The 64,842-nt window shown below is 49.8% G+C and overlaps 2 protein-coding genes and 1 long non-coding RNA gene across 3 annotated transcripts; 2 read left to right on the top strand and 1 right to left on the bottom strand.

Moving 5' to 3' along the window:
* The first annotated feature begins 13,725 nt into the window (after window positions 1-13,725).
* On the top strand, window positions 13,726-46,858 carry RASSF4 (Ras association domain family member 4). Its single transcript, XM_047073119.1, has 11 exons — window positions 13,726-13,800; window positions 23,982-24,077; window positions 26,475-26,550; window positions 35,866-36,008; window positions 37,310-37,401; window positions 38,094-38,251; window positions 42,037-42,138; window positions 42,424-42,475; window positions 42,991-43,112; window positions 43,961-44,058; window positions 45,348-46,858. The coding sequence occupies exons 2-11, from the start codon at window positions 24,016-24,018 to the stop codon at window positions 45,406-45,408; spliced, it is 966 nt and encodes a 321-aa protein (XP_046929075.1). The 5' UTR covers window positions 13,726-13,800; window positions 23,982-24,015; the 3' UTR covers window positions 45,409-46,858.
* On the bottom strand, window positions 32,002-33,349 carry DEPP1 (DEPP autophagy regulator 1). Its single transcript, XM_047073120.1, has 2 exons — window positions 33,238-33,349; window positions 32,002-32,665 (listed from the first exon to the last, which is right to left on the bottom strand). The coding sequence occupies exon 2, from the start codon at window positions 32,637-32,639 to the stop codon at window positions 32,013-32,015; it is 627 nt and encodes a 208-aa protein (XP_046929076.1). The 5' UTR covers window positions 32,640-32,665; window positions 33,238-33,349; the 3' UTR covers window positions 32,002-32,012.
* A 4,092-nt stretch (window positions 46,859-50,950) lies between the features above and the next one.
* On the top strand, window positions 50,951-55,459 carry LOC124506968 (uncharacterized). Its single transcript, XR_006960904.1, has 2 exons — window positions 50,951-51,005; window positions 53,477-55,459. It is a non-coding gene; the product is annotated as an uncharacterized LOC124506968 (long non-coding RNA).
* Window positions 55,460-64,842: the final 9,383 nt, after the last annotated feature.

The following is a 64,842-nucleotide window of genomic DNA, read 5'->3' as shown; positions in this document are numbered from 1 at the left end:
AGAGTCCAAGTTTGGACACAGAAAGCTGTGTGCCGGGCTGTGTGCCTGATAGGCATATGGGTGACTTTATTTTTGAGCCTGGCTTTCTAGGAATTGCCCCTAGCCTAGTGTTTGGTCAGAAATTGTGCTTAATGAAGCCTCTTGTGCCAGTGAGGCATCTACCATTTGCTGATGGAGCTGGGTGTGAATTGGGGAATGATTTCAAGTCTGCCCTGCCTCCAGTTGATGGCACCTGAGTAGCTACAGCCTAACAGCAGCACACAGCCCTTCTGAGCCCTTCATCCGCACTGTCTGCTTTCTCCCCAGGGTAGAACATCTGTAGCATTGTGCAGGAGCCAGAGATGGGGACAGAAATCTGCTTCCCCTGAGTGACACCCCTGTTCTACAAGCAGGTACTGAGACGGAGACGCCCTCTGTGTTCTCAGCTTGCCTCCCCCAATGTGGAGCCTCCATCCTGGGAGCGAGTGGGGTGCAGCAGTTGAGGCCCCAGATTCTCTGCCCGCTGCTCCTGGAGCAGAGCGTTTCCTGCAGGAGTGAGGGCTTCCTGGAAGAAGGGGAGCTTCGGTCATCTTGGCATGGGCCTCTTCAGAATAGAACAGAACTTCTGCAACACAGGGCTGTGAGCATGAGAAATACCAGCATTTTGCTCCTTTGGAGACAAAACTGTAACCTAGACAGGGAGCTGGAGGGAGAGGGAGCCCTGTGTCATTGGCCACACCTGCCCAGAGTGGAGCACCAGCTCCACGAGATAGAGCTAAGAGGGGATGAGGGAGTGAGTCATGGTTCCAATGCCATAGACCCTCCCCATTCTCACCAAGATTTAGTGGATACTCTTAAATGAATGTTTCTCCAGTTGCCATATGCCTTTAAGACAATCTCCAGAGATTTTTAAATAATTGATATTTATAATTTTCTCCAGTTAAATAGCTGTCTTGTTGGAGAGGGTTCCCCTGAGCTCCTTAAACTGCCAGTCCAGAAGTCTATATCTTAATTTTTTTTTTTTTTTTTTTTTGCCATGACCTTGTTGAAATTGATTGCATGGATGAAAACATTGACCATCAAGTGCGCCGGACCTGAGCATGAGCCCTAGATCTGCTTTTCACCAGCTACGTGGCCAGAGTTCATAAAACCCCCTTGAGTCCCCACTTCCCCATTTGTAAAGAGGGGATAATAATAGAACCTACTTCCAAGACTTGACTGGTAGTTGGCAGAGATTCAGTAAACATCAGCCCCCTGGCCCCCTTTGAATAGTCCTTTCCTGGAACATGGGAGCCTAAAGCTGCTCTGGTATCCTCTGCTCCCTCTGTGGGGCTGTCAGTCCCACCTAATCTTTTTTTTTTTTAAGTTTATTTATTTTTAAGAGGGAGAGAGAGAGACAGAGCATGAGTGGGAAAGGGGCAGAGAGAGAAGGAGACACAGAATCCAACGCAGGCTCCAGGCTCTGAGCTATCAGCACAGAGTCTGACACAGGGCTCCAACCCAGGAGCCACAACTGACCTGAGCTGAAGTCGGAAGTTTCTACCAACTGAGCCACCCAGGCGCCCTCTTTTTTTTTTTTTTTCCCACCTACTCCTTTCAGCTCAGTCTGGAGCCATCCCTTGCAGTGGTATGTTTATCCTAGAAACAAACTTGAGCCTCTTTTCCTTGGATTCTACGCAGTCCCACTCTTCACTGATCTCTCAGAGGAAACATACTCATTAGTAAGTCCAAATGGGAAAACTCCCTGCCTCATCCCCTGCCTGCACAAAATGTCAAGCCTTCTCTGTAAACTGCTCAGTCATCGAGCCTGCATCTTCCCCCTCGAAGCTCTGGGCTCAGCCAGAGTCCAGACAGCTGCTGGCCTGCTGGTGAAGAGTCAATTGTTTGACCACCTGGAGACTGAAGGAAATGTAAGGCTCTTGGAAGACACAGAGGGACTGTCCCCTTTGGCTGGAAAGGGGCTGCTTCCACGGGACCTGCCGGGCTGGCTATCTTATCATTGTTCTGAGAAGAAGGAAGGACAGATAAGTCAAGACCTTTGTGCAGAAGAGAAGGGGAATTTAAAGAAGCCTAGTGTCATTTAAGTGAAACATGATACTTCCGGTTTCACATTATGACCAGGGTGAAAACAGCTTCATAAAAAGAAGCTTCCAGGAGACCAAGAATATATTCCCATGGGGCTCTGCTGAGATTGGGGGCCTGAGGGAATTAGGTCATCTCCAAAAAGTCCTGCCATCTGCATAAGGGAGAGGTGCACAGCTGTATGCATTAACCGGGAGCATTTGCCCAGACTTCAGAGCAGGCCCAAGGGAAATCCAATTCTAAGTCTAAAGATAGGCTGTGCGATGTTTTGTGCAGCGTGAGTTTCTGGGAAATTTGCATAATCTCTTAGGACAATGATCTGGGACAGAGGGGAGCATTAGAACCGGAGAAGTATACTGGGAATATACTGGGGCAGCTGCAAGAGCCCCTCCAATGGACTGGTTACCACCTAATTGATACTGAAAGCCTTTGTGAGTCTCAAATCAAATTTCCCTTTAAAGGGAAGGTCACAAGTAAAGTGGATGGGCAACGATTGTGGTGATTCATTTGTCCCTAAACAGCCGCTTCTGTCTGAGGCCGTGCAGGGCTCTGATCGGGATGAGGGCGTGATAGCTCACTGTCATTTCATTTTCCAGTTCCCAGGAAACTCTCTGAGATATTCCTAGGCCTCAGGTCTTGGGTTCCTCTTTCCAGAGTGGAACAGGTTCCTTTCTTGGAAAACAACAGCACCAATATAAACTTAGGACATAGGTTACTAGTGATCAAAGTCAATTTAACCCGACAAATATTCATTAAGCACCTACTGGTGAACCATGCAAATTGCCGGGCTGAAGGGGTGAGTCAGGCATGCTGTCTGATCTCATAGGATGGACCGTGAGCATGGCTGACAAGAGGCAGATATAAACGCTACAATGAAATTGCAAACAATATGCCGTGAGACATGAATTCAAAAGGAAATCTATGAAGGTAGATTTGTGTTGAGCTTCAGAAGTAGGACTAGAATATTATCAGGCACATAATTGTCCATCCTGGGACAAGGGAAGCGTGGCCAAGGCCATCAGAGTCCGAAGACTGCAGATGCATTTTCCACCCGTGACAAAGGAGACTTCTGTGCAGCAGAAAGAGCGTAAGGCAAAGAGCAGTATCACCAACAATGACAGTAACAACTGACAGAATTGAGACCTGAGGCTTCAGTGCTTTGCAGAAGGTGAGGAGGCAAGGGACAGGGAGGGATCAAGAGAGTCAGAGACTGGAGAGAACCGGCTGAGGTGCAACACGGCAGAAGGCCAGCTCCCCACTTTGGTGGTGACTGGGTTTACCTCATTTTTCACCCTTGTGCTCACATGCCCGGGCATGGTTTCTATCCCGAGCACAAAGTGCCCTCACCTCAACAGAGTGAGTCTATTCTGCAGCTGCCTTGATGAACTATCCCCACAGTTAGATTCCCTGCAGGTGGTACCAGCTTCCATTCAGAATCGATTTGCCACCTGCTTGGGTGGAAACCTTGGTGACAGTTACTGTGTGACCCAAGCAAAGTCATGGAGTTTATTTGGTTATTAATGTGATTGTTGGCACATCCTATGCAATATGTCTAAATTGAATTATGGTGTCAGGTACAACTATAGACAGGAACGAAGCATGTGTATTATCCATGATCATATGTCATTAAAAAATAATATTTTTGAAAAAAAAGAAAAAGAAAGAGAGAGGGAAAGGGAAAAGGAAAGGAAAGGGTCAGGTGGGCTCTCTACCCTGTGCCCACACCTGATCAGCATTGGCCTACTCACACTGGAGGGGTGGGGGCACCTTTTGGACTTCCCTCATTGGCTGATGGGCCAGAGCAGAGCCCGGGTGCTATGTCCAGCTCTCCTGCATGGCCTGCCTCCAAGCCCATGACAAAAATCCCAGCCTCAGCAGAGTGTCCCCCACCCCATGCAAGAAGGAATAATTAAGTCAATGTCACCTTGACACCCAGGGACACGGTTTAAACACCTGGTCTACCCCTCCAGTTTCTTTCTTGGGGCCCAGATCTCTCGCTGCTCCTCCTTGCTGCACTCCAGTCCCTGGAGACTCTAAAGGAGGTTAGCAGACAGAGACCAGCCAGTACAGCTGGCTTCCCAAGGCTTCTCGCTTCTCACTCCTTTGAGCCCGGAGTTGGCTGGCAAGTGGGTGAGGGAGTGGGGACCTTTCTGGTCTCAGGTCCCCTTGGAACTCTTTATTTCTCCACAGGCATTTTCAGTTCCCATTTTTCTGGCTTGGGTGGCTCCGTTTCTCTAGCTAGGGTTCCTTCACAGTTAACCAGATCCTCCCACCCACCCACCCACCCCTTACATGATGCTTCACAGAGGAAACTGCTCTCCTGAGCTTCTCTCCAGACTGTTTCCCTTCTTCTCTCCCTTCAAACCCTGCTCACTTGTCACAAGGCAGCAACTTCCCCGACCCCCTCTTCAGCCCCCCTCTTGTGATAGACCCGGGATTAGAGCAGGCATCGCTGGGCTTCTTCCCAGAGGCACTGTTGATCGCTTGCTTGCTGGTAAAGCCTGAATGTTCATGGTCAATCTATCTTCTTCCTCTTGGCCAGCCATGTTTTTTTACCCAGCCAAACACAGGGGGTCCATCCTGTATAGCACGCTCACACCCTAATTCTGGCCAATGAGAACTGAGAGAGATGGTCCAGTACCTTCTGGGAAAGGTTTCCTTGCTACGAAAATGAGCTGCACTGGACCATATCTGTTTTCTTCTTCCATCGAATGTAGTCATGTCTGCCAAGAAATGTAAGAACTATTTGCAAATACCAGGTGAAATTAAACCAACCAATATGCTGAAGGTGACAGAGTACAGAGGTAGAAAGAACTTTGGTCCTTGAAGATGTCTTTCAGACCTTGACTTAACCTTGGAACTACCCATTCTCGGGCTATTTTACTATATGAGATGATAAAATCCACTTTGTTTGGGTTTTTTATGCCTCACAGCTGAAATCATCCCAACCCAGAGTGTGGTTTTTCTCTCCCCTTTGCCAGGTTTGCTGGGGAGAAAAGGTCTGATATCACCCCAAACTCTATCTTTACCCATGGACCAAAACCACGCCCTCTGCCTGCTGTTGTAAATAAAGTTTTATTGGGACTCAGCCATACCATTCATTTCAGATTGCCTACGGCTTGATCTGTGGCAGGAGGAATGGTATGGTCAACAAATATGAAAATAGTTACTATCTGGCCCTTTACCGAAAATGCCAACTTCTAATTTAGATCCATTAGATAGAGAAGCAAAGTTCCTCAAAACTTGCCATGGATTATATAGGTACATTAAAACATGAAATCCTTGGGAAAGAAGACACTGTTAAACCTGAAGAGTCTTGGAATGCCTAGCTTCTGCCACAGATACAAGGCCACAGAGTCTGTCCTGAGAAGGACAAGATGGGGTACAAGGTGTTGATCAATCTCACAGCGTGTGTTGGTTAATTTTATGCGTCCACTTAGCTAAGCCACGGCACCCTGTTACATGGTCAAATACCAGTCTAAAAGTTGCTGTGAAGTTTTTTGTTTGTTTTGTTTTGAGTAAAGCAGATTACCTTCCTGGAAAACATGATGGGCCTCACGCAGTCAGTTGGCCTTTCAGAAAAGACTGAGGTTTCCCAAGGAAGAAGAAATTTTGCCTCAAGACTGTAATAGAGAACCCCTGGGTGAGGTTTCGGTGTGCTGGCCTGAAGATATTAGACTCAAGACTGCAATATCAACTCTCATCTGAGTCTCCAGCTTGCTGGCCTTCCCCAAAGATTTTGCACTGATCATTCTAATTCTGTCCCAGTTGTAAGGTCGACATCTTATTTATTTTGTTGAGAGGAAGTTTCCAAAGGGAAAAGTCAGAGATGATTCCCAAATGGACACAAGAGTCAAGATGTTTATTATTATATGGCACAATCCTGCCTCCAACACACAGATCCTGAGTTCACAGTTACAAAGACTGGGAAGAAACCTTGGGTAAGCCGACCCCTGTCATACCAAGAACTAAATAGAGGTGTCTCTGAGGGCAGGTTCAGAGGTGAGGTCAACCCAGCTGAAACATCTTTTTAAACACAAGGTTCACAGGTCAAGTCCGGCCAGCTTGCCACTTCTCCGTTGAGGATGTCTTACATTCCTTGGGAAACTGCATGCTTGTAAGAAGAGGTAGAGGGGCTGTACTTCCCTCCAGGACACAGCAGGAGCCACAGTCTCCAGCCGGGGAGTCTCCCCAGAGTGCCCTGAGGATGATCTGCTTTGAAATACAAAGCCCAGGAACTGGACAAATGGCCCTTGTCTGGGCAAATGCTCTGTGCTCTCTCAAGGTTCCTTTCTTTTCCATGTCGAAAGTCTCCACTTCCGTTGGCTGTTTAACATCCTGGCTTGAGGGAAGGTTCTAATCGTTGATTAGCTTGCCCCCTTGAATCTCAGTATCTGTCTATTCATAGGAATTCTGGCTCTCAGGCAACACCAGACTCTTTGTAGAGGGAAATCCTTAAGAAATTATACTTTGAGAAACTGTCCTTCTGTAAATCCTCCTGCCCTTGTAGTGTTTCATGCCATGTCCAGCAAACAGTCTTGCCATTTGTTAAATGAGTCAAAATATTGCACAGCAGAAAGTCATTTATTACAATTCTAGTTCCATTGAAAATGCAACTTATTCAGGCATCTTGCATTGCCATAGTTATTTTCATCTTATTTCTGAGATATTAGCAACTCATGGCCATTACGGAGTCCACTCATAATAATTGAGTTTCTGGCAGCCCCACATTGTCAGCATCCCCCAGATCCCCCAGGAGCATAGCCCAAGTAGAAGGTGGCAAAGTGTATGAAGTGTGGGTGCATGAGGGGGTCACATAGATCTACAGGAGGCTCAAGAAGACAGGGAAAGCCTAAGGAAATGGAAAGCTGTGCCTTCTAAATTTTTTTTTTACATTTATTTATTTTTTAGAGACAGAGCACTGGTCAGGGAGGGATAGAGACAGAGGGAGACAGAATCTGAACCAGGCTCCAGGCTCTGAGCTGTCAGCACAGAGCCCGATGCGGGGCTCGAACTCACAAACTGTGAGATCATGATCTGAGCTGAAGTCAGACGCTTAACTGACTGAGCCACTCAGGCGCCCCGAAAGATGTGCCTTCTAAAGAAGTGCATCTTCTGATCTGTACCGTTGGATGAGCCAAAATCATATATATGTATATATATCCAATGTCAGGAACCTAGGGAGGAGAAGGTGAAGGGAAAGACCTTTGACTCATTACAAACCAGACTGATTTATGCTCTCTGACTATGGATGTTCATGCCACCCTTGTCTTCACATATGTCTTTTTTTTTTAAGATTTTTTAAAAATTTGTTTATTCATTTTGAGAGAGAGAGCTTGTGTGTGTGCAAGCAGGGGAGGGGCAGAGAGAGAGAATCCCAAGCATTCTCCACACTGTCAGCACAGAGACCGAATGCAGGGCTGGATCTCACAATTGTGAGATCATGCCCTGAGCCGAGATCAAGAGTTGGACATCTAACGGACAGAACCACCCAGGTGCCCCCTCTTTGGAGCCAACCTAGGGACGGTGACATCTTTTTCTCAAGACCCAGTAGAGAAAGGGCTTGAGCTAAGCAGATATTTTTCCCCAAAAGGAAGTTTCAGCAGCAATTTTTAGCTATCCCCTTTAAAAAAATTTTTTTTAATCTTTATTTTTGAGAGAGAGACAGAGTGCGAGCGCGGGAGGAACAGAGAGAGAGGGAGACACAGAATCCGAAACACGCTCCAGGCTCCGAGCCGTCAGCACAGAGCCCAACGCGAGGCTCGAACTCACAAACCGTGAGATCATGACCTGAGCAGAAGTCGGCCGCCCGACGAACTGAGCAACCCAGGCACCCCTAGCTATCACCTTTTAAAGCAATCTCTCTCCGGGGTTCCTTGGTGGCTCAGTCAGTAGAGCAGCTGACTTTGGCCCAAGTCGTGATCTCGCAGTTCACAAGTTGGAGCCTCAAGTCAGGCTCTTTGTTGACAGCTCAGAGACTGAGGCCTGCTTCGGACTCTATGTCTGTCTCTCTCTGCCCCTCCATGGCTTGTGCTGTGTCTCTCTCTCTCAAAAATAAAAACACTTTTTAAAAATTTAAAGTAAGCTCTCTCCATCCCAGGAAACCCTGTGCCTAAGCACTTATTAGTTCTGCAACATCGGATACAAAGTTTCTCCAAAGCATAACCATAACGGACAAACAATAAGTAGTATATAAAGGGCATGTATCTGTGTGTACATGTATATGTATGTATGTGTCTGTGTAAGAAGGCAATTATGTGGCACCCATTATGCAAAGTTATGTCCATTTGGAGAATAAATTCTCATTTTCAGCCTGCCTCCAGCATGGGTTAAAGAGTTCCATATATTAACCTGAAGTTGTTATTGATATACTAACAAATGGAGTTAATGAAAACCATTTCACATAGGAAGGAAGGGTAGATGGTATGCAGATTGAGAAATCATCTGAAAACTGATGGCAAGTCCTTCTATGTGTTAAGATCATGCAACGGATGACCTCACTGCTCAAGGATTCCATCAGACCAAGTGGTGCAAGCAGCATTCTGTAAGTGGCCTCTTCCTGCTGGTGGGTTTAATAAAATGGAGCCAATTAAAGGCAAAGAAAAGTTGCTTGGTTTAAACTGGATCTTACAGATCTCAAACAAGTGCAATCATCCAATTGTTTCCTAAAGAATATACATTCGAAATCGTGAAGACTTTGAAAAAGTGCCTTTAAAAATCACTTGTTCTGAATGTTATGTCAGGGAGAGTAAAGGGGGGAAAAAGTCCTACGAAGTCATCCCTAAAAGGCCTTAGATAGTTAACTAGCAATTTTAATGCAAACTCACCTTTACTGTTTTTTGTTTTTTTTTTTTAATTTTTTTTAACGTTTATTTATTTTTGGGACAGAGAGAGACAGAGCATGAACGGGGGAGGGGCAGAGAGAGAGGGAGACACAGAATCGGAAACAGGCTCCAGGCTCTGAGCCATCAGCCCAGAGCCTGACGCGGGGCTCGAACTCACAGACCACGAGATCGTGACCTGGCTGAAGTCGGACGCTTAACCGACTGCACCACCCAGGCGCCCCTCACCTTTACTGTTTTAAGGGAACGGCCTTGAAAGTGATCCTCATTATTAATAGCATTTATGTCCAATTACATAAACCTATATTTCAAGACTCAGAGAAATCTAAATTGCATCTCGACAACATGTGATTATGCCCAGGCATTTTCACAACTTGCCTCTCAAAGCACCAGAGGGAAGAAGGCAATTCCTCACTCTTCCTTGCCTTAGCTGATGCAATAAGTCACATGTGTTTTATCAGACTCGGGCTCCTGTCCACTTACCCCCTTGAAAATCAAACACAAATTCGTTCTTTGTGGCTCTTTCTTGACTAAAAATGTTGGATCCATTTGTGTTTGTTTCCATGTGGCTTTTTACGGATCTTACAAGTTAGTTTGTACTGTTCACAAAATAATGACTTCTCCAAAGACTTTCTGATGCAGGAACACTATAAAACGTGAAACTAAAAAAAAAATAAAAAAATAAAATAAAATAAAATAAAATAAATAAAAAAACGTGAAACTGCCCCAGGTGAACAGGATAATGCCCTGGTCCTTAATGGACTTTCAAAGGCCCCCTTTCCTGGGGCCATGTGCTAGGGTAAGAAGCCTTGCAGAAACTTCTGTGTGGCCTCATCTCCCCTGAGGCCCAATCTTCCAACAGGGTAGATGTGGCTTTACCCCCACTCCTTGGTGGCACAAACACAGTGTCCCAGACCCAGATTCTTTATTCACTTTACTCACCATGTCCCCTTGGATGGGCAATTGAGCTTCCTTGAATCTGTTTTCTAATCTGAATCTGGCAGAAAAGGGGAAAAAATCATATGCCAGATATTGATTAAACACCACCACATTCCAGAGTCAGTATCTTAGAAAACAGAATCAGTCTTCCTCCCTCAAGGAGCTCATGGTAAAGAAATGAAACATACAGCTTGCCAGAGAGTAGTACATGTGAGCCAGTGAGGAGCATTCTGGTTAGGGGACCAGGAAAGACCTCAAAGGGAAGGTGATTTGTGCGTAAAGACCTGAAGGAGGCGAAGGAACAAACCCTGTGGACCTGTGGAGGCAGAGCCTTCCAGGCTGAGGAAACAGCAAGTGCAAAGGCCCTGTGGTGGGAGTAGACCTATGCAGGAAAAAGAGTGTGACCAGAGCAGAGAGAAGGAGGGGAAGTAGGAGATGAGGTCAGAGAGGCAATAAAGGGGGCAAGATCATCTAAGAAAAGAGGTAGAAAACAACAGCCTAGGGTCACATGACCTGCCACCTGTTTTTGTAAATAGTCTTATTTGAACCACAACCAAGCAGAGTTAAGTAGTTGCAACACAGGCTATTTAGCCCACAAAGCCCAAAATATTTAATATCTGTCCTTTTACAGAAAACACTTGGGAGTCTCCAGTTTAAACAAAGAGGTTTATTTTTCTCCATGACAGGTCTAGAGTGGGCAGTGCAGGCAAGGTGCAGAAGCCCCATGATGTTAATAAGGCCCAGACTCTTTTTATCTTTATGGTCCACTAGTCTTAGCCTATGGATGTGTTTCATCATGTTCTCAAAATAGCTGTCAGTGCTCCAGAAATAGCACATTCTATCCACATCTGAGATAGAAAGGCAGGTGAAAGAGGTATCGGTTCCTTCTACTAGGAAAGCAAAAGTTGACTTCACCCCCACCCCCGGAATGCTTTTCCCTGTCTCTTTGCCTAGAAGTAGGTCATATGGCCCTTCTAGCTTCCAAGGAAGTTGGGAAAGCCACGGAAAGGACCGTCAAGATTGACTTAGTCACTTTCAAACTTTTTTGACCATAACCCACAGTGAGAAACATATCATATCATAGCCTAATGCACGTAACTGAAATACTGCAAACAAAAGTTTCGTAAGAGGCAACTTACATTTACGTTGTGTGCTGTAAACTGATATTTTCTCTTCCAGTGTCTTAAATATGAGTCACATCATCTACTCACTTAATTTCATCACCCACCGTGGGGATGGTGCAAGTGCCTTATGAAAAATGCAGTGGTCACAATCCGTCGCTAGAGACTGGCACAGCTCTGCTCCAAACAAGTTCCTGGCTCTCCCTCTCTCTCTCAACTTTCTTCCTTTTCCATTCCTTTACTTCCTTCCTCTCTTTTCTCCAAAGAAGAGAATGGATAATGGATTGGCAACTAACAATAGCCACAACACCCACCATAAGTGACCTGGAGACCAAATACAGTTTCATTGAATACTGAGTGAAAGGAGAAGGTGATCATCCTTCTGAAGGAACTGAGGACCCTGATGACAGACACTTGTCTTCCATGTAAAATCCAGGTGGAAACACCTATTCCCCAGGGGGTGTCGAGGGGATTGTGTGGGGTCCCCAACGTATAGCACTAGCACAGTGCCTGACACATGGTGGGAATGCAAGACACAACAGGTTGCTTCCTCAAATGCAATCATCTCTCCAGACCGGTCCTGGCCCTGGACACAGAATCAACCAGATAAGAGGGAATGATTCATTCTCAAGGGCTGGAAAGTCCCAGGGAAATTGCATGTTACCCTGGTGCTGTGCTTACTTATCCTATTGGGCACAGGATGAATACTCAGAGGTTAAGGGCTATGTTGAATTTTGCCCACTGTTTTTGTCTGTTTGTTTTGTTACATAATTGTTTTCCAAGTTAGCTATCATACTGTGTGGTCTTGGTTTCAGTAGTAGAACCCAATGATTCATCTGTTACATATGACACCCAGTGCTCATCCCAAGTGCCCTCCTTAATGCTCATCACCCATTCAGCTCATCCCCCTACGTCCCCACCCCACCCCCATCAACCCTCAGTTTGTTCTCTGTATGTAAGAGTCTCTTATGGTTTGCTTCCCTCTCTATTTTTATTATATTTTTCCTTCCCTTACCCTATGTTCATCTGTTAAATTTCTCAAATCCCCCATATCAGTGAAATCCTATGGTATCTGTCTTTCTCTGACTGACCTATTTCACTTAGCATAATAACCTCCAGTTCCATCCATGATATTGCAAATAGCAAGATTTTATCCTTTTTCATCGTCAAGTAGTATTCCATTGTGTAGTGTGGTGTGTGTGTGTGTGTGTGTGTGTGTACCACATCTTCTTAATCCATTCCTCAGTTGATGGACACTTGTTGCTCACTGTTTTTGAAAATTTTTCAGAAGCAGCAGTTATTGGCCTTAGCTTTGATGACCAGAACTTTTGGCTATGCAGGAGTGGAAGTCCCTGACCACAGGCCCTAAGCTGGCAGAGGATGGGCCATTCTCCATGAACTCATGCAAGGGCAAAGGTGAAGTATTTCTGGTCATCTTTAGCCCCCTCATTTTTGCAAGTGGGGAAATTGAGGCCCTGAGCAGTTGCAACACGGCAAGCTCGTGCAGGAAATAGACAGCAGAGCCGATCTCTTGACCCCAAATCCAGCAGCAATAATTAACACAGCCCCTCTCAAGAGGGGTCCAAAGGGCCCATAAATTCAAATCCCAGGCTGAATATACCCGCATTTTTCTAGAAGGTACGTATCAGGTTCTAAAATGGACATCTGTTTCTACAAAGTTAGGAACCACAGATTGAATGACACTAAAATGATTCGTGTTGAGAGTTCAAGAGAAGAGGTCTGGAGGTCAGGACTAGGGATGGTGATATAAAACAGAAACTGCAAATGTTTCCATCAGCCTCTTCCCCACCCCACCCCACCCCCACCCCCTCCATACCCCAGAAACAATGAGCTTCTGAGTTCTCTAAAAGGCCTGTGTGCTTTTGTCCCCTCTGCCTCTGTGCAAGCAAATCCCCATCCGGTAGGCGGTGATTGGGAGAGAAGTTTATCCTTTTTTTTTTTTTAAGTTTATTTTTATTTTGAGAGAGAGAGAGAGACAGAGAGACAGAGCACACAGGCACACACCAGCAGGGGAGTGGCAAAAAAAAGACAGAGAATCCCAAGCAGGCTCCCCACCGTCAGCACAGAGCCCAACGCAGGCCTCCATCACAGGAGCCATGAGAACAAGACCTGAGCGGAAATCAAGAGTGGACGATTAATTGGCTGAGCCACCCAGGGACCCCAAGAAGTTTACCTCCTCTTTACCATCGGATCGCATTTCTTAAACTCAGAATGAGTTCTAAGAGGCCACACCAAACAGTAGGACCACACACAGGTGCCCCTTGAGCAAAAAAGATGACAACGGCCTGGCTTTAACTGATAACATCCTCCCCAGTGCACACTAGTAATTTTGGTACCCACGAAGTGGCCTTTGTTGGAAACCCAAGGGTCCTGATCACCCAAGGGTCCCAGACTCCGCCCACGCACCGGACCCTCCCGGCAGAGTCGGGACTGCTCCCTCCAAGCGTCTCCGGGCGCCCTCGTCGCGACGCGGGGCCACCTCTCCGGCCCGAGTCCCCGAACCTTCTTCGCTGCCTCTCGGGCACCGCCCGAAGCCCACCTCCCCTGTGTGCCCGGGGCGGGGCGGGACGGACGCGGCGGCGCCATTGGCCTGCGCGAGGCGAGAGGCGGGGAGAGGCGGGGATGGGCGGGGCGCAGAGGTACACATGGAGCGGGCCATTGGCCGGCGCCGGGCGAGAGGCGGGGAGGGGCGGGGAGGGGCGGGCCCTACGCTCTAAGCCCCAGGGAACTGGGGCAGTAAGCGCTGCCTACACAGCTCGAGTGCCGGCGAGGGCACAGCACGGGCAGCGGCTTCTGGACGGCGCGATGAGCGGACGGTGAGTGATGCAGAGGCAGGAGAGTTTGGGGGCATCCACGGAGCACCGTCACCCCCGTCCCCGAGCCCAAGACCGCCCCCAACCATGGGCTCTGGAGCCTGGGCACCGGTGCCCCTTGGCTGCCGCGTGCAGAGTTCCCTCCCCCTGCCAGCCTGGCGCAGCCCCGGCCATTGCTGAGAGTGGGCACTGCGCCAGGCACCTTCTCCAGAGGGAAGGCACTTCAGGGGCTCAAACCTGAGCACGATGGGTGAGAGCGGCCGCAGGCTACACCTTTGCCCAGTTTGCCTCTTATCTTAGGCAATATCCTAGAAGCATTGATCTTAGTTGTGGGGAGAGGCTCCAAGAGGCTCTGGCACAACTCTCGGATTTCACAGATGGAAAACCGGCGCCGAGATAATAGCAGAAGGAGGGGCTTGCTTCACCACGCCATTTACAGAGGATTTGCCTTGTTCCCAGACCTGTGCAAAGGTCATTAGCACAATACGGCACCTACTTCTCACAGCCCTGATACTTTCATTTTCCCCATTTTCAGATGAGAAAACTGAGGCATAGAGAGTTATGGAACTGTCCAGTTTCACCCAGATGAGTCAGTGGTTGAGACAGAATTTGAACTCAGACTTTGTTGGGCCAGGTCTCATTCATTTCAGCAGCTGACTTCAGAGCTCACCCTGCCCACCATCCTATTCCAACCCCCACCCCCCACCCCTCCCCGCCCCAGCTCCTGACACTCAATCAGGCACTTCTAATCCCCAAGAGATGCTTCAGTGTTTTTACAATGGGGCACAGCCCTGTGGGAGGGAGAGCCTCCTCCCACACCAGGATCAGTGCAGGGTTAGTGCTGGTCAGTGCTTTCTTAAAACACTGCAAGGAAAGCTTTAGTAAACTCACTTCATAAGCAAATTAAATAAAGTCCCAGCAAGTGGGGCTAGGATTCTGGAATTTGAACCCAGGCAGGTTAGACTCCAAAGCCTCACACTTGCACTGGCAGAAGAAACCCTTCCTAGCTTCTCTATAGTTTAACTGCTCAGGGTACAGTCAAGATTTGTTGCCAGTAGCCATGATTTAAAAAAAAGATACCCGCAGTGAATTGGTAGAACTGACAGGTTAATGCAGGTCTGCTTGCCTCCTGCTCTCCAGTATAATCCCTGAGCTGCTACCACCAGGGTGAGAGGTGTGAAAGGGAGGAAGGGAGGAAGGAGAGACTGAGGGAGAGGAGAGAAAGGGGCGGGGGGGGGGGGGAGAGAAGGGGAAGGGTGAGCAGAGAAGATGAACCGCATTAAACTTAAGTCGAAACATTTCTGGCTGGAAGTTGTAATGGGGTGTGGTTCAGCTCTCTGTCATTGGTGAAGTGTATTTTCAGCAGTTCTTGTCATCATTCTCTGTGTGGGTAGTGCTGGTGGTTCGACTTGACAGCGAAAATGAGGTTGACGCTACTGATTAAACAGCCCTGTGAAAGTGGGAAGGGAGGCCATATTTCCACCCTGAGACTCCGGTGGGCGGCCTGGAGGTCGAGAACAGAGTGAAGGTCCAGGGTCCCCCTGGGTCAAGGTCACCTGGACAATGACAGAGAACAAAGGACATGAACAGAACTCAGCATGTCTCAGTTCAGATCCTGTAAGTGCGAAGCCTCACGGGGAGACCAGGAGGTCTACCGGAAGGCACTCTGGACTGGGCCTCTGGGGACCTGGGCCCTGGTTTTGAGAGCAAACTCAGCCATATGTCCTTGCTCACAGCCACTCCAGGGGAGAACTGCCACCCTCTTTGAGTCCCTTGTCCCCATCTCCAGAGCACACCCCGTTATGCCCTATCATGAGAGCTTCAGTTTATTATGGGTGAGCCTGCTGTGAGGCCCATCTTATAGCAGTCAGTGATTCAACTAATGAGGGACCTGAGGCTGAGAGAGGGAACGGGACTTGGCCTAAGGTCACACAGCTGAAGAATCACAGAGCAGAGCTTGAAACTCAGATCCTTGTAAAGGTTGGGTTGTTATCTGGTCACAGAGTACAGTGAAGGAAGTGTTTTGGAATTGTTTTCAAGTAAATTAAAACCAAATAGAAAGCAGCTACATTTCCCAGAGCTTCTGCTCTAGTGAAAGGGGAACTTATAGTTTGCTCAGTTTTCTTTTCTGGCTGTCTGACCTCCTTCCCCAGGAGGCACTGCTGAGGGAGAGATTTGGAACCCCTTCCCCTTGCCCTGCCTGACTTTGGGGGATGGGAGCAGGGATGCCATGCAGCCCCATAGCTGCAGAGCTGGGAAGAGCCCTGAAGATGCTCTAGATCAGCTGCCGGTACAATCCTGGTTAAACTGAGGCCCAAGGGCTGGCACAACGTGGTGATGTCACATGCCACATTGACGCTGCAGCGAAACCCACACCCAGACTTCTCTCTGGGATGCCCCTTTGCCTCCTCCCTCTCGCTGTGACACGTTTCAGCAGAGTTCTTAACCTGGGCTCTGGGAATCCAGGGGCACATGAATAGGGACTTCCCAAGGCCCCTGCGGTAGTATGCAAATTTGGTGCACACACTTGCACACTCATGCACACATGTGCATTTTTCTGGGGAGTGTGTGTTATTTCAAGAGATTCCAAAGGGCTCTATGGCCCAGAAGATTCTGAGCCCCACTATGTGTCACAAGAAACCACCTCCAGCAACTGCCCTTGGCACACAGGCCTGGTGCAGTAGATAGCAGGGGTGGGGGAAGCCACAGAGGGCACCCGGTGTGGCCCAACAGCAGCTGGCACTGAACCCTTGGAGGGCTTGCCCCCCCCCCCCCCCGCACCTCTGACCCCAGACACTCAGGCTGTTGGTCATTCTGAGCACCTGTCTGGCCCAAAAAGCATGGCTGAGGGGATTCCTGCTTCCATAGACACCCTCTTCCATAGGCAAGGAAGGGTCCCACACGGCCAAGTGTGTGTGAGAGAGCGAGCAGGAGGGTCGGAAATGGCTTTCTTGCCTCGAGCTGCCGTGCCTCGAGAGCAAGAGCAGAAGCCCAAAATCCTGCCACAGGGGGCTGGGTGAGCACTGCCTGTGCGCTCGGGTGAGAAGCCGTGAGGAAGGCCAGCCTACGTGTGGACAGAGGGCCGGGCTCTTCAGAGGAAGGGCGATGGTGTCAGGGAGACCCGGGTGCCAGAATGGGCTCAGGGAGACCTGTTGGTGGGAGCCCAGGAGGCGGGAGGATGCCGTAAAGGCGAGCTGGGGTCAGCCCAGGAGAAGGCAGTGAGTGGAGTGGCTGCTGTCTCTGCGGCCACCTCTCCTGCCCTCCCTCAGCCACCATCACCACCATCTGGAGTGCGCACCGTGTCCTCCTGGGACCTCCTTCCCAGCTACCGTGCTGAGGCAAGGAGGGCTGTGGCTGAGCCAGCGGGCAGATGGCGGCAGAGGGAGGGGGGTGGACAGCCATGGATATGGAGGGGAGGGTAAGGACAGCAGTGTGGAAGGGCGGGGGGCAGCAGCTGCTGAGTCGCTGTCTCCTTTCTGCATCCCAACAACTGGCTTTCTCAGCAAAAATGTGTCGCTGAGGGGCAGCCCGTGTGCGACCAGACGTCCTCTCGGAGGCAGCTGGTACCAGCAGGCACTGCAGCTTCCTCCGTGGCCAAGCTCCGCCATTTGCTGGCTGACAGGTGCTGGGGGGTTGGGAGGGGGGCCCTTTAAGGCCCCTTCTTTCCAGTGCCCCCTGCTGCCCCTGGCTGGTCATGGGCTACTGAGCGGAGTACATCGGCTTCCGGAGAATGTGAGGCAGTGTCCCTACATCTGCCCTCTCTCTCGGAGCCTGCCTCCTTCTGGCAGGAGCATCCTGGGCCCCACACCTCTGTCCTCCTTTCTTTTGCTTCCCGCGTCGCTTTATTTACACATTGGATTGTAATCATGCCTAAATAAGAGAATAATCATAACTTGAGGAAGCGTTAGAACAGAGGTTACCAAGCCCCCAGATCTCACAGACATCCCCGGAGCATTTTAATTTGGATAGTGACGCATTGACCATTTTGCCAAGTGAGGACAATGACCATCTATTTTTGCCATCATTTCAGGAAAAGAGAGGGCATTGTAAGAGGGAAAAGTAGGCAGCGCGGAGTCGTGAAAGAAAAGGCTTTCAAATGTACTCAGTTGGCTTCTTGGAAACCCCACTCGCTTAGCCTTTCTTTCCCCTTCGGCCCTGGCCAGTAGGAATCGGGCTGTCATGGTGACCCGAAGGGCCACAAAGCTGCCTTCTTCTGTGATAACCGGCTCCATGACCACAAACAAGGGAGAGATGGGCCAAGCCTAGCAGTTGTAAAGGCTTCAGTGTCCTTTGTCCCAAACCAAAGGCCAGAGACAATAGCAAGGGCAGGCTGTGGTGCCTGCTGTCCTCAGCAGCCCCTCTGCATGGCTGACGGAGCAGCCACTGAAGTGGAAAGCAAAAACAGTTCACTGCTTGTTCACTGGGGACAGGTAGGTAACCATGGCTGGCAGGTCGCCCCGGGGGCCCTTCTCTGGGGGACAAGGAGCCCTGGCTGCTGTATGAGTCTCTGGTTGGGAACAGAGCCTAGTCTGGCCTGGGGAAGAAAACACGGAGACCTGAGCTGTGTGCCCTGGGGCCCTGGGGGAGGGGTGGAGGCCAGGACAAAGAGCGCTGGATCCCAGGGCCAGAGGGTTGGCCTGCCCAGCTGCATCTGTCACTCTGGTTTTTGGACTGCGCCAGGGTGGCAGGCCAGCCCCAGCCCATCCTCTCCCCCGCTCCAGCTTCAACCAAAGTAACCTTGCTTTTTTTTTTTTTTTTTTTAGGATTTTTATTTTAAAAATTTTTAAATGTGTATTTATTTTTGAGAGTGAGAACAGGAGAGGGGCAGAGAGAGAAAGGGGGACAGAGGATCCAAAGCAGGCTCTGTGCTCACAGCAGAGAGCCTGATGCGGGGCTTGTACTCATGAACCACGAGATCATGACCTGAGCCCAAGTTGGATGCTTAACCGACTGAGCCACCTAGGCATCCCACAAAGTAGCTTTGCTATAATCCATTTGTGCGTTGGACTGCTGCCTGTAAATATGAGATTGTGCTTTTTATTAAAGGTTGAAAAGCACTCCACTAAGAGATTCGCTAAGGCCGTGTCCAGTGCACGAAGAGAGTGAATATTTAAAAAGCGGCAGTTTCAGGAACATGTTCCAAACAGAGAGGGATCTCTGTTTGCTTTCTTCCTGTTGCTCTCTTCTCTCTCTCCCTCCCTTGCAACTCTCTCATTCGGCACTTATCTCTAGGGCACCTCTAAGGTGCATATACACCTCACTTTAGAGCTCTACAAGACACTGGGCTTATCAAAATGAATGAAAATCATCTCAACATTCAGGCTGGTAAAGGAGGCACAAAGGCACAGAGTTCAGATTTGGAATGGAGATCTTATGAGTGACCGCAAGCTCAGGTCTGGAACTCAGGGAGGTGGAGACATTGTCTCCTCCGGGTGGAAGGGTGGACATGTGAGAATCAGACAGATGATGCATATCAGAAGTCTGTCATTCTCTCAAAGAAGATACTGTTTTTCTAGGGGGCAAGGTTCCCGCCACATAAGGTTCAGACCCAGCCCAGCAAGTTGGAAGAGACCCCCTTTGTTGAAGTGGGCCCTTTATTGCCTACCTCCAGCCTTGCTCACTCATTTCCTGCCCTCCCCTGGGACAGTGTACAACCCCATTCTCCATTCCTGCCGAGCTAAGGTATTTACTTTATGGACTGCCTTCCCCCTTCCTTCTTCACTTGACCACCTATAATCCAGGACCCTTCTCCACTTTCCTCCTGACCCCATCCCCCCGCTGATGCCACCTGACTCCGGCTAGAGCCGCTCAGCCTGTTGGTCATGTCCTTTTAAAAAGCAGATTCTGGAGGGCAAAGTTCTCCCGAAAGCCAGTGCTTGGAAGGTTTCATGTGTTACTTTGTACCATGCTTTGCAAATAATATTATACAGAGCCCTAGGCAAAGCCCTGGATGGGGGGTCCCGGTCACCCACCTCACTGTCAACCCGAGCAGCCCCTTTTAATCTGATTTGCATAAATATTCCATGTGAACAAAGTTCAGTGGAACCAGGCTTCCATTTCATCTTGGCCTAGAAAGCGTTTGGGGGAGGGGCGCCTGGGTGGCTCAGTTAGTTAAGCGTCCGACTTCATCTCAGGTCATGATCTCGCGGTTTGTGGATTCGAGCCCCACGTCGGGCTCTGTGCTGACAGCTCGGAGCCTGGAGCCTGCTTCGGATTCTGTATTTCCGTCTCTCTCTGCCCCTCCCCCACTTGTGCTGTCTCTCTATCAAAAATAAATAAAATGTAAAAAAAAAAAATCGCAGGGTGGGGCATGGTGGGGTGGGAAGGGGCAGCTGCCATCTTCGAGACAGAAAGATGCAGGACAGCATTTCATACGTAACCATTTGAATGTTTTTGCCGTTTTAAGAATTCAGAACTCTTGTTGGGGAAGCCTGGGAGGTGGGGTACGAAGAGCTTCCGTTTGTCCGGTAGATGGCACAGTAGGGGCTGGTTGTGCGGAGGGGCGGCTGCTGACGAGTTTGCAACAACCAGCCCTGGTCTGTGTTGCCTGGGTGCTCACTCAGAGGGGCTGTTGTCCAGGAGCCTGTGGCCCTGGGTCCCTGAGGGTCACGGCTCCTCCCCAGCCAGTCCCCTCTGCCTTTCCCCGCCCCATTCCCACCCTTCTGGCCAGAGCCAGGGCCCATTCTTAACCTTGCCCGTTGATCATTTCAAGAAACCTCTGTTTCCTGTGCGGCACCCAGGGAGAACATGCTCCACAAGCCCCACTTGTATATTTGGCAGATTAAACTTAACATTATCATAAAAAAAATTAAAATTAAAAAAAAAGTCTTCTATAGTTCAGAAAACGTCTAACCTGCTGGAGATCAATATCCCCATTGTACAGATGGGAAAATGAAGGCTCAGAGAGGAAAAGGCAGGAAGCTAGAGCCATGAGGGTCTTTAGCAGCCCCTGGCCCAGAGCTGTAACTGATCAGTGCTTGACTTACAGAGATTTCACTTATAAGTATTCCTCCTAAATAGAGCAAAATCAGCATAGTCCCCACATGCTGTAGGAGAATCAAAGTATTGTAAACTGGGTCCTGTCATGAATCAGAAGTCACACGCCAGAGCCCCGCTAAAGGCATCTGTATTGCAAGTATGTTTTGTCTAGCTACATTTTATTTTTAACTATATAGTTTTAATTGAATAATTTACGGCCTTAGGATAGTGTAGATTATGCTGCAGTAACAGATCCCTGAGACACCAGCAGCTTAGATTTATTTAAATCCCTTTCCCAGTCCATATCCGCCGTGGGTTGGCAGAGAGCTCTAGTCCGCAGAGGCGCTCTGGGACCCAGGCTGACCATCTGGAAGCTGCACCAATCGGGACATGTGGCTTTCTGGATCACCACGGCAAAGAACGGGGTCACAGGCTGGCTTGAGTGCACTAGTCTGAGAGTGACACACACAACACCTCTTATGTGTAGCGTGTGACATGTTAGTCACATGGCCACCCGGGGGAGGGGGGGGCGTGGTGGAGGAATGTGAGTGATCACAGGTCATCCCAGGGGCAATGTCTCCGCCACAGTGTCCAACTCCAAACAGTGAAATATAGCCCTTACAGATGCAGATTTCTGGCTTCTCATGAAACACCAGAAGAGCTGCCCCTCCAGAGAAGGAATGTGTCTCTCTGTTCCCCATGGACTCCACTGACCAGTGTCTCAGTTGAGTCACTTTCCTAGCCCCTGGAGACTTTTACGTGTTTTCCAGTTGGGGATGCACAACTCTGGGAAAGCTGACTTTGGAGGACCCCATGAGGCTTCTCAAATCCATCCAATAATTTAGTAGACATCTATGGGCCTCTTGCTGTGTGTCAGGCTCGGGCTCGGGGCTGGAAACAAGAGATGAGCCAGAAAAGTATGATCCGTGGTGCGGAGGTCTGTGGCTTCAGCCTCCCCTCCCACCTCCCCCACTTGTACTCCCCCATCGTCCTGTCAGCTCCCCACTCAATGGGTCAGGCCCTGCGGGCCCAGAACATCCAGGAGCCCAGAGCAGGTGCTGGACTAGAGAGGAGCCTTTCCTGATACTAGAGGAGGGGACCACTCTGGCAAGGGTTTCCTGGCAGAGCTAGCTTGCAGAATACAGGGCAAGCAGTGGGCAGTTTTCTGGACAGAGAATAGCTCCATCAAGACCCAAAAGGAGAACAAAGCAGAGAGCACAGTAGGCGAGATGAGAGCAGCTCGGGGAAGCTAGAGCTGAGAGCAGGAAGTGAGAAGGGGTGGGAGAGAAGCTGGCTACAAGGGAGGCCAGAGGGAAAACCGCCTGCTGTTACTTCTGGGTAAATCCAGCTCTTCCCTTCCGGTAATGAGCCTGTGTAAAGCAAGACACAGTTGTGCCGGGGACCCACAGAAACAGTGTTGAGTGAGAAACTCAGATACTTTTTTCTTGGGCTGAAGCCAGCTCTGCATGGAAGCCTTTGAGGAACTCCTCAGAGAGGGAGCCTTGCAGAGCAGTTTTTTCCACTGGAGACTGAGGTGCTGAGGAACCGAAACCCGATTTTGAAATCCTATTGCCCAGCAGTGAGGCCCCCCGCTCCAGAACCCCATAGCACCCTGCCCTGTGCCCTATAGAGGTAGGGTCTGACCTCTGTCTAGATCCTGTTTTGCTTGTCTCTAGACCCAGGGAGAAGGGAGGTATTTTTAGGATGATTCTGAGGTCTCTGAGAAGCCCACCTCCCTCAATTCATTCCCCTTCTCCCTGTTTCCCCTGCTTCCAGAATCGAATGCTCATTCAGGCCTGACACACCAACACAGAAAGCAAGCTGTATTGTTTGTGGGTGATATCAAACAAGTGGGAGGAGAGTGTGTTCAGCTAGGGAGTCAGGGCCCAAGGGGACGGAGCACCCTGTCCACTTTGAGGGCATTGACACAGCAGCAGTTGAACCTGACCCCGAACCCCCAGGAACATTTGCACACACACAGAGGTGGGGAAGACCCGACTGAGCCAGGTTTGTGTGAACAGATGTTGGGGTTTGGGGAAGGAGCCACTCTGTGATATGAAGGACAGGCTGTGCGCCCTGTCTGTGCCACTTCCCAGTGTGACTTAACCCCTCAGAGTCCTAGCTGCAACTTGAGAGGAGCGGTAGAGACAGGGCCATGACTGGGATAGGGAGAGAGAGAGGTACTGTGGCTCACTGCCTGACACACGGGGGGCCTCAATAAGAAAGCTCTCAGCCAGGGTAAATTGGAGAGGGAAAGTAGTAGAAATCTGCGCAGAAGATGCCAACAAGATAGAAAAAAACACTAGTGGATTTCCCCAGGAGGGTTTAAGAAACTCCGTGAAGCCTTCTGGGTTGGTTGTGAATACACGGTTTCATGTGTGAATCAACTAGCAATCTTATAATCTTTATAGAGATTACCCCATTGCATCCATAAGAAAAGGAGGTCTGGAGGGTCTAAGTCACTGTGTGAGATGGGTTTTAGTGACCAGGATCTAGGATCTAAATGCTATGTTCAAACAATGACTTTGCCACCGATTCACTGGGAATCTTGGGCAAAGTTCTTAACTTCTGTCCCTGTTTTCTCGCCCATAAAATGGTACGAGGATAGTACTTACCTTATACCGTTGTTGTAAGGAGTAAAAACGATAATTCATAGAAAATGCTCAACACTGTCTCCAGCAGGTAGTGACCCCAGTACCGACTAACCCATCACCAGGAGAGCTGGCCCAGGTGTGCTGGTTCCAAAGGGCCACCAGCCTGGGCTCAGTGGGAATGAAGGAGAAAGGCCCAGGGTGCTTTGGGGGGCTGGAGGAGTGATGGAGGCAGTAGCCATCATTTAGGGTGTCCCAGCTGAGGCAAGAGAGCCTGTGGTCTGAAACATTTAGGAGACGGATCCAGATCCCTAGGGATTATAGAGAGGTTCGGGGAGGGCGGCTGTTGGGCTGGTACTGGGTGCCAGCTAGCTCAGCAGTTCTGACCTTGTCTCCCGCCGAGGGAAACGTGGCTGCCCCGTGTGGGGTGTGGGGCCCCATTAAGTCCTCTGAGCCTGATCCTTCAGAGCTATGACCACCCTGTGCCCCGGGGTGGGAGGGGGGAGGTGAGGCTGGAGCCACAAGGCCTGCACAACAGGACTCTGGGCACTGCACTGGCCAGCACTTCCTTCTCCGGCTCACCTGTCTGTATGCTCTTCCTCCTCTTCCCTGCAGGTAGCCTCCCTGATGCTACAGACAAGAGGAGAACATGAAGGAAGATTGTCCACCCAGTTCTCATGTTCCCATCAGTGACAGCAAGTCCATCCTGAAGTAAGCCTTTGTGTACAGGGAGGGGGTCTGGTGGTCACTCCCTGCCATGGGCAGCCTTTGGGTAGAGGGATTCTGGGCACTTTTCATAGATAGGACGATGTGCCTGCCCCAGGGACAGTGATGGGGGCACTTCTTTTTGAAGCCTGGTGCCCTGGAGATCAAGAATCTCTTTGGGTTGAGGGTTTGACCCCTGCCCCCTCAGGCCCACAAAAGCAGGAAAGCATGGCCATGTCCGCTGTGACTCTGCACAGATGGCATTTAATTTATTCAAAAGCTAGAGCAATACTAATACTCTTATTGTGTCAAACAGTTTGGGGAAAAAAATAAAACTCAAAATAGGTTTAGAGTTGTTCTTGAAAAGAGCATATTTTATTGACATGACGATTTCTTAGCCTGGCTTATTTTTAATTTTATTTACTCCGTCTTACCATAAAAAAAAATACTTGGAGTATTTATTCAAATGTATTTCTGAACTAACATAAGTTTTCATTTTCTCTTGCTTTTTGCGTGCTGGGTCCAAATATTTTCTACATTTGGGCAGCTCCGATTTGCCTCCTTGAAGAAAAGCCAGCCTCCTAGCTTTTGCTGAGCTGCTTCCTGGGTCCTCCAGTTAGACACCTGAGAAAACAGACAGCATCCCATTCACAGTGCTGCCCATACTCTCACATTCCCGGTTTAAACTTTATAATGAGAATAACATTAGGTACGCCTGGGTGGCTCGGTCGGTTGAGCAGCTAACTCTTGATTTCAACTCAGGTCATGATCCCAGGGTCTCGGGATGGTGGAGCCTGCTTAGGATTCTCTCATTCTCTCTCTCTCTGCCTCTCTCCCCTGCTTGCTCGTTCTCTATCTCTGTCTCTCTCTTTCTCTCAAAACAATATAGTTTGGGGGAAAGTCATAATAATAGCCATAACATGATTAATTTCATGTGTATATATCCTAGTAAGTTTATGTTCAGCATTGATACACCTACAAGCACAGCGAACATGCAGCATTGACTCTTGCAATGTTAATGCCATAACATTAACTGATGCACAAGTGAATCACTTCCGTCATCAGTTACCGTCATCCCCACACCAGGCAGCACACCAGAGCACCAACGGCGGGTTTTGCTTATCCACTCCCTGGAGTGCTCCAGTGTCAGTGAAGGCACTGCCCAGAGAGGTTCTAAAGCGGCCCCGGCCAGCAGGGGAGTGACTTCCACGTGTGGCCGCCAAGCACGTGACTTATGGGCGGAGAAGTACAATTAATATAAAAGACAGGTGGCAAGGACATATTACGAAATACAATGAACAAGATCTCGTTAATAACGTTTATGTAAAACGTTCATATATTAATACCAAATACAGGTGGCAAACACTTATTACAAAATAAAATAATGAATAAGGCCTCATTCATCATGTTCATATTGATTACATGTGGACATGAAAATATTTTAGATACATGGTGTCATAAAATAAAATACATTATGAAAATTAATTTCACCTGTTTTGTTTTCCTTCGTGATGTGACCGCTGGAAGGGTTAAAAGCACACGTGTGCCTTGCATTTCTTTTAAAAAAAAATTTTTTTTTAACGTTTATTTATTTTTGAGACAGAGACAGAGCATGAATGGGGGAGGGTCAGAGAGAGGGAGACACAGAATCCAAAACAGACTCCAGGCTCCGAGCTGTCAGCACAGAGCCCGACGCGGGGCTTGAACTCACGGACCGTGAGATCATGACCTGAGCCGAAGTCGGCCGCTCAACCGACTGAGCCACCCAGACCTTGCATTTCTTATCTGTTGGACTGCACTCCCCGGCAGAGCCCAGCTTGGGCGCAGGGACCGGCTTCTATCCACTAAGGCTTCCCTTTATTCTGGGGAGAAGGCGTTTGGGCAGAGTGGCCTCCCTCAGACCTTCGGGATCTTATCTCACAGCTGTCACTTTCACCTCTTGGTCAGACCTCCAGAAAGCCAGGATGAGGAAGAGGTAGACCCCCCTCATGATGCCCCCAGAGCAGCCACACCAGGCACTCACAGGAAGTAATATTGGGGGGGGGGGCGAGGGGGAAGCAAGAGTCTCTAAAATGCCAATAATCCAATCCCGGGGGATTTATTGAGGAAATGACTCAGAAGTAAAGTACAGGGAGATTTTCGGGAACTCTTATCTGTGATAGTGAACGCATGCAAACACCATTTGCACAATTCTATGGGCCGTCTGTGAGCTCACTTCCTTCTCTTCCCAGCCCTACACCTTACACAGGGTCTGTCATGTGGAAACCTCTAGAAGACTAAAAGGCATGTGTCTGATGGCAGAGTCTAGTCTCTAAACTGATTATGTGTGGCTGGCGAGACCTGTATCATCACGTCCCAAAGCCCTGCCACGCCCCAAGATTATATGTGTGTTTACCTTTTTAGGTCGGAGCTCTTAAGCTTGCTAAAAACTTACAACTGCTACCACGAAGGCAGAAGCTTTCAGCTGAGACACCGAGAGGTAAGGCCTGTTTCTCTTCTTTATTCATAGGTCACCGTTTATCTTGGATTGCTGAAGGCAGTCCTGGTTTATACCTGCTATTCCAGGGTCATTATTAAGACCTTTCCCTTCACTCTGAGAAGTGTCCCAGTTAGGATAATGAAGTATGAGGCTGCCCATCTTCTGAGTTAGAGACCAGGTTACCAGCTCTCTCTTCCGGACGTCCTGTAAGGGGTGCTGAGGGTCAGAGCATCCCCTCCCTCTCCCTCCCCCAGCAAGAGTTCAGAGCAGATGGAAATAATCACCTGCAGTTCTTCTCCTTCCACCTGAGATTTTTGCCTATGTGAATTGCCAGGACCCTGGAGACTAAAATCTTTAAGACCGCACAGCCAGTCCCCTCTGTGCCCAGCCCACAGCACAAATAAGGAACTCAGCACAGGGCTCGGGTTTGCCCAAGTTCACAGGGCAGTCAAGAAGTGGGAGCAGTCTCTGTGGTTGCCAATCAGAATAGACATCAGAGAAGGCTTGAAACGGAGGAGAGCTCCCCAAAAGGTGCTCACGGGGCCGGGCAGGTCAGAACGGGAGAGACAGGGCAGGCGTGGGGAGTGGAGGACTCGAGAGAGCACGTGCTGTCTGCAGACGCTGTCGCCCTGCGGACCGAACCCGTTGCTGCTGTGCAGGAAAGATGGGCTCCAGGGAGCCAGAGAAGTTAGACATCTGGAATTTCATGTGCAATTTCCCAAACCTCGAAACACCAAGCGGGCTAAACAAAACACGTCTGTAGGTGAAACGCAGCCCAGGTCAGGCTCCTGTCACCCAGCTCCGGAGCCTGGAGGGGAGGGAAGCAGCTGGCTCCTGGTCCAGGCAGCACTGGCCTGCCAGTAGTGTGACCTGGAATTGCACCAACCTCGCACGCCACCTCCCCTGGACCCGCCGCCCTGCACAGGGCCTGGGGCCAGCCTGACAGCTTGTCTCCCGGCCCCTCTGCACTGTTCCTTCGCTCCCGCCCTTCTTTCTGCAGAGCAGCCTCTCTGATACGCGTCTTATCGGCCACTTACCCTGCTCTGTACTGCTGCTGGAAGGGCGCTGATGCCACCGCCCTGCTATCTCTGCTTTTGCTGTTTCTTTTCTTGCCGCCCGGCTTCGTGTCCCCCGGCCAGGCACGGTGTGGCACCTGAGCACAGACGCTGGGTGACTAACCGGCAAGTGCAGGCCCAGGGCAAGCTGAGATGAGTCCCGAGCTCCAGTGTGCTGGACAGTTTAATCTATGCTAAGCGAGGAGTTGGACCCACTTCAGTCCTTGTGCTGGAGGCTTGCGATGGGGTCTTCTGGCTGCACCCCGCTTCTTAGCCCTGGGCCATTCAGTGATTGACTTGACGTAAGACCCAGCAGCTCTCAACAGGTGGTTTCTGCTCAGCAGCCTCAAAGTCACCTGGGAACTGGCTAGAAATGCAAATTCTTATCACCCTCCTTCCCCCAGGCCTCCTGACTCAGAAACTCTTTATCTTCCCAGCTGTGTTTTAACAAGCCCTCCAGGGGATTGCGATAAAGGCCAAGTTTGAGAACTGCTACTCTTAGAGTTTGGTCTTGACTCTTGGGATTCCCCAAGACAGTCCCCTCTGTAGGAGCAGTTGTGTGGGGAGCAGGGCTGGGAAGCCCCAAACCTGTGCCCTGTGTTTGTGTGTGATGGGACAGGCCACGTGGGAAAGTGAGAGACCCAAAAAGGGGAAGAGGTATTCTCGATGGGCCCCCGTGGTAAGAAGTTAACGCCCCACAGTTGGGGATTTTCATGTTCCTAACCTAAAAAAGGTATGAGGACCTGACTTGATCTCCCCGGAGCCAGAAAGTACCTTGCAGGAAACTTCCACAGCCTTAGCCATCAAGGGGATGCCAGCCTGAGGGAGTATGTGTCTTTGGGAGGTGATCGCCACTATAGAGACGGGCTGTAGGCCTGGGCAGCACCGAGTTCTGATGCTGAAATGCATGACTGGTTCCTGGACACCAAGGGCCTAGCGACCCACCCACCACCCGGCGTTCAGGCCTCCGCCGTTTCTCGGAATGCAGCCCCGGGACCTCCTGGACCTCGGAGAATTCCCAGTTGCAGGCACTTGCACTGTGGGGCCACCCCAGGCCGGCTTCTCCTCAGGGGTGGGGCAGACAGGCACCAGGCACTTTGCCTCCGACTCGTTTCTCACAATACAAGAGCTTTGTGACATCAGAATGGCCATTTTCCAGACAAAGAGATTGAGGCCTTCAGAGTTGAAGTCTCCAGCAAGGTAAACACTGCAGCAAGTGGAAGGTGCCAGCGTGGCTGCAAGGCGTGGGCGCCGAATTTGTAACACAGCAACAGCGTTACCAGCATTAAGCTTTGAGGGGCCTCGGGGATGCAGGCAGCTGCTTGTCACCTTCAATCAGCAAGCTAAGGGGCCTTCCAGCTACCAAGGGGCTCAGCACAGGCTGCGCCCTCACAGAGCCATGTGGGGCCCAGAAGAGACCTCCCCCCCCCCACCTGTTGTCCCTAGGTTTCCCCCAGAGCAACTGTGGCCTGACTGCCACAGTTTGGGGACACCCCCTCCGCCACCGTCTCCTCGGGGGTCCAGAGCCCTTGGAGAGATGAAGTGTGTCAGGGAACAGGGGCCACGCCCTAGGGCAAGTGTTTCCCTGTGAACTCTCCCCCAGCTTCCAAAGGGCAAAGGAATCCCCACTCAGGAGGCCCAGGCACCCGCTTCCTCTATTGTATTATAAACTTTGCTTTTGGATACTTTTGCTTGTATTACAATGAAGAGCTTGAGCAACCTGGAGCCATCTGTGCCTTTCGAAAGATAGCAAAGCATTTTAACCAGGCTGGGTGGCTTCTTGAGAGAAAAATGGACCGCCTGGAAATACCAGTGGGTAAATATATCACTGTGATGAAAAGCAGTGCCCTTATGTCATGCAGGGGCGTGTGGCCCCCTCAGGGAGCCCGCCTCTGATGCTCCCCCTGGTGGCCGTGAGCACGCACAACACCCAGTCCCCATCCTTGGCGCCAGGCTCCTGGGCAGGGGAAGAAAGGGCAGGAACATGCCTGGGCTCAGGGTCTCTGTCTCTCCAGGGTGGGGAAAGTCAGGATCCCCTTCCCTCTTAAAATGACCCCCCCTTCCTCTAAGGCCTGGAGGCAGAAATGACAGGCAGTTGACAGACCACTGGCACCTGGGGTGAGTACTCGGCCATGGACGCGTTCCCTTGAGAGCTCCAAAGCGCTTGCCAGGCTGCCCCCTGGTCAGGTCATTGTGTCCTTTCCCACTCCAGTGGTGGCTGTGGGGAAGAGACTTCTCCATAGGACCCCCATCACAGGGACTCTCTCCTAGGCTGTTGTGTTTCATGGGAAGCTTGGAATAATGCCAGAAACCCCTTCCCCCTGCCCTTTATTCTTTTTTTGGCGGGGGGTGGGGGGCACCTTCGGAAGATACCATTAGCTTCTTTCATCTCAGTACATATTAGCAGAGGAGCCAGAGCCCTGTCTGATGTCCCAAATGCAGCCACGTGGTTTTGAGCTTGGGGAGAATTGGCCAACCTCACTCCTCCTTAGTTGCCTCCCTCTGACCCTGGTTCACACAGCTTCGTAGAAGGGGCTACAGCGAGGCAAGCCCAACCCCTGTGGGCACCAGCCAGCACCCACTCCCAGGTCAGCCCTCCCCGCCGCCTCCTAAGGATGTTCTGGCTGAAGGCTGCCCCACGCTTATTTGCCAGCGAAGGTCAGGGCCCAGCAGGTTGTGGCAGATGCAGGCATTCGTATATGCTGTTTCTAACTCCATCTCCAAGAGTACGTGCCCCATTTCCCAACCTTGTGAGGTGTGGAGGGCAGAGTTGGTGTCCGCGTCTTACAGATAAGGAAACTGAGTAAATTATTTGTCTGAAACTTTTCAATGTATGGTTTACATTCTGCCTCCCCACTCAACACAAAAGAGGGCAGATAGGGACGCCGGGTGGCTCAGTCGGTTGGGCATCTGACTCTTGGTTTCGGCTCAGGTCATGATCCCACGGTTTGTGAGATTGAGCCCCACGTCGAGCTCTGTGCTGATGGCAGGGAGCCTGCTTGGGATTCTCTCTCTCTCTCTCTCTCTCTCTCTCTCTCTCCCTCCCTCTCCTTCCCTCCCTCTCCTCTCTCCCTCTCTCTCTGCTCCTCCCCTGCTCCTGATTGTTCAGTCGCTCTCCCTGTCTCTCTCGCTCTCAAAATAAATAAACTTTTTTAAATGTTTCAAAAAGAGGGCAGATAAACATTTTTAAAGTGAAAAGCAATTTTAAAACAGAAAAAAAAAGTAGGAAGGGAAGAAGAAAGGAAGAAAATAGTTTGATAGCCTGCAGAAGAGACAGAGGACACTGAAGCAGGCTGTGAACTTGAATGTGGCCCCAGCTCTGCCCTCCTCCTCTCCCCTCTGTCCCTTGAGCACTGACCAGGGTCAGCCAGCTCTGACCTGGCCCAAGGGAGCAGGGTAATGGGTCCTCAGGCCTGATTCTTTTGAGTTCTCTGATGCCTCACCTGCCTCTCTGAGGAAGGAGACCCTTCCTCTCCCCTATTCCTCACCCTCACCTCCTTCCTTGCCAGACGCCTCCAGGCTGCAGGACCCAGGGCTGGCACAGACCTTAGGTCATGTGAAACGAGGCCCTGGCCACTGGACCTGCCGGAGAGCAGGGCTCTGGACAACAGCCTGCACTTTGGCCCCACAGCTGAGAAGCCCCCTGGGTGGAGGGAGGGATGGGGACAGTGAGGACGGAGCCACCTGGTCTGCAAGCTGAGCTGGTGCAGGTTCTGTCTCAGCCCTCAGCATGGACAACACACCCCCAATGACACAACAAGACTTGTGAGCTGGAGCCACTGAGATACCCCCAGGTACCCTGGTGATAAGTTCCCCCCAAACCCGAGCGGGCACATTTGGGGAAATGCTGTTTTCTCTTGGGCCACATGGAGCACAGGCTCTGAGGGTGGGAGCCAGGAGGCTGACTCTGGAGTGCCCAGGGCTTCACTCTGAAATCACCATGGGGCTGAGACCTTTGCTTCTTACCTGCCACCGACCTCATTTCCCCACCCTGAAGCCACCACATAGACAGTAGCTACTCCGAGTATGGGCTTACAACACACCCCCCATGACGCATGTGGGTTTTATCCCACTTACTCATCAGAAACAGCCGAGGAAACAGGTCCCTTTAATTACCCCATTTTACCCATGAGAAAACCAATGAACAGAAACATTAAGTCACTTGCCCAAGGTGATCACCCAGCAAGGAACAGTGCGAGCGGGGTCAGTAATACCACATCATGCCAGATAGGCTGTTCTCACTCTTCAGAGGAGGGGGTCTCGCTATGAAATGCCAAGGCGGGCAACCCCTGCAGAAAGGTGTCTCCCTCTCAGAGACCTGCCGGGGACAGTGCCCACCGCAGGGGAAGAGGGCCAGAAGGTGACACAGACCAGCGTGCTCTATACAGAAGCCTTTATTGGGAGGGGTCAGAGTTCATGGATCACCGGGAGGTGCAAATAGAGAGTTCTGAGGGTGCTGCCGTGGCGGGGGGGTGGGGGGGAGGCTGCGGTCCCACAGAGTGGCTTGGAAGGCCAGGAGCCCTGGTGCCGGTCCCTTGAGGGCCTTGCCAGAGAGTGCCCCTGCACCCTGACGCCACAGAGTCTCCCTCCGGGGGTCCCTCGGGCCTTGCCACCATCCATCTGTCTCTGTGGACCCCAGGGGTCAGCAGAGGAGCCAGTCCGCCTCGGTGGGTCCCTCCTACTTGGCTGCTTTTCCTGGGACTCCCCATACAGCCAGTCCAGGGGGTCAGCAGCACCATCCCTGGGCGGTGCAGGCTGCTGGCCACTGAAGCGGGTAGTAATGTCCCGTAGGGACTCAGTAGGGCAGCTCGTCTCGAAGGCCTGGGCTGGCTGGGGCGGTCTGCCGAGTTGGGCCCTGGCTGTGGCCGAGTCCAGCACTGAAGTGGGCTGTGCCAGCTGACAAATGGACTTCACATAGTCATCCAGGCTGGGGGAGGCCAGGGGTTCCTGCCCAGGCCCCCCGGGCGGCATCTCCTCCGAGGTCTCCCGAATCGTGGGCAGGTGGGCCACAGGAACCAGTAGCCGGGACCTCATGGCTGCCGGCGATGGGGAGCAGTAACCTGTTGGTGGACAGAGGACCAGCGGTGAGCGTCTGCCATCCTGTCACCCCTCCTGTGTCCCCTCCCTCATCTGAGAGGCTGCCTAGGTGAATCATGGGCCTGAGAGCAGAGTGAAGTCTGCAGCCCCAAGCCCAGGCTCGGACCTCCTGGACTCTCCCTTTCCTGCTAACCCCGGACACCGTGTGCTTAAGAATCTGTCATTCCTGTAGTTTAAGAACCTATACAAATAAGAGAACCCGGCCTAACGGACTGGAGTCAGAGGGAACCTGGGAGTAAAGCCAGTCTCTGCCAGTTCCTGACCTGGGGACCTATGGCAGGGTCACCTCTCCAAGCCCCCCCTTACCCGTCCATAAAACAGGGTTATAAATACCCGCTGGAAAGGATGTAAGAAACACATGGAATGACCCTACACGTGAAATCTCTTTTCAAATGTGACGCCCTCTGCAGCTATTAGCCGCTAACTGCATCCCCTGGTCTCTCGTAGCCAGTGAGGCTGTGTAGGTCCCTGCCCTTGAAGAGAAACAAAACCTTTCCATTTTATCTCAAACCAGAAGGAAGCTGCTCCCTCTTACCTGTAGCTGAGGGAACGTGGGGAGAGCAGGGATGCCGGATGAGCAAGGACAGTCCTTGGGAAGACCCACAGAGCTCAGGGTGGAGGGCTGGAGGCCCAGCCGGCTGAGTCCCGCGTCCCGCGTGGAATGTGGGGACAACTGGCTCCTGTCCGGAGCGCTGGCCTCCGGGAGCCGTCTGGTGAACCTGGAGGTGTGGCCGTTGCTTTTATACTTTTCCACCAGCCATCAATTACTGTCACGAGGGCCAAAAATAGCAGTGCACAGGAAGGCTTTGGGAGGAAAACAGCCGGGTGGGGCGGGGTTTGGCCCAGCAGCCAGCCTGGAGCTACAGGAGGCCCTGGGGGATGTTTACTCTACAGGGCAGGGGAGGGAGGGGCACCATTCCTGTGGAGGAGTGGAGTAGGGGCGAGTGGAATAGGGGTAAGGGAGTAGAGGGCAGAGGGAGGAGTAGGGGGCTCCAGTAAGGAGGAAGGTGTTCGCAAAGACCCAGAACTGAGGGTACACAATGACTTCCTGACTTACGGAAACGTGAGGCCTTGGGACAGCACGTTCTAGTCCTGCCTCTGTCCGCATGCACTTCCCCACCTGTGTGGCGAAGGCTGCCCAGAAGCCCGGAGGTCCTCCTCTGACCTCGGTTTCCTCTGATTTGACCAGAGACAGCTGCAGACTGACAGGGCCTCCCCTCCATTCCATAGGGGGCAGGCTGAGGGACAGTGGAGTCGTGGCTGGGGGGACAGCGTGGGGGCTCATACGCAGCCCATGCAGGGACATAGGGCCAGCAGTCCCCAGCACAGCTGACCCCTGACCTGGGAGGCTCTGCTCTGCTTTAGCTCCTTGCTTCCAGCCCCAGGGCAATTCCCCCTGCCTCCTTCCCTGCCAGCTCTCCAGAGCCTTCCAATGGCATATTTGAAGCTTCAGCCCCAGCGTGTCCGGCTCCACTGCCCTGCCCCAGCCGTGCTCTCTTTTCCTCCTGACTCTCATACCCAGCACCTGACTGGTTTGATCTCCCTTCACCTGGGTCAGCCGGGCCGGCAGGCACGGGTCTCTGTGAACAGACATGCTGAGGTGTTTTAGGTGGGGCAGCAGCTCAGAGGAACCCCACTTTGGGTTTCCTTACTGCCCCCTTTAACTCCAGTGAATCAATCCAGTCTCTCCTTTGTTGGGAGGGTTAGTTACCTATCTGTGACTGTGTAACATCAGTGGTTATCAAAAATCACTCTGGTTTGTTGTTGTTGTTGTTGTTTTCTTTTTTAACAAGTAGTGCAAGGCCATTCCAGAAAGCTGTGTGTACTTTTGATAACCTTGAACAAAGTGGAACTGTTTTCTCTGTGGATGGCGGAGTGTTTTAAGCGATGACTAACTTAGTATGAAATCAACACTGCAGGGCACATCCCCCGTAAGGCCTTCCGGGGATATGAAGAAGTTTCTACAAGGTCCCTTCTTCTTGCAAGGCTTCCCATGCCTATAAGGAGAAAGAAATGGAATTTGTGAATCTAGAGTGATGTTCAAGATAGCAATGGGAGAATGATGTTCAAAGTTCACTACCCAAAGGCTAGTATCAAAGCAGATTAGGAGCCTGGAGCTGGGAGGACCACAGCTCTGGGGAAAATGAGGCCAAGAAGAGTTCAGACAGATGCTCTGAAGCAGCCTGGCCAGGCACACGCATGGGGGCCGTCAGGCTGGGCACAAGGAGCCTGGAGGTGGTCGCGCATACATAGAAGCCTGAACTAGGTCGGAAACAGAATCAAAGACCTGAGGGGTGTGAGTGGCACCCCTGAGACCTGAGGGCACTCGCTGAGGGTGCCTCTGGAGGGTTCTGACAATGAGGACCTCAGAGTCTGGCAGAAGGGCAGTAGGTAGCTGTGCCATCCGCAGACCTTAGGAAATCAAGGCTGGTTGGGGACACAGAATGAGAGCTGTTGTAGATCTTCTGAGTGTTCATGCCAATGGTGAACCATGGGACTGGCTGTGTCCAGGTGGTGAGGAAAGCAAGACTGGCCCCTGTGAAAGAAGGCAGCTTGGAAATATGGGGGTGGGTCCGGCCCACTCGAGTGGTTACGGCGGCAAATGGCGGCAGTGTGGGGAGAAGGGTGAGGCTGAGACCCAGCTCCGAGGACCAGCAGGGAATGGAATCCAGCGCCCTGCACATGTTCGCAGCAGGACCTGGTGACCGTGGGGCCTCCTTCCCAGGTGCAGTGTGGGGGGAGGGGTGTGGGAAGGCTCTCTGCTTGGCACTGGTGTCACTGCGGCCATGCTTCTCTGGAACATGTTTCCTTACTCCTGTGTGGACGTGCTTGCTGGATAGCAGCTGGGTTCCTGTGGGACGCCTGACTCAGCCGCTCTGTCCCAGGCCGTGCCCCTGGCCAGACGAGAGCTGAGCAGTGAAAGGGCGCGCCCCAGGTTTCCTCTGGTCAGTCACATGGCCTTACGCCTTGGAGCACGTAGAGGCTTGTGTACCTTCCCCCTGGGGAGAACCCCAAGGAGGAGAGGACGTGTTTGGGGCCAAGAGTGTGCAGGGCGTCCCGTGGATGACAGGCTGGCCCTTACGGGGGCTTGGGGGAGGGTGGGCAGTGACCCCCGAGGAGGGCCGCTCTGGGGACTGAGGCTAACCTGTGTGGGTCCCCACAGGAGGAAGGCGCTTTGATCATTGAGGGACTTCTCAACATTGCCTGGGGACTGAGGCGGCCAATCCGGCTCCAGATCCAGGATGACAGGGAGCGAGTGCATCTCTCGGCAGCCTCCTGGACGCCTGGACAGCCCAGCTGCCACCTGTGAGTGCCGGGAGGGCTGAGGCAGGGCCGGGGGCCTCCCTGACGACTGTTCAACCCCGCTTACTTTTCGAGAGGTTCGGGGGCTGGGGTCCTCAGTCTCAGGGCAGAAGCCCTGCTCCATCATGGGGCACATGAGAGCACAAGCCAGCCTTAATCCTTGTCACCCCGCAACTGCCTGAGCCCATGGCCTCACCTGCCAACAAGTGATCTTTCTAGACGATGACCAAGTCACCTCACTCTTGGAGAATTTTCCAGACTCCCACCACCTCCAGTTGTGTTTTTCATACATTCACGGGAACCACCTTATCTGCAAGGAGGCAAGCTACAGCCAGGGGGCTCCCCCCATCCTGGACAAAGTGAATGTTTTTTGGCATCTGTCCTAGTTCAAAAATTCACACAGATTTCACCTCTCACTGCTCTGCTTTTATTTTAATATCAGAATTTGTTTTTATAAATGGACTTGGACTCGATGCCAGATTTATCTTAATATCAGAAATACGTTTTAATCGTGACAAAACAGGTCCCTATTTTATTGCTTAGTGGACATTTGCCTCCTCTTGCCCTGTCACCCCCAATAAAGGGCAGTTGGCTGCTGTGTTTTGCTTGTTCCTGCCTATAATGAATCCTTCTGAGAGGCAGAAATTCAAAACTTTCTCCCCTTCAAAAATTCAAGTACAGGTGCTGTTCTGAGGGCACTGAACACCCCCCCCTCCCGCCGCCCCGTTGCACCCCATGCAGACTTCGAGTATAGCATTTGGATGGACTTCTTAGAAAGGCTGCTAGTGCGATTCATGCGTCCCACTCCCTGGGGTAAAGCAGCCACGTCAGCAGACAGACAGCAGGACCCTCAGAGGCCCTTCTCCAGCCTGGTACCAGCTACCCTCGCTTGGAGTCCACCCTGCCCAGAGGCCCAGAGGTTAGCCCCTCAAGGTTGCCCCTGCCCAACACTCCATCAGGCCTGAGGGAAGCCCAGAAGGCCTGCTCAGCGCTTGGCCACAGACAGCGCCTCCCCAGTCTATGCCTAGGAGTGCATGGGCACCGCCTGTGTCCCTGTGTCTATGCAACAGGGACAAGCTCACTCGGGTCAACGGGCCCGACTCCCTCTCCCTCCAGCAGACACCATGGCAATTCTTTGCTCTTCTTTTAATATTTTGCATTAACTCGGTGTGAAATCCAGCCTTACCTCAGCCTGCCCTGCTTCTCACCTTTGTCCCGTCCACAGAGGCATCCATCCTTGTCTCTCTAACTTGAGCTACTTCTCTCTGTCAGCAGCTCTGTGAGCACCATGATTGTCTTTTCAGAAAGGAGCCGCTTCTTCAGGAAGGCAGGGTCGCTGCCCAGGAGCCGAACGCTCAGACTGCGCCCAGCACCGAGAGTTCCAGAGACAGCTCAGGTAAGTGGGGCCTCGAGCTACCCGGGACCGTGTCTCACTCAGCCCGGGTAGGAGCGGAGGGGCTTGGGTCAGGACTGTCTCTGAAGGACAGCTTTGTGGAGGGGCACAGAGTGGCTTCCCTTGTCTTCAGGAACAACACTTGGCTGAATCCCTCCTCAGTGTGAGGTAGTCTCATCAGCTCCTCATAGCAAAGGAAGCAGAGGCTTGCAGAGGCGACATTATTTGACATAATTTGCCTGAGTCCCCTGGACCGTGCTGCATTACAGAAAGGAGACAACATCGGTAGCGGGCACGGTGCCCTCCTGGCCCTGCGAACCTCTAGGACATCTTCTTCACACTCTGGGGTCCAGACTGCTCTTCTGTCCCTCTCACACTCAGTCGGGGCTCAGAGGGTTGGGACAGGGCCGCCAAAGACCTGCCCTGAGTGCCCAGAGACAGAGGCCCACACCACGGCCATGTGGTGTGGTGACATAGGTCATCCTGCCTGGGGGTCACCTTTCCCGTCTGCGAAGTGGGCATCACCCGAGCTGGACCCCAGCCTCTGTCACAGCAGCAGCATTCACATTACTGTCTGCTGTAGCGTGGTGCCACCACAAAGCCCCAGGAAGCCAGGTCCCATGCACTGCAGCACAGCAGGTCTCTGGACCTGTGCACCACCCGGGACCAACTTTCTCATTCATTCCTCCCTGCAGAGCCCGTGGAGGAGGATGAGGAGACCCCACAGCTGATGCGGACCAAGAGCGACGCAGCCTGTGTGATCCAGAGGAGGCCCCGGTCCCGCACACCCGGCGAGGCCCAGAGGATCCAGCGACATCGGTTCTCCATCAACGGGCACTTTTACAACCATAAGGTGATGTCCCAGCCCGGCCTCTCCCCTGGGCCCTGAAGCTGAGGCCACGGGGAACCAGCCCCCAGCCTGCACGGGTGCAACTGTTGGGCTTCCGCTAGGCCAGGCCGCACAGAAGTCTTGTCAGAGTTCACCGTCACCCTGGCCCTGTGGACTGGGGTGGTCGTATCTGTGTCCTCATGGGGAGATGGGCTCAGGAGGAGAAAGAACTTGCCCAAAGTCACATCAAAGTAGCATTCAAAAAAACAAAACAAAACCAAACAAAGCATTCCACCTGGTGACCCCAAAGCCTGTGTTGTTTTGTTTTGTTTACCACATGCTTACTCACTGTCAATCCATTTTCATAAGTTGCATGGATTTTTGGAAAGTAATGCCATGTTTATGTCTGATGAGGCAGTTTTCTATGAGGTTTCCACCAGAGCTCAGTTGATGGTTTTGTGGGAACATGACGTGCTACTGGCATTCTTACAGGGCAGATTAGCCCCCTCGGTTGAGGTGCGCCCAGAGGCATGTGCTCCTGTGTCCCAGAGAACCTGCCCTGCTCCTGGTTCCCAGCACTTAGCCTTTTGTCCGAGCGTGCATTGTACTGACCCTAGGAAGAGATCTCCTTCCCCAGATGACATCAGTCCCTAAACAAACCGAAGTGTAAAAGGAGAAGTTGATTGTTTCTATAAATGGCATGAGTGGCAGTGTGGGTGAGGCCCCGGATGGAGTGTCCCATAACGGGGCCACATCCTGCAGCGCTGGGAAATGGAAGCAGGGGTTTCCAGCTGAGGCAGCTGCCCGTCTTGATAGGCAATGACTCATGGGAGGGGGAGGGGGCCTGGCAAAGGCAGGTCTCAGGGTCAGATCTCAAGAACGGTTACACAGTTGAGGCCTGCCAGGAGCCACTCGAGTGCTCTGGGGGCACCCTGGACTTCGGGGTGAAGAATTCAGCAAGGCAAGCTTGTGGTCAGGACCCGCCTTCCACTCTGTGCTGGGTTGGCGGTGAGTGTTCAGGGGTGACAATAGGTTATCTTTGCTAAGTGCAGGAAAACCCAGGACTATTTGAGAGTCAAGTTTCCTGAAAGGGCACGGGGGAGGCAGGGCTGAGGTTAAGCAGAGATTAAGAATGGTTTGGATTAGCCAGAGGACTCTCAATCTGGCTTGGGTATTCTTTAAATCTGGTTCCAAAGGGGGTTGGTCTGTAAGGTGTTATGTAAGCATATGAGATATTTACATGCTAGTTTAAGGAATTAGTCAAAAATTTTAAAAGAATATTTGCATGGGATTAGGCTCTTTGTATTTCTATGTTCCTAAAAAAGGAAGCTTTTGATCCGTGACTCGAGGTACCAAAGAGTGGGGTTTATCTCCAGTACGTTTACCCCCCTCTTCTGAGAGAGTGACTCATCTCTAAGATGTGTGTCTGGCACATTAAGCCTTATTTTAGTCATTACAAATATCCCAGAGACACGGAGATCTGAGCACTCTGTATCCTTCAAAATGCACAGCAATGACCAGTGAGAGCTTTTGTCTCGGCCCATTGGAGCTGCCCTGGCAAGAAGGGCTCCTCAGCCAGCTCAACACTGAACCCACTAGCCTGTAATCCAGTCAGGGTGGTTCTTTCTCCCAGTGACAGATTTACCTACAGAAGGTGGGTTCCTTCTTCCAGGCAAACTGACTAAACCCCAGGACGTGAGCTAGTGTCTTTAGGCATGTTGGACAGTGGATTCCCATCTCCTGGCTGAGTAAGGGGCTCCCCCTCTCTCATCTTACTTACCATCCATTCAGAATCCGTGTCCTTAGAAATCAGGTGACACAGTATTTGAGTCACAGGCAGCAATGGGAGAAAAGAAATTCCTAGAATTGACTTCCTGAGGCTGTTAGTCTGGATTTTCTTTCTGAGGACTGCACGCTATTACTTCAAGACTCCATCATTTTTCAAAACTGTTGTGATTCGCAGTGATGTTGACATGATTTCCAGACCGGGTTAAACTTGGTACCTGTCCCAGTGCTTTGCCCTGGGCTGTTGGATTCAAATGTGTTTTACCAGAGAGAAACCCTTGTGGTTAGAGATGGCAAAGATGGGAGCTTCGTTCCTACGTGGAGCTGGTCAGTACCATCGTGAGAAAAGGCACCAGGCAGAAGCACTGACAATGTCTTGGTTTTTTGTGGGTTTTTTTTTGGTTTTTTTTTTTTAAACGTTTATTTATTTTTGAGACAGAGAGAGACAGAGCATGAACAGGGGAGGGTCAGAGAGAGAGAGGGAGACACAGAATCGGAAACAGGCTCCAGGCTCCGAGCCGTCAGCACAGAGCCCGACGCGGGGCTCGAACCCATGAACCGCGAGACCACGACCTGAGCCGAAGTCAGACGCTCAACTGACCGAGCCACCCAGGTGTCCCTGACAATGTCTTGTTGACAAGACCTTTCTTCTCCTTGAAATGGCCTGACTCCTCCAGTCCGTATTTCTTGGGGACTGAAAGCCAACTCTGGCGTTCTGTATCTCCCAGAGTCATTCTACGTCTCAACTTTGGAGGAGACAGGTCTGGATTTGAGTCTGACCCTGGTGCTTGGGGACACTGAGCAGGTCCTTCATACACCTGAGTTCCAGCTACATCCTGGGGATAGCAGGGCTAGGACCACAGAGGAGGAATGTGCAAATTTGAATTTGGTGTTGGCAAGTGAGGAAGAGCTCACCTGGGGGGGGGGGGGAGTGAGTCTCGCAGGGAGGACCCAAAGCAAGGGCTTTCCAATGGCTCTGTCCTTTCTAGATGGGTGACCCTGACGGGCTACTTAACCTCTCCGAGCTTCGGTGTCCTTTCTTAAAAGGAGGACTAGTGACAGGTACTTCAAAAAGCTGTTGTAGGAACCAATCAAAGATTTGGGATGAAATGCTAAGCAGGTCTATAACCTGGCTAGTGTTCATTGAGGACTATGAAGCCTCAGGTGATGCCCTGGTTGACTGGATATATGGTGTCTCATAGGCAAAGGCAAGGAACATAATGTGAAGAGTCTCTGTGGCTGGACCACAGGGAGACGGGGAGAGAATCATCGTACCACATGTGTAAACAGTGAGAGGAGCTGTGAATGGTGCCGTTTGGGCCATGGGAAGCCTTCAGAGACTTTTAACAAGAACTGTGCTAAAAGACAGTGCTTCTCAAGTTGTCCTGTATGGAAAGCATCACCTGGCAGTTTCCTCAAAATGCGGGTTCTGATTCAGGAGGCTGGGGCTGGGAGCCAAGACTCTGTGCTAACGCAGCTGGTCCAGAACACACAGAGCTACAAGGTGCTTGAAAGGTTGTTCCTTTGGGCAGCAGGGTGGAGAATGGATGGAAAGTGCTGAGATTGGACGGGAGAAAGGTGGGACACTTAGGCAGTGTAGACGGACAGCCTCTTCTCGGGCACCGCTGGGAGAATGGGGAGGAGCGGACGGATTCGAAAACTTTCCGTCTTAGAATCAACAGACACTTGGCAATTTGACTCAGAGACAGAGTGAGAAGGAGGCTGGTCCCCCCCCCCACCCCCTGTGAAGTACTTCCATGGGACTGGCTCCTAGGATCAGAGAGCTGGCCCTGACAGCTTTGGAGGCATCTTTATTTCAGTCCTCTGTTGCTACAGTTTCCCCAAGTGCACCCAGATGTGGGCACAGCTGTGTGTAGACCTGTGACCGGACAAGCACAGGTGTTCCCACAGCCCAGGTTCACCTGTCCCTCTGGACCACTTGGCTGACAGTGTGCCCAGACCCTGCCTGATGTCACTTCCATGTCCCTCTGGCCCTGCCCTGAACTCTCCGCCTCCCTCCACAGACCTCAGTGTTTACTCCTGCCTATGGGTCTGTGACCAACGTGAGAGTCAACAGCACCATGACAACCCTGCACGTGCTCACCCTGCTGCTGAACAAGTTCCGAGTAAGTCTGGCCATGAGCGGCCTTGCCCCGGGAGGCTGGTGGTTTTCTGTTTTGTTGGAGGAGGGGGCTGGCAAAAGCTGGGGAAGGTGCCCGTGGTTCTTGGGTAGAAGGTCTAGCAAGGTTTCCTGGACTGAAGCAGCATCTCTGGGATTTAGAGCAGGGAGAGGGGAGGATCCTTGGGGACTTGTGTGTGTAGCACTGGGGGTGTGGTTTCTGCCAGGGATCCCTTTCTGTCCGTCTTGTCCCAGAAAGCCGTGGTCTGACTGCCTATCACTGCCTGTACAGGTGGAAAATGGCCCCAGTGAATTTGCACTCTACATTGTTCACGAGTCTGGGGGTAAGTGTCTGCCTGTGCTTCCAGATCATGAAAACAAAAGCCACTGTCCATTTGGCAGGCTCACTGGCCGTGCTGCTTGGGCAGGGGGCCACGACGAATACCTCTGCCGGGCCGAAACCCAGCCACCCTCGCTATGCCCCTCAGAATCCCAAGGGAAGTCACCATCTCCAGCCTCGCTCAGTTGGGAGGGGTTGGGGGATGTGTGTCGGGGTCCGGGAGTTGGAGCTGAAGGTTCCCTCCCAAGTACGTTTGCCGAACCCGCATGGCCCTCTGTACAGCACTGGCCTCCCCATGGCCACTCTGCCCTCTCTGCTTCTCCCTCGGCACCTGTTCCTCTCTGACCTGGGCCTTTGCTTTGTGCCACAATCACACGTCATTCCGGGCACCCTTCTCTTCCAAGCCTGGAGAAGATTCCTGGGCCCCCCGGACATCCATTTTCTACCACATTCCCAGCCTGGAACAATGAGGGGCAGTACTAATGCCCCATGAATTTTGTAAATTGCCTTCTTTTTCAGAGCGAACAAAATTAAAAGACTGTGAGTACCCGCTGATTTCCAGGATTCTGCACGGGCCGTGTGAGAAGATCGCCAGGATGTTCCTGATGGAAGCCGACCTGGGCGAGGAAGTCCCCCACGACGTGAGTTGGGGCTGAGGCTCTGGGAAGCCTGCTCCTGAAGGAAGAGCCGGATGACAGCATGGGGGCCCCACGGGCTCTGAAGGGCACCTTGGCCAGGCCCTGTCTCCAGGGGCCACACAGCTGTCCTCAAGGGCCCCAAGCCTGGCAGAGTGAGGGCTCCAGCCCTCCCTCCTCCTGTCAGTGACCACCAGCTCTAACGGCAGGCCTAGGGGAAAAAAGAAGTTGGGTCCTAGAAAACCATAGCCTGTGCTTTTCCCCTCGGCAGGTAGAAACTTTTCCTTTGTTAGAGTGTGTTTAGTTATTACCTTAAAGACCTACACAAGGGCTCCTTAACTAGGACCTACCCAGGGCCTGTGGAAGGGAGCCAGCTGGCTAAGTCTTACCACAGCCTGAGTCCTGGGCTAGGAGTGAGCACATTGCCAAACTCCCCTGCACAGGAAAGGCCCACAGGGTTTGAACCCAAGGCAAAGGCCGGTGACCCTGTATCCCTCAGACCATTCACAGACTAGTGCAGATTCGTTCCACTGATAGAAACAGTGGTGTTCCCAGCCCCCCTCACCCCCTCCCCAGAGAATACCCAGTGTGGTCCTGCTCTCTCTTGAATAATTTTCCTCACATCCAGCTTAACCTTTCGTCCCAGGGATGATAGTGGCCTGTGAGGTAAAAAGGAGCCGATCCGTCCTCCATCCCAGAGCAGACAGAGTGCTGGGGTTGGCTGGGGAGGAGGGCAGCCACTTCCTTGGCTATAAGACATTGCCGGATTCGGCTGCCGTGGAAGCCACGAGGAAAAGAAAACACATGTCTGGCTTCTAATTGAAAGCACACTCAAATGTTCTTGGATTTTCTAGGTCGCTCAGTACATTAAATTTGAAATGCCGGTGCTGGACAGTTTTGTTGAAAAATTAAAAGAAGAGGAGGAAAGAGAAATAATCAAACTGACCATGAAGTAAGCAGCACAGAAGGAGCCAGTCGTGGGTCCTGAACACCAGGGCAAGCGTGCAGGGCAGAGCACCCAGGCTGGGGCCGGGACAGCTCTCCCCTCGCCTCCCAGCCCTGGCTCCCCAGCACCTCCCTCTGGCCCCCTGCTCAGTATTGACACCAAGATGGGGTGACAGTCTGCCAGAATGCCAGGCTGCGGTGCAAGCCGCCCATCTGGCCCCAGCACCCCACCAGCACGGGAAGGGCACAGCTGTTGAAACTGAGTGGGAGAGTCAGGCAGGAGTGTGGCTGGGTGCTGGGCCAGGGTAACGAGTTCTTCTGGTGACGCGGCTCTGTAGGGGCCAGCGAGGAGAGGGCCTGCCCAGGGCGGTTTCAGCCTGGTCTGCACCTTTTGTGCTAGTGGGCTCTCTGAGCCTGCCCCAAAGCGGTGGCTGTTGGAGCTTTCTGTAACAGCCGATGTTTTCGGGCGCAGGGGACCCGGCCAGTGGAAAGGTGAGCCGGCTCCTGGGGAAGATACATCAAGGCCCGGCTGGGCGAGGTTAGCCAAGATGCACAGCCCAGTGACTGGTCTGTCCCTCTGCAGGGTGGAGGGTGGGGCAGGGAGAGCACCTGGGGTATCAGCCAGGGCCAGGGCTGGAGTCCCCCTCCTTAGGAAGGGAAGGAGGGAGTCTGCTCACGGCCAGGGCCTGCGGTGGGGAGACTGCTTTGGATTCCGGTTTCTGGCTGAGCGATTTTTGGAAAGCCGCGGCCCTCCCCACGCCCCGCGGGCTTCCGTCCATGCGGCGAGGCCTCTTCCGGCAGTCAGCAGAGACCCCCAGTCAGAGAGGACGGTCCACCGTGCAGTCTGCAGTGTCACTGTAGGGTTTTGGAGCTGGAAGGGGACCTGGGGGCCACCTGGTCAGTCTATTCAGCGCACGGAGAGGAAGCCGAGGCCTGAGGTGAGGAAGGTCGCAGCACAGGTCACTGACGAGCCTGGGCTTGAGCGCAGGCTTCCTGATCCCTGCCCTGCCACCTGTCCACTCCAGCACGCCCCTTTCCGTACTGGAGAATCTTCGGAAAGGAACAGCGCGCTCTGCTTTTGAAGCCCAGCAGGGTGTGAGGCCCCGTCTGTCCGCTCCTCTAAGCCAGCCGTCTTGCAGGGTGTGGGCCTGGCTCCTCCCTCCCCTTGGTGGAGGAGAGATGATGGCTGCCAGCCGCGGGTCTACTGGCCCAGGCACCTGTGTGCTCCTTCGTTCTTCTCCCCTCTCCCTGTGTCCTCCCATGTCAGCGAGTCCCCTTGACTGTGTCTCCCTCCAGGTTCCAAGCCCTGCGTCTGACAATGCTGCAGCGCCTGGAGCAGCTGGTGGAGGCCGAGTAGCCAGCCGGCACCAGCCTCTTCCGAAGCCCCCCACGGCCGGTGCGCACCGAGCGCCGGTGGCCAGGCCCTGATCGGTCACATTGACCGAGAGCCACCGGCTGAGGAGTCTAGCACACGTGCTTCTACGTGTCTACCTGCCCGAGCACCATAAGTCCCATGCCCCTGGCTCCTGGCTCACTCACAGGGCCCAGAGCCAGGCCTGAGGAGCCAGAAATTTGCCGGGTGGGGTGTCTGTGTGAGGCCTGCCTGTGCGGCAAGTAGCCCCGAAGCCGTGGCACTGGCCAGAGTATGGGGCTGGATGTCGCGGCCGGTCCTGTTCACGCCGTACCTCTCTGGCTCAGGAGAGCAGTACCCGATCGAGCCCGTGAGGTGTGCGCTCTGTCTGCTCTCCCAGGGCCCGGCCCAGAGTTTCTGCACAACCACAAGCCCCCCACCTCCTCATCCACCTGACCCACAAGATCCCCGTCTGCCCTCACCTCATGCAGCAGCTCCGGACTCTGCTGGGAAAAGCAGGGGCTGCTAGCAGACACGGGATGTGCCCTGTGTCCGGCCATCACTTCTCCACGGCATCCCTGGCCGCCCACCCCACGAGCCCCATGCAGCCTAGCACCCTGGCAGCAGAGGTCAGACCAGGAGTAAGACCATGAGCGCACCATCTTCCCTCTGCAGCACTCACTCTTAACATCCTCAGTGACACCTGAAGGAATTCTTATAAGGAGCTTGCTGCAGGAAACATGGCACTTTGATCACACGGAGGAGGTGGCCCACGTGGCGTTGGAAGGGTGCCAGCCTGTGTGGAGCAGAGTCCAGGGGGCTGTGCGGGGGGCAGCCACGTGGTGGGCTCGGGAAGGCAATGGTCCGTCCCCGTCGCACTGTCCCATGGATACCTGTGTGCCTCTTGCCCTTTCTGGTCTCTTTCTTCCACTCTCTACACTTCCCGTCAAAGGGGCACAATGAGAAGAAATGTGTATTTGAGGAGAAAGCGCTTTGAACCCCCTGGGGCCAGAACAATTTGGGTTTGTCAGCTGTTGGAAAATTTCTGGAATGAACAAGAAGGCCTTTGCACAACTGTGCAACAGTTTACGTTGGTCATGTGAAGTGTTTGTCCAAACCAGAGCAAATTAAAGACCAAATTCTTTTCCCACTGGGGCCTGTGGATAGTGGATTTAAAGAGAAGAACTAGAGAGTCTTCCAGATATAAGAGAGATCCCAACTCTGCTCTGTGCAGTGGCTCCTTACTGGCCCCCACAAAGAGCAGAGCTTGGGAGCAGCCGTGTCCTGTGGATCCACTGTTCAGGGTGAACTTCGTGCCGGGGGTGCCCTGACCTAGCTCTGCCGTCACAGAGACATGCAGAGATGCCCCAGGGAGATCCCCTGCAGTTTCTGTCATCTCTGTTCTCCTTTGGCAACATAATTTCACAGGTGCTCAATAAAGGTGTGCTGAAGTGAAGGAGTTAGGACCAAGCCTTCTTTTTGTTGTGTGTGTCCACCCTAACTCCCTGCTCGAACCTCTCAAATTTTATCCTACGATATGTGTGGCCAAAGTTGGCAAAAGAGCCAACGCTGGGGGCAGCCCGCTGCTCTAGACCCCAACGTGACTCCTTCATTTCAGTGCATATCCTTGGGACTGGTGTGGGGCCTGAGGACAGAGGCAGCCAAAGGGCACAGAGAAAGAATCACTGATGGGGGTCTGTGGGCAGCCTGAATGATAAGCAATAGGGCCACCGTGATTTACAAAATCTTGGCATCAGGATCATAGGAATCTTCCAGGCAGGAGCTCAGATGGGATGGCAGCATCTCTACCTAAGAGAGGGTAGAAAACAAATCAAACAGGCTCCCCCAGGTCGTTCTACTCCCCAACCCGTTACTGACAAGCTCAGGTCTAGGACAACCGCCAATCCATCGTTCAGCGGTAACTATGCCAGGCTTGTGCTCAGCCCCGGAGGGACAAAGACAGAGCCACGGTTCACCTCACCGGGAGGTGTTCAGGGGTACCCTCAATTGGAGAAGCAAGCTGGATACCCAGGAGGGTCAGGGGACCAGCAGAGCTGGACCAGAGAGGATAGAGCTGATCTAAGTCCCTGGAAGGAGGCCTGAGGCTGAGCCCGGGTTGGAGTATGTGGCACTCCAGCCTGAGAAACACGTGCCAGCTTGGGAGAAAGACAAAGCCCAGGGGAAAGCCATTGGATCAGGAGACCTTCTGAAAGCACTCACTGGTTTCATTTTATAGTTTTTTTGGTGTTTGGGATTTTTTTTTTCTTTTTTTGCAGTTGCTACAATAGTATTGTTCAAGACATCTCTAGATAAGGATCACTTTTGAAATAGACATTATCAAAATTAACTTGTGACGATCGTAGCAAAGAAAAATCACTAGCAAGTTGTATAGGAAAGGGGGAAAGGTACACTTCTACAGTCATCTAAGGGGTTAGCAAATCTTTTCATCAACAGCATATTTGCTTTTCAGAGGCAATTTGAAAAGCTGCTAATTCAGCTCACAGTGACACCACACTTGCAGACTTTCTCTGCTGGGCTCTGTGGTTTCCTGCTGGTTTGTGTGGGAGCTCTATTTTCCTCTTTCCATAGAGTTTACAGTGTTTCTCACGTGCTCCCTCACTAACTAGTATCTCAGGTAATAAAAGTATCCAAAAACAAAGTACAGATTCCTGTGAGTGCGTGTCCTCTCCTAGAACAAGCCTGCCTTCCCAGGCCAGGTCTCAACCAGAGAAAATAATAAACACGGGATGAAATCAACATGATTGCAAAAGAAGGCCTGGACTCAGGAAAAACAGGGTGATTTGCCCAGAACAAATTATCAGAAGGAACCAAAAAACAGCTTGTTTTTCTCATGTGATAACCATATGCCACCTGCTTGGAATGTTTACCAGAAAATGGATTAAAGACCTTCCTACTTTCACAATAAGGCTCTGTGTTCACCCAGGATACATCTGGGCCTTTAGTCGCAGGGAAACAAAGCACAAGGCTTATTCAGTCTGACCAGGTGATCTGTGGAGGAGCCAGGAGTGCACAATGTGCCCCAAGGTGGGCAGGACGCAGGCACCCTGCAGCTGTGGAGAAGGAGCGGGACATCCTTCTTAGGTGCCCAGGTGGGCAGCGGCCCCTCTGCCTCAGCCCCTCAGCCGTGATCAGGCAGGAAGTGCAGTCATAGCCAGGTCATTCTAAGCCTAAAAACAGCATATGTACACGTGCTGTATTTAGGCCCAACAAGCTGAGATTGTCTGAAAAGAAAGTCAGCTGTTGACCTGCCCCTGGACTCAAAACATGCAGGGTGGGGCTCTGCTTATCCCGCCCCCCCCCCCCCCCGCCAGGATTTTAATAGAATGTTTTCTGCAAACCCAGGAATGGGAATTCCCACAGTTTCCTTTCCCAGAGAACCCAAAGGAAACAGAAAGCAAAGTTTCAGGCTTGGTAGACAGAACTATTGTCCAGGGGTCCCTGTGTGTGGACCACTCCTGTTACTGTGCTTGGGTCACACGTGTGACCAGGCTCCCTTGCATTGTTGCCAAATGCAGCAGCACTCCCTGCTGAGACAGGGCTTCTGTGTCACGTGGGTAGGCGCTTCTTCCTAGAATGAGCTTGTCAAATACCACCAGGGTCAAGGGCACACTGGTCCCTGCTGGGTGGTTTCCCAGAAAAGCCCCAGCCTTCAAGGAGATGACAGCAGCTTGGGGCAGGTTATAGTCGTAAAGGTGTTGAAAGTGGCTCGATTCTGGGTAGATTTTGAAGTCAGAGACACCAGAATTGAGGATTGGATTGGGTTTGGGGTGGATAAAGAGACAACAGTGACATCAAGATTTTTGACCTGAGCAACTAGGAAGATGGAGTTGCCATCAATTGCTGGGACAAAGACCACTGAAGGAACAGGTTGAGTGAATGTCATTGTTATGCCCAGAATTCGTGATCCCCAAAGACCACTAGGGAGCCGAGTCCGATGCAAAAGCAAAGAGCCTTTATCCGAGCTAGCTCGAGCTCAATCCCCTACCTGCACCGACGCAGCGGTGAGATACCAGGGAAAGAGAGCGAGTTTCAAAAGGACAAAGGTTTTATTGGGGCCTAGGGGCAGTTGGTTAGGTAATGGCTATGGCCTCAGCCGATGGCGGGGGAAGGGTCCTGGGGAAGGGTCCGAGTCCTGTTAGGCAGGTGAGGGCGGGTCACTCAAGGGGAGGAGGTGTGGTCAAGGTGAAGGACACAGAACAAGATGGAGTCGGCCGGCGTAGGCCCGCCCTTTCAGTCATAAGTTCCTTTGTGGTGTATGTTAGGTTTCGGGTGTCCATCACGCATGCAAATGGCAGCCGAGTAATCAATTGCAGATACAGGCCTGGAGTTCAATAATATTTGCGTCTGAGGATCAGGCTGGAGTTACCAAGTCAGCAGTCTCCAGCTTTAACAGATGGTATTTGAAGCCATCAGACTGGAGTAGCTCAACAGGGGAATGAGGGCACAGAGAGGAAGAAAGGTCAGATGACCCAGCACCTGCCAGGCTGGAGAAGGAGGAGGAGCTTGTAAGAGAGAAGAATCAGGAGAGATCATTATTAAAGCGAAACAGGGGACTATGCTGAAAATCAGGAGACTGTTGCTGAAAAGGCCACTCCCAATCCTTGGTCTTCCACTTCACACACTGTGTAAACTTGAGCTAACTTCTCTAGGTCTTGGTTTCCTTAACTAGAGAGTATGATCATTTCCACTTTGCAAAGGCTTTTTGGTGATAATTAAGGAGTTAAAGAAGCCCAAAATGGGGTCATTTGTGCCGCTCCCCCACAACAGGAACTCAAGACTTACTTAGTTTCAATCTGTCCCAGGACTGTGGCCTTTTAACACCTGAAATTTCCTGATGGGCACTAGTGAGGTCATCTGCATGACAAAAACCCTGCTTTTCCTTCCCTCCCCCCAAAATGTAACAACACTTTTTTTCTTTTGCTGATAATTTATTGTCCCTCCTTCCTATAAAAATCTTCCCTTTTGTTAGTACTCCTTGGAGCATCTCTACTTCCCAGATGGGATGCTGCCCATTCATGAATTGCTTAACAAAGCCAAATCAAGATCTTAAAATTTACCTGAAACTAATATAAGACAGTAAATTACACTGGAATTAAAAAAAAAAAATCTTGACATTTACTTGGTAAAAAAAAAAAAAATTAACACAGGTGACTCGTGAAAACTATCGGTAACAGTTTCGGCTCTCCAGAAGTACCTCTTATAATTCGTAAGTGCTCAATACTTGTAGCAAGAATGAGGTCTAGGGGGTCGGGCAGGCCGGCGCTGCCTTAAGAAAGCCCTGACCGATCGGGCTTCGGTTTGCTGGCCCCGTAGGCCGCTGGGCGCCCACAAAGGGGCCCCGCCACAGGTCTTGCTGTCCCGGCGGCCTCCGGATGCCATCAGAGGGGCGAGAGCGGGAAACAAACAAGGAGAGGCATAGGGTTCCTTCTTTCCGGTGGGCCCAGCACCATAGAGGGTCGCCCCCACCGCGTTCCTAGAGCGGCAGCTCGGCGCCGACTGACGGCGCGGCCCTCACTTCCGGCGGCGCGAGGGGCGCCCAGCGAGTGAGCGAGCCAGGGTGGCGGCCGGCGGCCCGCGGCGCGGTGAGTGGGCCGGGGGCGCGAGGCCCGGTGCTCGGTGCTCGGAGGCCGCTCTGGCGCCAGCTGGCCGCCGCGGTGCGGCGCGGACCCGGGCCCCCGCTCCCGGAGCCACGGGGCGGGGGCGGGGGCGGGGGCGGAGGGAGCTGGGCGGGCCGGGCCTGCGAGGAGCGGCCGGCGGAGGCCTCGGGAGGGCGGAGGCCTGCACGGGAGTCCCTGCGAGTCGGGCCGCATCCCCTACGCCGGCCATCGCCGTTTCAGGACTAAATAGTTTGAACAAACGCTTGGGTAGCACAGGGCTGTTAGGGGCGACCCGCAGAGACCGACTCATTTACACCTCTAACACCCTGATGATGTAGCAGCCTTATTGTCTTCCCAGTCCTATGCGAGAGAAAGCAAGGCCCGCTCCGGTACGCGTGTTCGCACGACTACAGTTCCCATCGCTCGGGTTTACCTTAATACCTCCACCCGCCGAGGAATTACGCTGAGCACCGGGCGGAGCGCTGGACTTGGTGTTAGAAGTTCTGGCTGCACTCGGGTCTTCCACTGAAGAGCATGAGCTCTGGGGCCTGGCTGCTAGGGGTTGGGAGCCTGGCCGACGTATGCCTGCCTTTCCTTAGCTGTAAAATAGAGATCGTCGCGTAAAGCTGCTACGAGAATGAAATGTCATAGCACAGTCTCTGCCTCTCAGCATGATTTTCTCATCTGTAGTGTTCTGGGTGGATTGCACAGTCTAAAAGTTTCCTACCAGATCTGGCTTCTAGAGTATGAAAAATGATTTCTTTTTCAATGTGTAAGTCCCATTATAGCTGTTGTTTGAACACAAGACCATGTGCCTAACAAATGTTTCCTTGTAATAGATATTCTGTAAGTAGATACATATTCTGTAATAGATACTCCGTAAATATTCACTAAAGGAATGAGTGGTGCCCTCTCAGTAATTGATAGTGTGTGCAGTTTGCTCTTTCTGATACTTACCGTAATTACAATAGAGCTAATTATTAAATATCCCAAATAAAGTCCTCGGCACTTCCAGGCCTAGAGTCTCAATTATACAATATGAGATGAAGGAAAAGCAAGAACAGTGATGTAATTTGTATTTTCAGTTATTTGCTCTATGAGCTTGTATGCAGGGACCCAGAGTAATTATTCTGATTTTAAAGTCTACTTTCTGACACAAGATGTGGAAAATAGTTCCAATAATTTTATTACTTTTGTAGCCCATCTTATTCCACATTGTCACCTATTTGGAGTTAGTGACTTACTTGTTTATGGCCATTATTTCAGTAAAAAGCTAAGTAGATGAAATTCATTTATTTGAATTTTCCTAGCATTTGGGTATTTACAAAATCCTGCCCTATTTTTGCATGTAAACTTGCCGCCCTTCCTTTTCGTGTGCCCTGCTCACCCCGCTTTTTTCCTGCTCCGTTTTATTCCACTGTCCACTAAAAGTTCTTCTGAAATTTTTTTTCCTCTCTCCAAAAACAATTCCCTTGTTTCAAATTTTCAAAGAATTGTCCTCTTTCTTGGATCATTCGAATCTGGAAAAAATACTAAAGCGTCTCTTCATTTATATTTTTCTCATCCAGTATTATTGAATTGATTCACAAACTTGCCACTCCCTAGAGAGGAGCTCCTACTGTCCAAGCAATTTATGCTACAAAGTTAAAGCCAAGTAGTATTCACGCTGTGAAAGTAGAATGGCTAACCAAGTAAGGATAAACAAAAATATTTAATAAAGTAGTATGATTTGTCATTTCATTTTAATTTGGATGCCTTATGTAGTCACCAGTAAGAAAGTAGAATTTTAACATGGGAGTAAATACTAAAATGTAATGATAGTCTATTACCCAAATTTTGATTGTCTTTTGGAGTTATTTCTTCTGTTCCCATGAAGATATTATTTTGTCTCAGCCTTTTAATCCTTCAGAATTCTATATCCATTTGATAATGCCTAATAAAAACATATATTTCACATTATCACTTTTATTTTGTCATGTCTCAATAGACAAAAACTCCATGGGTAAATTTGGTCAAAATTTGGGGATATTTATTAAGTTGAAACCCTGGGAATTATTAGAATTATTTTTCAAGTATTTTTCCCCCAGAATTGTCTTTCATATGTATTGGATACATTAAAAAAAAAAAAACTTTTTTCATGTTTATTTATGAGAGAGAGAGAGAGAGAGAGAGAGAGAGACAGAGTGTGAGGGGGTGAGGGGCAGAGACAGGGAGACACAGAGTCCAAAACCAGTTCCAGGCACTGAGCTGTCCCGACATGGGGTTCAAACTCATGAACAGCGAGATCATGACCTGAGCCGAAGTCCAACGCTTAACCAACTGAGCCACCCAGGCACCCCTGTACTGGATACATTGTTAATTTAAGCATGGATACAATTTTAGTGGGTTGAAGAGGTATTAAAGTTGAATAATTAACAAATGATCTAAGTTGGCTTTTATTTTTTTCTTCTACGCAGCAAATTCTGAGCTGAGGAGCTCTAGGAGGTGAAACTTCAGAAGAAGAGAGCAGACTCTTAAGAGTACATCTGGCTCATCACCATGAGGTTAGGAAAACCTAAGGGAGGTATTTCTCGGAGCTCAAGCCAAGGAAAAGCTTATGAGAACCCACGCAAAACAGGCCGGCAGCGGCAAAAATGGGGAATGACTGTTCGATTTGACTCAAGCTTGAGTAGACTGAGAAGAAGGTTGGATGAGAAGCCCTATAAATGTACTGAATGTGAAAAGAGTTTCAGTCAGAGCTCAACTCTTTTTCAACACCAGAAGATTCACACCGGAAAGAAATCCCATAAATGTGCCGATTGCGGGAAAAGTTTCTTTCAGAGCTCTAACCTCATTCAGCATCGGCGGATCCATACTGGGGAAAAGCCCTATAAATGTGATGAGTGTGGAGAAAGGTTTAAACAGAGTTCAAATCTCATTCAACACCAGAGAATTCATACTGGAGAAAAACCCTATCAGTGTGATGAGTGTGGCCGATGTTTCAGCCAGAGTTCCCACCTTATTCAACATCAGAGAACCCACACAGGGGAGAAGCCCTACCAGTGCAGTGAATGTGGCAAATGCTTCAGCCAGAGCTCTCATCTTAGGCAGCACATGAAGGTGCACAAAGAAGAGAAACCTCGTAAAACCCGGGGCAAAAATATTAGGGCAAAAACTCACTTAGTGTCATCTTGGAAAGCTGGTACAGGTAGGAAGTCAGTGGCTGGTCTCCGCTAAGTAAAGGGCACTGCTTCAGCCTTCTTTTAAATACAAAAATAAAAGCTGTCCCTTTTAGAACTGGAGATATTTTGTAATAGAGCACTTAAATACTGTATCCTTTCCTAGCATGGAGACATTGGGAGTTTAATGACCTTGGGCTGAGAAAAACTACAAGTCCAGCTGGTCTCATTTCTTTTTATGTAACTTGGAAGACAAAAACCCGAAACTATGTTTTGAGGGAATATAAGATCCTTGACCTCATATGATAATTGCTTCCTGCATCATTTTGACAAAAATAACTATGTTTTAATGGCACGTGTGAAAGTGCAGGTATTCTAGTGACTCCTCAGTTTTAGGACTTCTGTGGAAGTAATTAAAAGGGAGAAGAAATTAATTCCGTTAGTGTGGAAGTTCTGCAGCCGATGAGGAGATTTTATGTTTGTAAAGTTTTGTAGTATATTAACCATTTGGTATGTAAGTATGACTCAAGACTCAACATATTAAAATGTATTCCTGTTCACTTAGCTTTTGTTTTTCCCTCCTGCTTACGGACACTTATTAATAAAAGGAATTGAATTTCCCTCTCTTTCACCCAATGCTTAATAAGAGATCCTCTAGAAGCCAAAGTGAGAACTGAAGTAGACCACAAGTCTCCTATTCCCACTAGCACAGTTCTTTGAGATGGTGTTACACTGTGCCACTTGTTTCTGAGAAGTTGGGGTGGCTTCATGTTCATCCGTCCCCATGCCTTTGTCTTTCGGCATTCGCTTACCCTCTGACAAACTGAGCCAGCCTGTTAGATCTACGTGAATAAATAATTAAACCATATCCTACCAGCACACTCAACTTGTTAATTAGAAATCTACAATTTACACGCTTCCCTGCTTTCCCCCTTTGAGAGTTTTAGGTAACACTGGTTATCTTAAACAAATGCTTGTCGACAGTGAAAGTCATTTGACTCCAGTGTCCGTGCATCTGTAGCTCAATGTGTAGATTTTGAAATGTAAGTTAACTTCCTCTGAGTCGATACGAATTATTTATGAAGTTGAGCAAACCTGTTTCTTAACTTTCGTCAGGACAGTGCCAAGTGTCAGACATTCTGATCAGCCTTCAGCTCAGGTTTTAATTTCTATTGAAAGCTAACATCCTTCTGATTTTTTTGTATCTTTTGTAATCATACCAGTTCCTGCTGTATTAATGACATCCATAAAAATAAAGAAAATGAAATATTTTGCATACGACCACCTTCTGTTTATTTTGCTCCTGGGAAATTGTTTCAGTGATTTAGGCAACATGTAGAAATCCGAGCTTTTGGAAGAATCCCTGTTCTGCCTGTTTTTTATTTCCTCAAGCTTGAACTTGGCCTCCCTCCTGGCCTTGCATTTGAGTGCAAGGCATAGAAGATGCCTTATTGACAACAGTTTCATTCAACAGAATATCCACAGAGTGTTTGGTGAGTACCAGGTGATTGTAGTTATCTTTTACAAAAGACTCGATCCCTGATCATTTACTTAGCAAGTGTCCCCTGAATCACAACCATGTCACTTTGTAGTAGGGGCATGGCTCTGGGGCCATTCTGAGGCTCTGCCATGAGTGTTATTTATAGCAGTTTTGTGTCTGGAGTAACTTGTCTGGGACCAACACCACTTTCTTTAATGAATTTGCCAATTTTGACAGCAACCTGCAATAGAAAGACCTCTGTATATTGTTAAGATTTCATAGTTTATATTTTTACCCTGAATAGACTTCCATATTCTGTAGAAAAGTAAAGCAAATCCTCTTCAGACTTTTGTGTATTCCCAGTCTGTGGTATGCATGTCTTCTCAGAGCCCTAAAAATGGAAGCAAATAGGTCAATAACATGGTGGCCTTTCGTAGGACCTGACGTACAGGCGGCAGCCTTCATCTGCTTTTGTGATGTCTTACCAGGGAAGTATCACAGCTGCTTTAAATTGATTAAAGGATATGTTCCCCTGCTAGAAATTGAGTTATGGGAGAATGTAAATCTGACAGGCACTGCCTCTTTCAACACCATCTCATGTGAAAATATGCTGCCCCTCAATATCTGCCGAATCTCTACCTTCACTCACGTTTACTAAACTGAATCCTTTTATCCTTCTGGCAGGTTCTTTTCTTACACAGTCTCTGGATGTTGTATTGGAGAAGAGGGGAAAAAAAGCTCCAAGGTGTTTTTTTAAAGTATTGTTGAAATTTCATTCACCCTACACTAGTGAGTAAGCGGTGTTGTTCAATGTCTTTGCCTTCCACATTCGTTTATTCAGTCATTTCATAACTGTGGTAGAAATAAAGCCGGTCGAGACACCCTTAGTTTAAAGGAACTTTGGTTAAATGAGTAGTTGGGTAGAGGAACTGGGAAACTAAACTAGGAGCGCAAGCACAGGGTGCTGTTTGAGCATCAGGGCAGTTCCTCTGGCCCAGTGGTTCTCAGTTTCAAGGTGCATCAGAGTCACTTGGAGGGCTTGTTAAAACATTCCTCAGTCTGTTCTCAGAATTGCTTATCCAGTAGGTCTGGGTTGTAGCCAGATAATTTACATTTCTAACAGACTACCAGGTGATGCTGATATAGTGGTCTAGGACACTTTTTTTTTTTTAATGTTTAAAATTATTTTATTTTTGAGAGAGAATGAGCCGGGGAGATGCAGAGAGGGGGACACAGAATCTGAAGCAGGCTCCATGCCGTCAGCACAGATGTGGGGCTCGAACCCATGAACCATGAGATCATGACCTGAGCCGAAGTCCTACAGACACTCAACCGACTGAGCTACCCAGGCACCCTAGTCTAGGACACACTTTGAGAACTACTATAACCCATTACTGGAGGGTAGTGATGTGCTCACATAAAATCCTAAGATACATAATACTTCATTGATAAGGATGGGCAGGATTTAATGATGAAGATGGCCCTGGGGTCCACCTACTTAGGTTTACATCTTAGTTACCTAGCAACTGGGCAGTTTGAATAATTGCCCTTGCCTAAATTGGAGAAGATGCCTATGGTTGAGTTGTGGATGGAATTAAATGAACAAATGCAGGCAGAGAGCTTAGCATGGTGCCTGGGACATTGTTTAGAGTTTACTGATTAGCTTATTAGACTGCCAGAGACAGAGAAGCTATTCTATCCATCTGAAATTGTCAGTGGCAAAAGTATTACTCCCATAAATATAAAAGCGAGTTCTCTTTTACTTTGATTGAGGCAAGACCCTGGGAGAGAAAGAGATGCCTAAAAAGGGCAAGGACCATCTAAGTTTCTAAGAGAAATTTTAGAATCCATTAATTTTTTGACAAGTAATGGGAGGACCTGTTCAAAATAGAAGTACATGGCCACAAACAATGATTATACTCCATATCGGGGAAGGAGAAGCTTTCATTTTGTTGAGGAAACAAAAATTTGTTGAGTACTGGCCACGTATAAATGTATAAAAGACTGGGAGTAAAAGGAGGTTACATTTTTTTTTTAAAGTAATATGAAAACAGGTGATGAATATACAGTGTGATTGCTATTCAAGTTGGGAGAATTTACATCTAGTACAAGAAAGAAGGAAATAATCATGAAAGGAATGACATTTATATTAGGTTAGGGAATGGAACCGAAAAGGCTGTGGAGGCCAGGCAGCTAATGTAATGAGTGAAGCCAAAGACATGTGTCCTGTAAATGGGTGCCTGTCCCCCTCCAAAAGATAACCCGACTCAGGTTCAACCCCTTGTTGCCATATAGAGATTCAGGCCCAGACTTACCAGCTCTTGACTTTCCAAGAGAAATCCAGATTTTAAAAGTCACAACCCTTCTTGTCAGTTTGCCACACTTGGACTAGAATTTTAAGAATATGAAGCCTCTGTGTGTATGGAGAGCATGGAGGGAAAAGTCCCAGCTGCATGATGGTATTGAAGCTGCAAAACACAGAAGAATGCCCAGCGAACAGCGAGCGGCTGCTTTATTAACAGTCCAGTTTTATCCAAGAGATGTGGGAGATAAGGCTGGGGCCTCCAGAAGAACCTTAAATATTACTTTAAGAGTGAAACAGTTTGAGACGAAATGCACAAAGGTTTTTAGAGTGTAGGTTGGAAGGTGATGAACCCACGAAGGAGAACAACCCCGTTGGTGAGAAGAAAAACTCCCCCGGAAGAGACCCAATTGACTAATTGGATCTACAGGGCTTCCCTTCCTGCCTCAGGCCTCAAATCTTCTCTCCTTCCACTCCCTGCCCCACACTGACAGCAACTCCAAACTGCTCTGTAGCTTTGCTTATCCTGCAAATATCCGGCAGTACCTACTCTGAAAGGTAGACCACCCAGGATGTCAGCCTTGGACCTTCTTTAGATGCTCTTCCTTTAAACTGAATTGTAGTGATCCATGTTCCAATCTCTCTCATTCTTCCTCTCTCCTACTAGACTGTGAGCTCCTGGCTTACAGTAGTCAATCAAGTCAAAGTTTTAGTGAAGAATGGTAAGAGGGAAGTACAGAAAGAAGGTTAGAGAAAGAGGTAAGAAGTTAGTTCTGGAAGGTTGCTAGCCTACTTGTCAGCTATCATACCTACCTAGCTGAAGAGTCCCCCATAGAACTTTTCTTCCCCTATCTGCCATCCTTATCCCTCTTCTTCAAACCTTCTATCCTCTTGGAGGTCCTTGCTCATTGTGTAGTTCAATCTTTAGCCTGGCACAAAGTACACACTTATATTTGTTGAATGAATGAATGAATGAATGTGTATAAAATGGCATCAACCTTTAAGGAAAAAGATTCTCATGGTCTTAAGGGACCTGAAAGGCCACTTACTTCACCTTCCCCTAATTGGACGATTATTTTTTAATGACCCAAATTCTTCTTTTATGCTCTTTGGAGTTATAAAATACATATACATAGAGTCTATATCATTTTAGGAAACCACAATTTCCAACTTTTAAATGACCCAACACTCTGCATTTTTCACCTTAAAGCCGGATCTGGAGCATTTTAAGGACTTTGCAGACTTTAACACACACACGCACACACACACACACTTAATATTGGTTTTGTGACCAAGAAATACCAGATCTCCAAAATTGGGAAGTCTGACGTTTTTGGAAGAGTTTTAAGTCTGTAATTTGGACAGAATGTTACCTAGATGATTTGTAAGGTAGAGACGTGGATCAAGTAGACCATTTGCTGGCACTGAGAGTCAAGAGGACTCTTAGAGTAGTTCACGCAGGAAGAAATTAAAGAGGGGATCTGGAGTAGGGAAGTCTTGGAAGGAGATACTGTGGTGATAGAATGGACAGGCCTGAGACACAACAGATTTGAGGAGCAAGCAAGAGAGGAAACATCACGGTGGTTTCCAGTCCAAGTGACTAGGAGGTTTGGGGAGAAGGTGATGAATTTGTTTTAAGAAATACTGATTTTGAGATATTTATGGTAGTATCTGGGTAAACAACTGTAATAGAAAATTGAATATCTGTGTCTAAGCATGGAAGATATTGAGGAATGAAATTCATCTTTGCACCACCCTGTGCTGGATGCTTTACATGCATTAGATTTTGTATTAATCTGCTTGGGTTGCCATAACAATACCACAGGCTGGGTGTCTTAAATAACAGGCATTGTCTTCTTATTTTAGAGGCTGGAAGCCCATGATCAAGGTCCTGGCAGGGTTGTTTTCTGTTTTCTCTTCCTTGCTTCCAGGCAGCCATCTTCTCACTGTGTTCTCTCGTGGCCTCCCTCTGTGCATGCAGGGGAGGGGGTGAGAGAGAGAAAAGAGCTCCCTGGGTCTCTTCTTATAAGGACACTAGTCCTGTTGGATTAGGGCCTCACACTCATGACCTCATTTAACTTTAATTCCCTCCTTAAAAGCCCTATCTACTAATACATTCACATTGGGGGTTAAGGCTTCAACATATGAATTTTGAGAGGACACAATTCAGCTCACAAGGGATACTATTCCCATTGTCTAGATAAAGGAACAGACTCTGAGAGTTCAAGTAACTTATTCAACATCAAACCGGGCCAAAAGGTCCATGGCCTTTTGGATGTCTTTTAAATATCTCGTTATCCCATCCTAGATCTTGTGAAATGGATGCACCTTTATGGCTATCAAAAATAAAAGTAACAGTCCCAACCTCCTTGACCTCAAAGAGAGAGGAGATTTGCCAGAATAGAGTATAACAGGAATGAGTATTGACTCTATACACAGCCTCCAGCTCTTCTGGTTCTCTGGCTGGATCTACCTTAGTTGCATAGACACCCATAAGTGTGGATTTATTTGCCCTTTGAAAACCAAACGGATCCAAACCTAGGTTCTGTTTTACCCTGGTTCTGTGGACCTTTTGGCTGTTCAACTCTGCTACTCCAAGGACAATTTTACAAGTCTTGTCTACGGTTTTTCTTGCAGACTTTGATAAAAAGTGAATGGTGGTTTGGGGAGAGGCAAAGGGCTGCACTCTGGTGGCTCACAAGTATGGAGAGCATGGTAAAGTCTCCTGTAGGAAAGTCTTTCAGTGGGACCAAAGGTCTAATCAGCTTTGGTGTCGACTATGGTCTCATTCTTGGCAGTAGACACAGCATTCACCCTGGAAGTGAGCATGAAACAAAATGCTGCTGCTGCCCCCTATTGGCTGGGCCTCCTCACAAGCCAACAGGAGACCAGCCAGCAAAAGGACAGGATTACACATATCAATCCTCTTTCCTCATTTCATTCATTAAACACTCCCTTGTTTTCTTTGATGTTGAAAGTTATATAGCATATTAATGCAGGTTAAAGACTGTATTCCATGGAAAGTGTTCCAGAAAAAAAGGGGGCAAGGCTGAGTATTATTTATAATAGCTATGATATGGAAGCAACCAAAGTATTCATTCATGGGCTTATTTTTCATGATGTCCTCATGGATTTTGTTTGAGCTGGAGATGGACCCCATGTCATTTTCAGGGGTCTGCTTGCCTCACTTCGTACAGAAACATGTTTAGTCAGTGCTCTTGAGGAGATTTTCACCACTGAAGAAAACCAACAACTTAAATCCCTAGACTCAGAAATATGTGCACCCAATGAAGGCACCATGTGGGCAAAGGAAACAGAAGGTACTCTGTCACAAAAGTCTTCACTGTTCTAAGACACTGGGATTCTTTTTTTTTTTTCTAATGTTTATTTTTGAGAGAGAGAGAGAGAGGCAGAATCCATAGCAGGCTCCAGGCTCCCAGCTGTCAGCACACAGCCTGACGCAGGGCTTGAACTCATGAACCGTGAGATCATGACTGAGCCAAAGTCAGATGCTTAACCGACTGAGTCACCCAGGAGCCCCTAGGACACTGGGATTCTTGTACTTCCTTGAACTGTCACTGCATGGGAGCAAAGGAGACATAATGGAAACCAGACTGTAGCTGATCCACATTCAATTTGTATTTTCCTTTGAAAATACCATACTCAAAATGTTGAAAACTTGAGGCCACTATTTGCAGTCATCTGGGATTCAGTAAAGTGTCCTTGGGAATACAAACATAATTTTTAAGATTAAGCACATTTCAGTCAAATTACCTGTCATTCCATTTCTTCAGTAACTTGGATATTAAATTACTTCTAAGGCACAGAGGGATAAGTAGGTACCTTTCTTGTCCTGGCAGAAGAGGAAAAGAAATCACCTGAAGTGATTGCTAACCAAACCATAGCTGTTTTCTCTGCTCCCCTCTTCTTTGCTTTCCTTGAAAGATCTGCCCGTGCTTGTTTTCCCTTTTCCTTACCTGACATTCTCCCTTCAGTCACCATGCTTCCATCCACCCCTCTGCTCAGAAAAACTCTTCTCAAGGAATTTGTGCAGCACAGGCCACTGACAGGAAGGTTCAAAGGCAAGGCTAGACCCCGTGGAGAATTGAATGCAGTTGTAGAGACTGATGCCAGAGCTTTAGAGCTGGAAGAACAGTTTGCTTTCCAGAGTTTGGACTTCTGAGCATGTACATGCATTATATTTACAATTAAAATATAAATGTAAAGCCAATTACATTTCTGTAGCAAGACTAGGACAGTCTGGGGAAACAGGAAGTCGGGGTGTGGTGGGGTGTCCCAGAGCAATGCCTTTGTCACCTTTGCCTGGTGGGCAAGAAGTCCTAAGGAGCATTGCATTTCATAAACATACCACCTCATCTAGTACTCGTTCCTCCAATCCTTCTCCCTGTGCTTTTCTTTCCCCAAATTCTAAAGGGCTGAATTCTATCACAGAGTCCATGTATGGGAACTTATTTGTGTTCAGCGGTTGGGCACACCTGGGGTGGGTATGGAGGGAAAGGGAGTGTTGAATATAAGGGGCAGTATGGTATAAGAGAAATTATGTCTGAATTGGAGTGATTAGTCCTGAGTTCCAGATCCTGTTCTGTTGTGGAATATCCACATGCCCTTAGGCAATTCATTTTTCCTCTCGGACCCTAAGTTTTCCCATCCATCAAATGAAGTCAAGTCTGACAAGTAAATCCGTTGTCTCAGTTATGACTCTATAGCTGCAGGCTGCCAAAACCAACTTTGGCTAACCACAACAAAACAAAGAGATGTAAGGAAAGATGGCTAAGGAAAGAATTGAACCACTAGGTTGTAGGAAGGATGGTCAGCCAGGGCAACCCCAGGGATCTCAGGGTCACAGGTGGATCTTTAAGAGGCTGCCATCGGAAGTTCTCAGCTCGAGCCACCATCTGCCTGCTAACTGTGATGACAGTGCTCGTTCCCATCTTTAATGGATGTGTTTTGCAAGGGGAAGGAGGAACGCCATTTATAATGAAGGGATGGGGGCGGGGAGGGTAGTTGAGAAGAGAGAAGAGACAGAAAAGACACAAGAAAAGAAAAAAATATAAAAGAATAGGACTTATATTCTTAAAACTTATAAATTAGCTCTGAAAACAATTTCTAAATTTCCAAATGAATAATCTAACAATAGTTTAAGTAATGGAAACATTGCAGTGAGCACATACTTTCTGATGTGACTACTTTAAAAGAAAAAATAATTCATCTCTGTGTATATGTTTTCGTGTTATGTTTGTATCCATTCTCACAGAAAAATGCTACTAAATGTTCACATTTATCAAGTCTTTTGAGGACTTCCAATAAGTAATATCTATGCAGAAGTAATAAGAGCAAATTTATTTAAATTTGTTTTTAACCTCACACTTAAATTGAGAAAAGTTCATAGTCAGTTTTCCCTTAAACTTCTTAAGCTAACTCAAACACTAGTTTTAACTTTACTCTTTGTGGCAGAATTATTAAAGATATACTTTGTAACTTGCCCTTCAGACTGCATATTACTATTCTGAACACATTATTTTGTTCTTTCCTGTTTATTTAGATAAAAAATACATATTTGTATATTCTTACGTATAAATACATGTATACACATAAAACCATTTTACTAACATATAATTAGGAGAAAAATTCCTTATATTAATATTCTGAGGCTTATTAAAATAAAAAAATTTGTTTTCATCCGATTCACTCCTCTGTTTTGAGATCACGACTACTCTTGTATCACATAATATGAACTCTTCGATACTTTATTAACTCATGGCCTTACACTGGATTAACTAGTTCTTTTTTCTAAAATTATTTATTTATTTTGAGAGAGAGAGAGAGAGAGCAGGAGGGGCAGAGAGAGAGAGAATCCCAAGCAGGCTCCACACTGTCAACATGGAGCCCAATTCAGGGCTCACCCTCACGAATCATGAGATCATGACCAGAGCCAAGATCAAGAGTTGGATGCTTAACTGAGCCACCCAGGTGCCCCCTGGCTTAACTTGTTCTAATTCATCCTAAGTTTTATTCTGATTTTTCATCCTCCCTACTGGGAACACCTCCCCCTGACTTCTTGAAAGCATCCTCACCTCATGTTATCGGTAAGTCCAGACCCACTGTGATTTTTTTCTGAGCCATAGAATCCGTTTTCCTCCAAGGGATGTTGGTTCCTTTTACTGGGAAATAATAACAGAGATAAAATCTGGTTACTGTGGTACATGAGTCACGAAAATGGGAAAGGTACGCCTTTAAAGGATGTGTGCTCTTTCGACTTAAAAAGTTACGTAGCCACAGCCTGCTCAGTATATATTAAGTTTTATGGGCCACTATGGCTTTCCACTACATAGACACCAGGCTGCTGCTTGCCTTTGATGCAACTCTAAACGTGTAGTCAGCGCTCCACTTCGTATCTTAATCAGAGTTCGCTGGGCCATAGAACCAACTTAGGAGCTCTCTGTGTAGAAGAAAAGTCAACTGTGAGACAAGGTACTGCATAGGAATGGGGATGTGTGCAAAACAAAGACCTGCACTGGCTACAGCAGGCACTAGGAGTGGGAAGGAACCACCTTGGGTTGGGAGGGGCAGGGAAGGATTTGCTAGTGTAGTGAGAGAAGGATGGGGGAGGAGAAGGCTTGTCCATGTGGAAACATGGGCAAAGTCAGAGAGGTAAAGGAGCATGGAATATTCAAGGGTGTGTGCATAGCCCAGCGTGGCTTCTGCTTAGAGCCTATGCTGTGGGGGTAGAGGAGATGAGGTTAGGAAGGGCACAGATCATGGAGAGACTGAAATGCCCAGCTAAGAAGTGTGCCCTGATATCCGGAAGGCATACCCCTGTACCATTAGAGGGGTATAAAAATAGGGACAAGGCAGAACCAG

The sequence above is a fragment of the Lynx rufus genome, unplaced genomic scaffold, assembly GCF_022079265.1.
Source record: "Lynx rufus isolate CCGP_SWC_20201006 ecotype Redwood Valley unplaced genomic scaffold, mLynRuf1.p SCAF_11, whole genome shotgun sequence".
Lineage (NCBI taxonomy): Eukaryota > Metazoa > Chordata > Mammalia > Carnivora > Felidae > Lynx > Lynx rufus.
The sequence above is the reverse complement of the archived record's forward strand: the minus strand, read 5'-3'. Positions and strand labels throughout refer to the sequence as shown.

Coding starts and splice junctions, on each gene's coding strand:
- DEPP1 (XM_047073120.1), bottom strand. CDS start 32,639: ATGAGGTCCCGGCTACTGGTTCCTGTGGCCCACCTGCCCACGATTCGG.
- RASSF4 (XM_047073119.1), top strand. CDS start 24,016: ATGAAGGAAGATTGTCCACCCAGTTCTCATGTTCCCATCAGTGACAGC. Junction 26,551..35,865: donor TTCAGCTGAGACACCGAGAG/GTAAGGCCTGTT, acceptor GGGTCCCCACAG/GAGGAAGGCGCTTTGATCAT. Junction 42,139..42,423: donor TGCTGCTGAACAAGTTCCGA/GTAAGTCTGGCC, acceptor CTGCCTGTACAG/GTGGAAAATGGCCCCAGTGA.